Source organism: Sphaerodactylus townsendi, linkage group LG07 (assembly GCF_021028975.2).
Source record: "Sphaerodactylus townsendi isolate TG3544 linkage group LG07, MPM_Stown_v2.3, whole genome shotgun sequence".
Classification (NCBI taxonomy): Eukaryota; Metazoa; Chordata; class Lepidosauria; order Squamata; family Sphaerodactylidae; genus Sphaerodactylus; species Sphaerodactylus townsendi.
Genome location: NC_059431.1, coordinates 65706421 through 65778509, shown reverse-complemented (window position 1 = coordinate 65778509; position 72089 = coordinate 65706421). Strand labels below are relative to the sequence as shown.

The following is a 72089-nucleotide window of genomic DNA, read 5'->3' as shown; positions in this document are numbered from 1 at the left end:
AGAATGAAAGTCCCAATGAGATCTGTTGCCTCATGTTTGTGTTCCCACTCTCTCTCAAAGTAAACAAGAAATGGGTGTGTGGATAGAAATGCCTTGGTTGCTTCTTCTGACCAGCTTCGGCACCTTCATATAATCTTTTACTTTAATTAGAAGAAAAGCATAGTCATAGAATCATAGCCCCTTTTGTTAACTAGTATATTTTTGTCCAGCCTATCTTACAGTAAATTTAAGGCAGTGTACATAGTTTCCTTCTCCATTTTAACCTCACAACAATCCTGTAGCATAAAGCTGCAGAGAATGTGATTGGCCCAGGGTCACCTAGCGAGCTTCATGGAAGTGTGGTGATGTGATCCTATGTCCAGGATAAAGCTTTAAAAAAAGCTAGACTATTCAGGATGTTGTGCCAATTCACTCTGGAGAAACCTCTGACAGTCACTTCCATAATTCATTTCTGTTCCTGAAGAGAGTGTGAAAGAAAAGCAATGACAAAAACAAAGCTAAAATTGAAAGCAAGGGGCAAATATTGAACTCGTCATTGTGTCAAATGTTGCAGTTTGGTCAAATTCAAGTGTTTTGCCCTGCCAGGATATCATATTGGATGTGCTCCTATTACAGGAGAAAATGAAATAGCTGATAGTCTGTTTGCTTTCACGGTCTCGGTATTTGCTGTTGTGGAATGATTGCTCTGTGTGTCATTCAGAGTTTCAACTTGGCAGTTATTTTTCTCAGCATGATCTCAGGGAGAGCTAATAGCTGGATACAGAGAGGTCTTTCCTCAAAAACTAATCAGAGGATAACTTTTCGTTCTTTGGAAGATTTCCACAGGATGGGTATGTTTGTGTGAATATTCAAGTTCTGGTGGAGTTATGAGAAAAATCCACTAAAGGAATGCAAAGAAATTGAGAGGATCTACATGTGCAAGTCAGGGCCACATTCTGCTGCCTCAATCAGTCCCCAGGTACAATTGGTGGCAAACTGGTGACTTGCCAAACAATGATTAGCAAACATGTCTTTTGCAATATATTCTGCTCCTGTGCAGTCAAAGTAATATGTGCCTCAGCTGGATATTTTCATAATAAAATACAGATGTGATCAAGCTACATGATGTGATTGCTTTTACATCTCTCTTTAAGGATATCTGCCTGTGGTTGATACCATGAGTTTCCAGGTGATATTGCAGAATACAATCCACTGAAAGTAATGGGAAAAAAATCTAAATATGGGGCAAGCTTATCTTCTCTGTCCCCTGAGCAAAAAAACAAACGTGGTACCATTTGTATTCAACAATTATCCAAGGATCGATAGAATAAGTCTGCTGCTATTGTCTGAGATACAAAGAGCTAACCCAATAGAAATTTTTTTATAAAGAACATCAAAGTGGTTAGCAACAGAACAGAGGAAGATTTTTGTTTAGAGGCACCACAAATTCCATCAGATAATCTGATGGCGCGGCTTCCCACAAACTTGCATTTTACATTCATAGGATGTAGACTGTGAACCTGAAAAGAAGCTTATGATCTTCCCCTTACTTTTCACATTGCTGAGTGACTGGTTTTGTGATTTCCCCGTCTTTCCCCCAGAATTAAAATGTTTGTGAGTTATACTGTGGCCCAGACCTTGAGACACAGAGGACCTGAAAACCCTTCACTCACATATGTCTGAATGTGGCACACATGAGGCTATGGATTCACAATGCATATACTGTTTTATTTTCAACTCACGTGGAATTGGTCGTCAGGCTGTCAGGGAGCTTTCAATGTCAAACTTGGCAGGTGAAAAAGCAATCGGAATGAGGGAAACTTTGTATAAGTATACACAATGGATAGTTTGTTGCAAAATGTTAGCTTTTTTGTTCTGCTAACAGGAGTTTGTAGCTGTTGAAAGAAATCACTTTGCTGTCGCTACTTAAACATGCACAAACTTAGTTGACACAAAAAGACTGTGGAGGTAGAAATAGGTTCCAATTTTCCATCTTTAACAATCCATAGGAATCATCCTCATTTTCCAGGAGCTATTTTCCTCAGGGAAGGATTATCAGTTCCACTTCCCTATTTCAGGATCATTTCAGATCCTTCCTTCTCCTCTCTACTCCTGACACTCTCAACTAAACTGTCCCAGGTAAACCATAAAATTCTTCCTGAACCACCTCCAATCAATCAGTATTTTCAGGTGAATGCATCTGTAGTTAGCTGTCCATCATACAGCTGAACCACAGCAGCTAGAGAAGCTGAGCAATACTTTTCCATAACAACGTGTGGCATTATACAATGACGTACTTGCATTAAGACCCATTTGTGCAATACAGTTTACAGAGGTTGTGCCTGGGTTCTGTAACTGATGTCTAAGTGAAATAAGAACATAAGAAAGAGCCTGCTGGAACAGACCAAAGTCCATCAAGTCCAGCACTCTGCTACTCGCAGTGGCCTGCCAGATGCCTTTGGGAGCTCACATGTAGGATGTGAACGCAATGGCCTGCTGCTGCTGCTGCTGCTGCTCCCTAGCACCTGGTTTGCTAAGGCATTTGCAATCTCAGGTCAAGGAGGATCAAAATTGATAGCCATAGATCGACTTCTCCTTTATAAATCTGTCCAAGCCCCTTTTAAAGCTATCCAGGATAGTGGCCATCACAACCTCCTGTGGCAGCATATTCCAAACATCAATCACACGTTGAGTGAAGAAATGTTTTATTTTATTAGTCCTCATTCCTTCCCCCAGCATTTTCAATGGATGCCCCCTGGTTTTAGTATTGTGAGAAAGAGAGAAAAATGTCTCTCTGTCAACATTTTCTACCCCATGCATTTTATAGATTTCAATCATATCCCCCCTCAGACGTCTCCTCTCCAAACTAAAGAGTCCCAAACGCTGCAGCCTCTCCTCATAAGGAAAGTGCTCCAATCCCTCAATCCCTCAATCATCCTCGTTGCCCTTTTCTGCTCTTTTTCTATCTCTTCGATATCCTTTTTGAGATGTGGCGCCCAGAACTGAACACAGTACTCCAAGTGCGGTCGCACCACTGCTTTATATAAGGGCATGACAATCTTTGCAATTTTATTATCAATTCCTTTCCTAATGATCCCCAGCATAGAATTTGCCTTTTTCACAGCTGCCATGCATTGAGTTGACATTCCCATGGAACTATCAACCAAGATGTCCACATCCCTTTCCTGGTCTGTGACTGATAGAACTGACCCCTGTAGTGTGTATGTGAAGTTTGGTTTTTTTGCCCCTATGTGCATCACTTTGCATTTTGCTACATTGAACTGCATTTGGCATTTCTGAGCCCACTCAACTAATTAATAAAGGTCTGCTCGGAGCCCTTCTCAGTCCTTTGTTGTTCTCACCACCCTACATAATTTGGTATCATCTGCAAACTTGGCAACCACGCTACCCACCCCTACTTCCAGGCAGGGACATAGGTATAGATTTTTTATGGGGGGGTTCGGGGACGGGGCCACACCCCCACCCCACCCTAGTACTTTAAAAAGCAGCTCTCCGAGGCTGGGGACGGCAGACTCCCCCTGCCCTGCCCCCACCAGCTGGGCTCACAGCCGGCAGCCGGCAGTTCCTACTGCCCTCCCCTCTGGGCAGAGGCATAGAGGGAAAATGGATCTCGGTGCAAAATCTGAGTTTTGCTCCCCCCCCCCTCCCTGGTAGCCAATGCTGGAATCCACCCCAAAACAGCATCACTTTCAAAGGTGTTTAAACTAGAGAGCCCAAATTCTCCTTTTAAATCCACCTTAAAGGGAGAATATGGGGTCTCCAGTTAAACAACATTGAAAGTGATGCTATTTTGGGGTGGATTATCCCCCACCCTTTAACAGCATCACCCTTAAACAGCATCACTTTCAATGTAGTGGTTAAGAGCAAGTGCATTCTAATCTGGAGGAACCGGGTTTGATTCCCTGCTCTGCCGCTTGAGCTGTGGAGGCTTATCTGGGGAATTCAGATTAGCCTGTGCACTCCCATACACACCAGCTGGGTGACCTTGGGCAAGTCACAGCTTTTCAGAGCTCTCTCAGCCCCATCCACCTCACAGGGTGTTTGTTGTGAGGGAGCAAGGGCAAGGCGATTGTAACCTCCTTTGAGTCTCACACAGGAGAGAAAGGAGGGATATAAATCCAAACTCTTCTTCTTGTTGTAAACTGAGGACCTCAGATTGTCCCTTTAAATCCATGCCAAGTGGGGTGGATTTAAAAGGAGAATCTGGGGAAATTTGGGGGGTGCCTGCTGTCAGGGGTGCAATTGTTAAGCTAGAAGCACCAAACTTTCAGGGTATCTTTAGGATACTTTTCTAATGATACCACCCAGGTGTTGTGAAGTTTGGTTCAGGGGGTCCAAAGTTATGAACCCTCAAATGGGTAGCCCCCATCTTCTGTTAGCTCCCCATGGAAACAATGGAGGATGGGGACACCCCCTTTGGGAGTCCATAACTTTGGACCCCCTGAACCAAACCTCACCTAACCTGGGTAGTATCATTAGGAGGGTACTCCAAACAATCCCTGAAAGTTTGGTGCTGCTAGCCTAAACAATGCGCCCTTGCAGGCCAAAAACCGAAAAAACAGTAAAAACATTTTTAAAACCCACAAACGGGGGGGGGGGGCAGAGCTTCGGACATGAATGGGGGGGTTGAACCCGAGAAAACCCCCCTTACCTACATCCTTGCTTCCAGGTCATTTATGAGCAGGTTGAAGAGCACTGGTCCCAAAACAGATCCTTGGGGGACACCACTCCCTGTATCTCTCCATTGTGAGAACTTCCCATTTACACCCTCTCTTTGCTTCCTGTTTCTCAACCAGTTTTTAATCCATAGGAGGACTTCCGCTCTTATTCCTTGATTGCGGAGTTTTCTCAACAGTCTCTGGTGAGGAACTCTGTCAAAAGCCTTTTGGAAATCCAAGTAGACAATGTCCACTGGTTCCCCCTTATCCACATGCCTGTTTACACCCTCAAAACATATGCCCTTATGAGTTTTCTGTCAGCACCTTTCCAGATATCTCCCAGCCCCTTCCAGATCACATTGCTCCATGATATACCAGAGTCTGTGTTTCATTTCACAGGTAGGAGAAGTTGGTGAAAAGCAACCTTGTTGATAGCTTCCAAGAGCTTCACATTCCACATTTCCATTGCATTCTCAAAAAAACTCATGCATGGAACCCTGGAATCCCCTAGAGAATTTTGGAATCTAGTAGGATTTATAAGCCATTATGGGGGACCATTTTAACTGGGTCTCCTCTCATGTAGGGTGTCACAGTCTTGTTCACCTGAGTTTTAAGGAGTTAGTCATCAGACTATGGTTCAGGATGAATCTCCAGTTCTGAAACTAAACCTTCCCTCAAGTGCTTGATACAAAAGATTAATTCCAGGGTGTGATCTCTTTCATGTTTTGGGCCAGTCATCATTTGGGAGAGACCCAACACAGTCAAAGACGCTATAAAATTTTAGGTTGGTCCTAATGAGGTATCCTCTGCATGAATGTTGAAATCTTCCAGAACAATCAGTCCAGGCATCAGCAGCACATCTAACAATTTATAGAGGATGCCCATTCTGTCAATTTATAGAGAATGCCCACTGGGGAAATAGCTGGCCCATGGACAAGAAGATTATCTAACCCAGTGATGGTGAACCTTTTTGAGACCAAGTGCCCAAACTGCAACCCCAAACCCACTTATTTATCGCTAAGTGCCAACATGGCAATTTAACCTGAATACTGAGGTTTTAGTTTAGAAAAAACGGTTGGCTCCAAGATGCACATTACTCAGGAGAAAGCTTGGTGGTAGTCGTGGCTTTGCTTTGAAGCAACCATGCAACATTTCAAATGGGTGAAGCAACCGTGCAATGCTTTGAATAGGTGAATCACGACCCTAGGAAGGTTTAGAAGCAAGCCTCATTGCCAGCAACCAAGCTTACTCCCAGGCCTCATGACCTCAAGATTGTGCTTTAGTTCTTCCCATGAAAATCAGTGGGGTTTAACAGAACTTAACAGGGTTACCAACACATCGTGCCTAGTGGCCCAGGCCAGCCTAGATGTCTGCGTGCCCACAGAGAGAGCTTTGAGTGCCACCTCCAGCACCTGTGCCATAGGTTCGCCACTGCTGGTCTAATCTATCTTTCATCCTTAATGTAAGGAGCATATAATCAATGCCAGTGATAGTTTGCATTAGAAGTCTGTAAAAGTGAAAGTATTCATGGAGGATAACAGGCATTCCTCCACTCCAACCAGTTGTGTGGGGCTGGTGGAGGACTGCATAACTAGGGGACAAGACACACCACATCATTTTCTTTCAGCCATGTTTCTGTTACGCCAGCTAGGTCAATTTCTTTTTCCTACAACATCTCATAGAGGTGTGCAGTTTTGTGCATCTTAGATCTGGTTTTGCACAATATTAGTGTAGATGAGGGGCAAATAGGAGTCCTTGTTTCATCAACTAGTGGGATGATATGGAGGCATTGCAGACCATCTTTGAAAAATCCTACCCCCTGCTTACCAGCTCCTATTTGGATTGAAATAGTGCATTCCTCAAGCATCAACAAGAGTAAGAGTAGCCTTTTTAACATGACACATGATTAACTTATGGAACTCATTACCACAGGATATAGTGATGGCCACCAGCTCAGATCAAAGGGGATTAGGCACATTTATGGAAGTATTTCAACCAATGAGTATTTGTTTAATTGGGATTACTGATTAACTAACTAAATGGGATTTGTTGTTGAGAATTAGTATTCTTTAAAATACCAGCTGCTGTGAGGGGGCAGGTAAAGCATGGAATGAAACTGTTGACTTCCTGGTAAAACTTGCTTTGCCTTAAGAGAAGCAGAACTGGAAATGGATGGACCAACTGGTCTGATTCAGCCTTCTTTTGTTATTATCAGAAGCACAAAATGTGATCTGTAATGCTACTGAACATTTTGAACATCTTTATATTACAGATTTTTAGGAATTTTGAGAACCATAGTCCTGATGGAGGAGGGGCTGATACTCTCAAATATCTCAACCTACAATTCTCAATGTCCTCACACACAAAAAAAATCCAGAATCTCTTGAGAAGAGGAAAATCAGCTAAGATAACACAAGGGAGACACTCACTGGCTGGAAGGATCTTCTTGCCTCTGAATATGACCCTCTAGCTTTACTGAAATCTCACGACTGAGCTTTTAGACTTCCTGACAATCAGGTGGTAAAAATCAATCTTACTTAGGTCCCAAAGTTAGTTTAAAAATCTAATGTGGCGGTGCTTTGCTGCCGAGCCTCCACTTCGTGCACCATCTAGGCAACTTAGGGTACCATTTATAAAATATAACATACTTCCGAATCTTGTTAGAAAGCAAACACAAGATTTTCAAAGGAAAAATATATATGTAAGGTTCCATGTATATATATTTTTCTTCATCTGTAATAGCTTTTCTCAGCTGCTGGAGAAAACTAGCTGAGTGAAGAGAAAAGTCCACCCATTACCCAATGGTATTGTATTTTCTCTCAAGCATGGCTTCATGACAAGCATTATGCAGTATGTTTGTAATGTGTTAAAGCTGCTTCAGCACACCTTCTTTCCAAATGCACAAGGTAATATCAGGTGGGAATCATCAAGAGGGTTGCTTCCTATTCTAGACAGAACTATTCCAGAAGGTGAGGTAACTTGGTGTGGAAAGGAGCTGTATTTTAGACAGCTAAAGCATGATCCAGAATTTTCAGCATAACCTTTGTAGTGTTAAAAACAGCTGCATTTCAGTGGCTCCTAAGTGGCAAAATTAATTTCAGAATATGCCCTTAACATTTACATAAATGTAGGAAGAATATAATATGCACATAGTTTAGAAAATCTACTGATGTACAAGCATGTACAAATGTCACATAAAAATGATGTAAAGAAACATGCAGTACTCCTTTAACTTCACCATTTCAATTCTTCAGGCATATGTGTGTAACCTTCTGTTTTATTTTATCATTTTTTCGGTTTTCTGCTTACTAAGTGAGTTTTTATTATTTTTAAATTAACACAAACTTTTGCTTCGGCTCTTTCTGAAATGACCTGGTTTTTGCAAATAAAATTAAAATGGTTTTACTGTATAGTCGTCTAACAGAAAATTTATTCAGTTTGAAGGTTAGGCATCAGTTTTAAAAGGTGATAAATAGGTAGAGCTGTTTATTCATTTAGTAATGAATAACACATATTAATATTAGACAACTCTTTAATATGACCAAAAATCAATCTAATGTATAGATAGTTTCCGCACAATATTATTTCTTTTCTTATTTTATACTAAACCAAACCTCAATCAAGACCTCCATCAGCAGTGAATGGTAGCCCCGCTGCATATTTTAAAACATATCTTCAAAGAGGAAAAACCAAGTTTAAGATGTGTTTTTCTGCAAATCTGGGATAATCCGAAAGTTCCACAAAAATACAAATAGCTGAGAAATTATTGAGGCGATTAATCCCCCTCTCTCCAAATAACTTTTCATTAACATCAACAGTTAGTCCTTTAATTCTTCAATCTTGTCTAATCGTTGTAGATAAAACTTCCAGTCCCAAAATGAATAATATTGGTGTTAGAAGAGATTCTTGACACATTCCTCTTTCAAACTCCTATGTAAGAACACCCTTTATTAACACCCTTGTCTTCTGTTTAACATACGTGCTTTGTATTAATTTAAAGAATCTTAAGCCATATTTTAAATTTTCTACTGATTTTAATATAAAAGTCCAAGAAAATGCTTTTTCTGCATCTAAAAATATAAATGCAGTCTTTTTCTTCTTCATTTTTATGAATTCAATGTCATTAATTACAAATTGTATATTGTCTTTCATATTCCTTTTTGGCACAAAACCTGTCTGATCTTCATGAATCAATTTGTTTATGCACCTTCTTAATCTGGTCACCATTATACTTGTTAAAAAAACTTGTAATATACATTTAATTATGATATTGGTCTGTATTACTATGGGAGTTCCAGATCATTTCTTTCTTTATGAATCAGAGTTATATGTGTTTCTTGCCACGATGGTAATGTTGTGTCTGAACTTATTTCATTCATTACTTCCTATAGAAGTAAAATTATCTTTTCCTCAAATATTTGTAATATTTTGCCATTAACCCATTGGGTCCTGGTGTTTTACCTTTACCTCCTTAATGGCTTGTGGCAACGGTTGAATTGTAATATTTTGATTCAAGATTTCTTGATGGTTTGCTGTAAATTTCTCATTTGATATTTTTGCAATATAGTCATTCAAAGCTACATCATCTGAATTGCTTTTTGTATACAGTTCACTGAAAAATCAAACAAATTGATCTTGTATTTCATCTTCCTTATAAGTAGTTTTATTTTTCTTCTTTACTCAATAATCACCTTTTAATTTATTTTCTTAAATAATGTGCTAAACATCTTCCTGGTTTATTTGAATGTTCAAAACTTCATTTCAAAAATTTTAGTTTCTTTTGCATTTCTTCAGTCTGAAGTAAATCTAGCTGATTCTTTAACAACTTGATTTTCTTCAATTGTTTTGTCAGGAGATCTTTTGTGTTGTTCTTGTAGTACTGTCAGTCTTTCTATTATTCTGCTTGTTTGTTCAGCTATGTCTTTCCTCTGTTTTGCAGATTCAGCTACAAACTTTCCTCTGATATATGCCTTACTTGCTTCCCAAATTGTTGTGATGGGCATTCCTTCAATCCTGTTTGTTACCCAAATTAGAGGGGTCTGTCCCATTTTAGGTTGGTGAATTAGCAGGGACAGATCTTGCAATGCAAGAGGACAAGCCAGAGGATCTTTCCCACCAATTTATATAGGATTTTTCCTTTTAGAAAGCCACAAGAAACCAGATTTTGGAGAAGGCTAACAATTTTATTATAGAATGAAAATAATTTTAAAAATTCACATACAGTTTTGGCAGAAATACACACACACACCACACAGATTTTCAAAAAGACTAGGGTTTAGATAGAGGTTAAAGATAGGTTAGTTAGAAGTCATTGCGGGGAGGGTGACAGTTACCAGATCCAGAGGAGAAAGGTCCAAGGAGGCAGAATCCAATGCCCATGTTGAATGCAGAGAAAGAGGTGACATCAGGTACACCGTGTAACTGAACCAAAGGTAATTCAAAGAACACTGGGCAACGGACCTTTGTTTGGGCAGACTTATTATAGCAAAAAATTGACCCTCTGGCAATGCTAAGAGATGCAATATTCCCAATCTTCTCTTCTAGGACCTCCAGACAGAGAAATTTGATTGATCATATCAATGAATCTACATAGAAAAATAGCAATCATACACTAACTATCCCATCCAAGGTACCTGACCGCAGTGCCATGACCATATTGGGATGCTGCTCATATGGAGGCTTCCCAGTGGCATGGGAAGGCTTGTAATGCAAAAAAAAGTCTCCCTGCTGCTAGGAAGTTCCCATTGGACTTAATGGACTTACACCACCTTTTTGGTGGCATAAGTCTCAAGTTTGAGTGGCCAGTATAACAGCACCAATGGTCAGAAGAAAGCCAACTAATGTCAGCTCCTACCCAAGCCATGCCCCCAGACTGTCCCTGCTATGCTGGTAGTAGCTGCAGGAGCACAGGGATGCCGGCTTAACAGCAGCTGCATGCCAGCAGATTTGCTGCTCCGCCATGACAAGTCACCTGGGGAGGGCAGATCTGCCAGTGTGGTCGCACACTGCTCCCACTGGCAGATTCCACTCCCCTCCTCCTTTGGATGGAGCTGTAAACAGTGGTGGGATCCAAAAATTTTAATAACAGGTTCCGATGGTGGTGGGATTCAAACAGTGGTGCCGCCGCACACACGCACCTCCAGTCCCTATTGGGCAGGGAGGTTGCTTTAGTAACGCCTTCTCGGCACTCAGAAAAAATTAGTAACCACTTCTAGAGAAGTGGTGAGAACTGGTTGGATCCCACCTCTGGCTGTAAATCTTTTCTAACAAACATGTGATCATCATCTGGATAAATTATTGGTTCATAACTGTGGAAAAGATTATCAAACAGGTACATCTAAAACTACATCTGATACGTGCTCATCTTTTGCAAAGAAAGATTAGAAGGCCAAATTTATCTCTATTAAAAGGCAATAAATTTAACATTTCTGTATCTGTTTAATTAACTGTAAAAGATTGTTTTAAAAAAACCTTATACAGACAGAGTTGACCAATAGGTATGAGTTTACAATTACAGGAAAACTTGGATGATCAGAAAAAAAAACTTGTGATATAATCAGAATACTTCTACAGACTCCATCAACATAAAGGAGAACTAGGAGTCCCTATGGACATATTCTTTTGTCTTCATTAGTTCACCATCATGACACATTTGAGGTAATACAAAACAATAAGCAACAAGGGAAGGGGATTACGAAAAGTTCCTGCAGCCAAACTTTCAGTTTGTGTGATCAAACAATATTCAAGTTAGAAAACACAGAATAAACCTGCTCGATAAATGGCAAGTATTGTTTTATTCTCCCTGACACACACACATACAGAGAAAATATCATTCAATTAATCTACACTCTCAGAATACATTCAAGAGTCTGTGATAAACAAAACCCAATCCTAATTCAGGTCATAGCTGCCCATGGGCCATAAATCTCAGAATAAAAAGTTTTTCCAATGCTCCCAAGCAATGTTATTTGGACTAAAACTTGAAAAATCTTCTCTGACACCTGAGCATCTGGCCCAATAGTGACAGAGAGCTGGGCAACTGCCTAGAAGTATCACGACCTATTAAGATACCACAGCAACTCAGCCAATAGCATTAATAGGTAAGACAAGCAAAGGTCGAAAAGCAGAGCAACAGAAACAAATATAAAAAGGTGAGGTATATAGGCAGAACCATCTGGAGAAATTGACCTGACTCATTTTTTTATTTCTTATACAGTAACATTTGAGTTTTTGAGATTTTTTTATGGCATGATGGAAGCATGATGTACATTTACAGCAGAGAAGTGAGTTGGACAGGGCATGTAGAAACAGGCATTCAAGATAGCTTTTAAATGGTAGCTGTAAATGGTATTAGTATGATCAATACAGCAAAGAAAATACTACCGTGCAGTTCATACCACTGATGACCAGGATGAGCTGGAAGCAACATTTTGTGTGAATTATGAGCATCATACATTTTAAATATGCCATGAAAAGCCGAGTAAGAATTTTTTATATAGGATTTCCATTCCTTGTTATTGGCTGAGAATTCATCAGTGAAACAGTGAAAAATACCCAATTACACAATATTTCTTCCACCTTCATAGAACCCCCCCCCCCCCCGGTATGGTGCTTTATACAATGCATCTGCAGTAAAAGCTGCATAACATTGCCAGCTAGTGGGTGGTTGACTGAAAAACACAGTAACTTAACCAACCCATTTCAGAAGGTTTTTCTTATATTGTGACTTGGCCATTTAACATGGTGGCAAAGAAATTAGAACAGCATTTTTCACCATGCTTATCATAAACTAACATTTCAAAAATCAATTTCTGTTGCATATGCTACTATTTACATACCACAAGCTGCACTTGAGTTTACCATTCCATTTCAAGCACGCTAGTGTATTTCAAGATCATTAAAAGTCACTTTGTTTGTAGAATGTAGGAAAATTTATTTCCCTAGGATTACCATTCATTATTTTGTTAGCATCAGAGCCATTCTTTACCTATAAATCATAGATGCTGCATAATTTAATCTGAACTTTTATTGCATGCCATTTTAATGACATCAGCAAATACATTATAATAATTCAAACATGGAAAGAATATTAAAAGGGGATGAGGGGGTACATTAGAGCTCTCATGTGCCTGAGGAAAAGTTATCCTCTCTGCACAGTTGCCCTTATAGGCAAATGCACAGTTATAGGCAAATGCACAAATATACTTCTGATTTGGTTTCACTTGCTACACAATGCAAGGCTAAGCACCTCTAGCAGAGGGACAAACTTAGGGTTAGTGCTTTGTAAATGGCACAGGATCTTACTTTGAGCAGAGAACTCAGGATCCTAGAATTTTCAACTTCTTTGCTCCTACCCCCTCCAGTGTCTAACTTCCGTCACTGCCAAGACAAGTTTGAAAGCTTGCAAGAATTCATGAGATATCATAAAAACAGATTGTATCAGACTGTATGTGTGTTTTACACACTAGTTTTTGAATCTTTATTTTCTACTGCGGGGGCTTTCTCTTGGCAGTCTCTGCTTTGTTTCTTGACCATTTCTGTTACTTGTAAGAGTTAGGAACATTAACAAACTTCCCCAGTTTATCTCTTAAACTGGCCTGGGATCCTTTTACAACAGCTACCTCCCATTAAACTCTTAGGAATCTCTGTATAAACCTGAGAGGTAAATTTTTATATAACTGGTCATAGAGCCAGGGCCTAGGGAGGAATGGAGGTGGCCTGCAGGGAGGTGGGGAGCTTTTCGGGGGGCTCAGATGGGTGCTGTGGCAGCAGACTGATCCAGGAGCCAGCCTGCCACCTCGGTGCCCGACCAAACTGCCCCTGCCCCCAAGTGCAGGGGGCACGGAGAAGGTGTTGTCCCTGGGTGCCATTTTCCCCAATACGCCTCTGCACAGTGGGGATTTTCTTTGGATATGTAAGTCAGGTCAATATACATGGGGGTACTGTAACAGGTGAACTGACAGCTCACAGACTTTAATTCAGTTTAATTTTCACAATCTGAGATGTATATTTTTGAAGAATTGCATATTACAGTTGAAATCTTTAAAATGTCTTAAATTATCCTTCTTCTTACATTTTCTTCTGCAAATACACATTCCAGAACCTTTTCTGGAAGAATTTACAGAAGTCACAATGGAAGGTCAAATAAGGTGAGACATCTGGGAACTCTGTAAAGATCTCCAACATGGTTTTTCTATTGCCAAATTGTTTCCTGTAGTATGTACTATGATACTTTTATTCTCTGGTCTTGGACTGTATAAATGAATAAATGAAATATTGCCAAATTGTAGCTATGAAGCACCACCATTGCACAGGGAAGAGGGGACACCTTTTCCCTCAGAACTATCTTCCCACCTTCAGATAGCCTCCTAGGACTATTTCCTTTGCTGGATGAAACAGTAGGTTACCTGTATATTCCCCAGACAGGGCAAATAGCACCCAGGGTGGAGGTAGGCTTGCAAATGGAAAGGAGAAATTCAAATTTGTCAAAGTCCCAATTCAAATCAGGACCTCCTACACCTGGTTATTTAACAATTACACATGAACCCATGATGCTGCCTTTATATTAGCCCTGTTGATGTTATACTGAATGCACATGTAACTTCCATGTATGGGTATATAACTGTTTGTGAGAAACAGCTAACATGCATCCACTTTACAAATGAAATGGGAGACTGATGTACATGTTTTAATGTATCATGAGAATTACTTAAAAAATCAAGTCTCCATGGATGAATGTTCACTGCAACTTGTAAACAGGTCTAAGTCAGGCCATGAGTCTGTCTAGGTTATTATTATCTACTCCGACTGGCAAGGACTCTTCAAGATCTCAGGCAGTGGGCTCTTCGTCTGATCCTTTTAACGGGGGCTGCTGGGGACTGAATTTAAGATCTTCTGCATAACAAGCAAGTGCTTGGCCACTGGGCCATAAACCCTCCCAATTGAAGAAAGCACAGAGATTCACACACTTTCACAGATCATCTGCTTTGACCATGAAAGCACAATCTGGCATTTAGAATGCATTGTGGCCATACATTTGTTATAACTGAACAACCAAAATATACTCCAAGCATAAACCAGGACTCTGAAACAGAATTAATTAATCTTTGCGAAATTCAACAAGAGTGGGTATTTTGGATATAAAAAAGGGCTGGGGAAATGTTTGCTCAAACTTAGAGGTCATAATAAATCACAATTTGCATTTTGTATGTGCTGTTAGTCCAGTGTATGAATTTGAAGTCACTTTAATAGCAAAATTTATTAATCTGTTACTGTATAGAACTTTTTAGTAATCTTTTAGATTTGGTATGCAATACAGAAGAACAACACATTGTTATACTGACAAAAAGATTGCCTGTACGTGTTCTTTTCACAAAGAAATAAAGAAATCTCAGATGTTAATACCCACAATTAATGTTTTATCTTACCACTTGAAGGTCAATGCCTGAGGCAAAGTCAGTCTAACGATATCCTTGGTAGTGTAGATGGATGTACTAGTTCAACTAAGAGTTTCTCTAATGACCATTTCTTTGTAGAAATAAGAGCCGTACAATCCTTTACAGAGACACCAACAACTTAACACACTCTTGAGATTTTGCTGTGAGCCTTTCAACACAGACAAGGCAGAAGCCTGGATTTCCTGGCATTTTAACCACTAAAGCAAAATTTCTATAATGTTAAAGCTAAGAAGAGGGTGGGGTCCCAGCTATCACAGTCCCTGCTCTGCTGTCCGAGTCCCAATTATTGGCACCTCAGGCATGCAAAAACTTTGCTCCAAAGGCAGAAAGCAACATCTTAGATTCTACTTTGTCTTTACATATTACATATATATTCCCAATACTAATTGTATCAGTAGTATCCCAATACTAATTGTATGTAGCATATAACTTATAAAGTGAAAGAATATTGCATTAATGTATTTTTAGGGATAGGAAATAATCAAAGCAATTATGCATTAAATGGAGAGTAATACTAAATATGTGCCATTTTATTTAATGGATCCTGAGCACCAGTATCAAGGCTGTATTTATATACAACAGAGGATGGTGTCTGAAGGTAGTCAGTTCTTTGACTGGTATACCCACAGTATATTCATTAGGAAACAAACCCAAATTAAAATCTCTGTGTAAAAATATCATCTCATAAAGTAAGAAAACAACAAATGTAGAAAATATTTTAGTTGTGGTCCTGCACCAAACACATCACATTTCAGATGGACTTACAGCCCAATCTGGGGGCGGGGGTGGGCCAATCCTCCTCTGGATGCAGCGCAGGCTTACCCTGGTGGAGAGGCCCTCCTCAGTGAACTTATCCTGTGATGCCCAGTCGTGGCACCCAACTCTCCATCAGCACTTCCTTGCTATCCCGAACTGCATTAGTGTTATGGGGACGTGACAGGAGCATTCCCAGTGGTGGAACCAACTTTAATCAGCTTCCATTGCTGGTTTAATCCCCTTACGCCCACAGAGTTGGGCTCAAACATGCATTGTGATTATCACGGTGCATTCTTGCTGTCCCCCATGGGGGTGTTGAAGGTGAGTGTGTGCGAGTGTTGTTGTTTTTTACTGTTTGGAGCAGGTGGAGTGGCATTGGAGCAGCACCATCCCACCCGTATGACAGCTCTGGATTGGGCTGTTAGCCTGTTCTGCCATTTTAGTAAGGAAATTTCTCCATCAAAACAATAAAGGAGCACGATTGGATCAGAACTTGTAGACTGACCATCTCAGAATAAGCTACTAGATATAGTGCAGCTTTTAAATCTTATGAGAACAAAATTCAATACCCCTCTTTAATCTTTAAATAATCGGAATATACCTGAGTCAATTTGAATCTTACATGCAAGCTCTTTAATCCTTCTACTTGTTTAGAAAATTTCAATACTGTCTAAAGTGCCTGGTAAACATTTTTGCAAATTTGTAAGACCACAAGTAAAATTTAATTTGCAGCAACTAGTCATCAAATGTGCCTCTTGAAAACTCAGCTACAATGAATAATCAGCACAAATGAACACAAGAAAAGCCAACCAAACCTAAAAGCCAACCAAACAACTCTTCCCAAAGGAAGTACATCTTCACACAGACAGTAATTAACTCATAGACTTGAATGCCAGAGGATGACTATTGGCTTACCCATGAGGGGCTTATTCTCCACTGAGCGACAGAGGACATCTGGGTGATTCTTCATCCACGAATCAGGAAGGCAGGAAAATTTGATTGATTTGCAGTTCCTGGGTCATTGGTCACCGCCCCTTTGCTCTCCAGTTTGGGGTCTCCACCTCGCAGTATTTCCACATATCTCTAGAGTAACTCAACTCCTTTCCTGAGTAAGGAACTTAAAAGGAGGATCAAGAGACCAACAGAGCAAACAGATTGATTAATAGGTTAACACAGTGCAGTGCGGGTGAACTCAACACCTGAAGAACAAACAACTATAACATCAAAACCAAGAAGCTAACACACTTACAGAACTGCTGCCTTGCATAATGAGAAGAATTAATGACCGACCGGGGAAGGGGGGGGGCGGCAGTTGTCCTCTGTCGCTCAATGGAGAATAACCCTTCATGGGAAAGCCAATGGTCGTTCTCCATTGAGCGAGAGAACATCTGGGTGATGTTCCCCAACTGGAGAGGCTGGCATTCGTGAACATTTGTCGGGTGCAGCTTACCCAGAAGTGCTTGCCTTGCGACATGTTGGCTGGGTTGGATCACTATGTCAGGCTGGAGCAGACCTCCCTTAGGACCGTAAGTAATCGGTGAGACTTGCATGTGATCTGGAGCTGATAAGGATGAAGAAATTTCTGGAGAATTCTGTAGTGGAATCAACTCCACTGGAGTGCCTCCGAATAGGCCACCATGAGACCCATCAGACTGGCCAAGGCTAAAAGAGAGCATCTGGAGCTGATCTTGTTCCTTAGTAGTTTGTTTCTTTATGGGGATGGCCAGTTTGCATAACCTTGTGTCTATGTGGAACCCTAAGTGTTCCAAGCTTTGGGCAGGTTCTAGGGAGCTCTTTTTGAGATTGACAATGAACCTGTGGTTCCCCAAGGTCTGGATGGTTAGGGAGCAATTCCTCCAGGTCTGACTTGGGCAGTCTGATCTGATGAGGATATTGTCTAAATATGGGTGAAGACGAACTCCCTATTCTCTGAGACACACGATCAGGTTTATTAACACCTTTGAGAATACTTGTGGCGCTGTGGAAAGGCGGAATAGTTGGACCTTGAACGGAAAATGATCTGGCCCTATTGAAAACCTGAGAAAGCGGCGGCGAGTATGAAATATTGGGATGTGGAGGTAAGCCTCCGACAGGTCAATGGGGCAAGATATTCAACTGATTGGAGGGTGTCAGCGATGGACCGTAGGCTCTCCATGCGGAAGTGGCGCAATCTTATGAATTTGCTTATGAATTTCTAATCTAGAATTGCCCACCACACCCCATTCTTTTTTGGAACCGTAAAGAATATGGAATAGACCCCCCAGACTCCTTTGATTTGGGAGCATTGGTTCTATTGTACCTATGTTGGTAAGGTGGAAGACCACTTTTAGTTTTCTCGCTCTCGTTCCCTGATCCTTGGGTAAGAGAGAGGGAATGACTCTATCGGTGGGCATAGAACGAAATTCTATCACATAGCCGTAAGTGACTGTGTCTAGTACCAAAATGCCCATATTTGAAAGGGACTAGACATGGTGGAATAGCTTCAACCTGGCCCCAACCCAGCTGACCTTGGTGTCACTTGCTCTGCCGTGCTCCTGACTGGGTCATCCAATACCTGAGAACTTCCTGGGAGGGAAGCCACATTTTGGTTGTTGACCACTATTTCTCTAGGAAGGGAATCTAAATACAGTCCTGGAACGTGGAAAGGTCTGATGGAGGCGAAAGGAATAATGAAAGTTAGACCGTTTATCAAACCTGCAGGCAGGTTTGGCAACACTTTGTCTTATCTTTAGCTTCTACCAGAATGCTATTCAGCTCTTCTCCAAACAACCTATCGCCCTGGAATGCAAATTAAGTTAATCTGGTTTTTGCCCTCCAATCCATTTGCCAGGTTCTTAGTCAAAGTAACCTCCTGGTTGCTACTGAGGAGGCTCTGGCTCTGGCTGAAAAGATGAGGTTGTCAAGGATGGCGTCTGCACAAAATCCAGAGGGCATAGGATTCTGCTGATTTCTTCGATTAGTCTCAATTCTGAAGGGGGAATGAGTTCCAAGAGTTTCTTGGCCCAGACTATTGAGGCCCTAGATACCACTCATTGGATGCAGTGGCATGCCTTAACTTTTAATTCTCATAGCCATTGTTTACCATTGAGCTCTCTTTGCCAAAACAGTCATCCCTTCTTTCGGCTGTGTCTTTAATCTGCCTTTGACCATCCTTGGTGAGCAAACCAGAGGAGTGAAGGGCTCCTACAGGGGAATCTATAAGGGTTGGGACCCCTACAGTTTTGGGATGATCCCTAAACATTTTTACCATCTCCTCCTTCATGGCTGCCTTCTCATTAGACAGTTCTTAATGCACCTTAGTATAATGAACATAGTAGGTCAGGAAGTTGAACAAGTACCTTCAGAACTTTTAGTATGCAGGAAGATATGCAAAATTTATCTCCTAGTGTATAATCTGATTGTTTTCCACTCAAGTTGTCCGGGTTCATCTAGCTGCAAGCTATTATGCAGTAGCAATTTAATGTAATCAGAACCTCAGACAAAATCATTGCTCCATAGAATATTTTCATCACAATAAAATGCCAGGATATCCATTGCTAGAGAAAACTAGTACAAAGTTTTAATACAGTTATTGCAGATTCAGCATTCTGTGTGCATAATCAAGAAAGCATGTTATTTGGCCTTTTGGCATTACTAGTGAAAGTTGAACTAGGATCTAGAAGACCCAGCTTCAAATACCTGTTCTGCCATAGAACAATGCTGATGGCTTTGAGCCAGGCACCCTCAGATTAACCTACATAATAAGACCCTGTTGTGAGGGTAAATGAAGAATGGGAAAAATACATTGGGTGCCCACTGCGGGGTGGGGGGGGAGCACGATATGAATGAACACTTACAAGTGAAAGGGGGGTTTTGTGATTAATCTAATTAAAATATTCATCCGAGTGCCTAAACTACAGTGAGTAACCTTGGGCTACATATTGCTAGGACAACTAAGAAACCTCCAAATCTAGACAGTATACCACTTTGGTAAAAGGCAACATCAGGGCCTCAATGCTCTGTTTGTTGGTTCTCAGATGGACCACTAGGCAGATACAGCAGGGCTCAGGTTCTTTCGCTGTAGAGGTATAGTTTTACCACAATTATACAGAAGTCCAGTGAAACATTAAGTACTAATAAAATTGATTACTGCATAAGCTTTTAGCATAATTATCAAGTCCTGCTCCTTTAAGTTTGTTACAAGAATCAAAACAACAAATATTCCAGGAAATACTTTTTGTTTTGTCATATTTTTGCTTGAAAAAACCTATAGTTTTACATTTGTGTTAGGCAAATGCATTGATAGTTTTGAGACCACTCTCCCTCTTTTAGTTGCTCTACTGAAACAAATTTTACCCTTATTGAAATGAGCAAGTCTTAATGTAGTGGACTTTCATCCTCCTTAGATCAGACACTGGCATATCTCAGTTCTACTGTATGCTGATTATGTCATTATATTATCAAGAACGATCACTGGACTTACCTTTGAAGGGTTCTTCTCAATTGAGCAGAAGAGGACATCTGATATTCTTCATCAACCAATCAGGAACGATTGATTTTCAGCTTCTTTGGTTCGCTGGGAACCACCCCTTAGCCCTCCAGTTTGGAATCTCTGCCTCGCAGTGCCTTAAATACTCCTCATATACCTAATTTCTTCCCTGTTTAAAAACTTCAGAGAAGATTCACAGAAATGGAGTAACAGATTTAACGGAGAAAATAAACTAAATACAACGTAAAATTCCCAACACACAAACGACTATAACTTCAGACCAAGAAGCTTCAAACATACTTACAGAGTGCTGCCTTGCATCAGGAGAGGAAATAACGACTCAGATATTTTTGTCTGTTGTGATTAGCTACTGAAATGAAAAGTGCCTCTGTTCTCTTAAACTCCTGAGTCCTTATGAGAAAGTCCTTGGTAAGAGTTTTGGTAAGAGGCAAATAAGTCCAGAAACGGTGTGCCCAGTGATCGTGTGATCATCAAGAAGACCTCCTTGTTGATCGGCATGTTCGTCTCTACAGATGACCAGGTCCCTTGAGTGTGCTTGTCCTCCAAGGTTGCACCTGTGAACATCTGCTTGGTGGAACTGATCCAGAACTGCTTGCCTTAGGAAAAATTGGCACGTTGGTCCACCATAGCAGGCTGGAACACATAGTTAGTAGTGGCTAATCCTTATATTCCAGATAAAGTTATGGACTTCGGTTTCCACAGTTTTCTTCCAGCATGGCCAATTGGCCATGCTGGAAGGGGCTGATGGGAATTGAAGTCCATAACATCTGGAGTGCCAAAGGTTCGCCACCACGGACATAGGCCATGGAATCGTGAACATTTGATGGATCTTGTTGGTGATCTGTAGCTGGTAAGGACGCAATTTTTTAAGAACTGGAGTGGAGGCAATCCCATTGAAATGCCTCCAAATAGGCCACCATCAGATCCATCAGGATGGCTAAGGATATGAGTGAGCGTCTGGGACTGGCCAGAATCAACCTGATTTTGAACCTTAATATCTCTTGTTTGTCGCATGGAACAAAGAGTTTGCAAGTCCCTGTGTCTATTAGGAATCCTAAGTGCTCCAGTTTTTGGGATGGCTCTAGGGAACTTTTCTTGTGGTTGTCTATGAACCCATGTTGCTCTAGTGCAGTGGTTCTCAATCTTCCTAATGCCGCAACCCTTTAATACAGTTCCCCATGTTGTGGTGACCCCCAACCCTAACATTTATCCATTTTACAGATGGAGAACACTGATGCAGAGAGTCTTAGGCAACTCCTGTGAAAGGGACCCAAAGGGATCCCGACCCCCAGGTTGAGAACCACTGCTCTAGTTTCTGGATTGTTAAGGTGCTGTCTAATCTGGCCTGATTTGGGGAGTCTGATCTGATCAGCATATTGTCTAATTAAGGGTGTAGACAAACTCCCTGTCCCCAGAGAAAATGCAAGAAAGACTCTATACTACTACTGCTCTCCCTGAAGCAGGAAAAGAACTGGAGGGCTAAGGGGCAGTTCCCAACGGACCAAGGAAGCTGAAAATCAATCAAGTATTCCAGCCTCCCTGATTGGTTGATGAAAAATACCAGATGTCCTCTCGCTCAATGGAGAATACTGGTAGGGTTTAGGAGAGCACTTACCAGATTTGTGTCCTACTAAAAAAATGAACATTTTGGAAAGCACAGAAAGCTTAGAATCTGGTGCATCAATGGCTAAAACTAAACACAGTAATCACATAGCCAATTTAGCCGCTAGATCTGCCTCTACCATTCTAAAAATTTATTGTAAGAAGGGTGGGTGCTTTGACCTGGCAGTGCTTAAATTGTATGAAGCAAAAACACATGCACAACTTTTAAATGGTTCATTTTGGGAACCTGCCTCCTCTTGCTTTGCCCCCTTCAAGGCAAGCAAAAATTTTAAGAGCTGTATTTTCAAATTCCATGGTGGGACTGGAGACTGGCTCAAGTTGAATTTCATGCCCTGCAGCTTTCTTTGATCTTAACTGATAATTTTTCATCCAGCTGGCTTAAGGCTGTTAGAAATAAAAATCAGTTTCTCACCACAGCTCTTTTGTCTTTAGGATTAGGTACAGCTAAACAAGCAATAAAACAAAGAATTTTTGATACTGAAAGAGAATTTTACCGAATCAGAGTTTCTTTTTTCAAGTCACTATCTAATATTACATCTAACATACCCTTTGTCCAGCCACATATCTCTTGATTTGGGAAACAAACGAACACAGAAGGGCAGTTACACTGGCATACTAGATAGTTCTGCCCTCTTAGAAGATAGGGTCAAAAAGATCCACAGCTCACAGAGCCTTTGTCCATGTAAGGTTGGTAAACTAGAAACTATAGAACACATCTTCCTCAGATGTAACTTGTATGATCACATTTGATAAAAGTTGCCAGGTCCTTTTGCTGGAAAAGAGTACTGGTTATTCTGAGTCCATGAAAACTGATATTCTTGCCATTGTGGAATATGCACAATTTACAAAGCTTGAGGCAAGTTCTTCATAATAGTGTATAAATTCCATAGAACAAAATACAGTAGTCCTAACTTGATTGGATGAGAAATGTTTTGTAAATTTTTAATTGGTTTTTATTAATTTTAAGTATGAGGAGGGGGAGAGAGAATGGAGAGGCTTGGAATAAAACACTGAAGCTACACATGAAACCTGTATAATATAGGTTGCAAATTTATTATGCATTAGGAAGCCTATTAACTTAAAAACCAAACTGCATAGTACAAAAGGTTTGTTATCCTTGCATAAGGCGAACAAGTTTCAAAATATATATATTATATATATTTAAATTTTGTTCAGTCAATACACAATCCTTTATAAAAGTTGTATATCTGTCATCACCCTCATTACATTTATAAATACAAGATTTACACAGTACCTCATCTGGAAAAAAGTAAAACTTCTTACAAATATCTACATATATTCAATACATATAAAACATTCATAAGAGTACTTTGTTATGAGTTGGGTAATGGTCGGTTTCCACTGCGGCAAAATACATAGAAATCTGTGCAATTTCATAAAATGTCTCTAAAATTATAGCATGATTTGTAGAAATTAAATGGTCTTTTAAAGCCTCTTTTGGAAAGAAATGTCATAATTACAGTTCCATGAGATTCTTCAGGGGCATTGATATGAAGGCTAAATAGATAATGGATAACAAATGCACACTAAATAGTTAAGGCAGGAGTGAAATAAATGGGGGTGGAGTGCTTCAACTGCAGATGAAGAGTGACAAATAATGCACTAAATGCCCACAAATAAATGTAAATTTCTTCAGCATTCAACAAATTAGTCCTTATCTTTGAACTGGCGACAATGGCAGTTCAGTGAGCATCAGTAGCATCTTCCATCTTCTAAGCCCTTTAGGCAGGTTCCAAATGGAACCCTTCATACATGCCTCTGAGTTACATTCCTTAGGAGTGAGGGTGTCATTTCTATGCAGTGGCTCAATTCCTCCTGCAAAAGTTAATCTAAAAGTCATAATGCAATAGTCAGTATAAGATAGCGTATTAGTAAGAATATTGATTCAGGGATTTATTTTTACCTTAGTCCATCAATAACGTTCTTTCGCAAACACATGAAGGCTACAGGAGACTATGCAGAAGGGTGGTGGGGTAGTGCAGGGAAACAGGGATAATGGAGAACATTACTTTGGCAGGGGCTGTGTTCCAGTCACAGAGAATTTAGTTGCTCATTTCTGTCTGAAGATTATATTTTCCAAGAACTATATAAGTTTTCAGTTTAATTTTGGGTTTGATGGTTTTTGCACATCATATACAGAAAAATAATTACCAGACTGTTATATAAAAACACAGAAAGTGCTGGAAATCCAGCCCCAACTGGACATTATACCTTAAAGGTGGGTGAAATGTGCAAAGTTTCCAACATATCAAACGCTCACTCCAGTTAAGTCGTGCTCCAATTTTGGAGCTCAGTGCATGAATTTTGGATTTTGCTTGCTTGCAGTCTATTAACATGAGGAAAATCTAACTCTCACACAGTGCTGTCTTGCAGCAATGGTTCAATGTCCTCATCACTGCCTCGATCTGGGTTGTTGCTCTGGATACTGCTGATGCTGTTGCTGTGCTTTCTGGTACTGCTGGATTTACTGTGCTCAGGGATGAATAAGGCAACCAGGAAAGCAAGAAGGACTGCACATGCTCCGAACAGAAAAGGTGGCCCAGGTATGATTGCACTCTGCAAAGGAAAAATAGAACAAATTCAGAAGAATGGGACCACCACACATAGGCTGCTCAGGTAATGATAAACTCCAACCCTATCTAATGCTATCTTGCATTTCTGCAGCATCTGGGGCCCTCATAAGAGACTGGGGATTAGGCAACAGTATGTGCAGGAGAGAGAGTCTGAAAAGAAGGCAGAATAGACAAGTATGATTTCCCCAGAACATGAAGGAACTTTGCAAAGGAACACAGGAGAAGATGGTGAGTGGTGACAATTCCCGTCTTTACTATCCAGAGCTATGGGAGATAGCCTCCAGAAATTGAAGTGCTACACACAATCCAGGCATGAATAGCTGATAGTGGCTAACTGTACTTATAATACTTTTTAATGATTTCAATGCGCACTGCTTAAGGAAGAAATGTAAGTTATATAGACTACGACTGCAAATTTTAAAAACCCCAGAATATAACCCCAGAAGCAGAATCATTCAAGATGATCCAAATAACATGTCCTGATGAGCACATTGTGTGAAACTGCAGATACTTGTAAAATGTTCTGCCCAAGAGAGCTTTTATGGTAAGCTTCAGTAGGAACATTTGTCCAGAATTGTACATTATTGCAATACAAGTCTGTAACTGAAATGCCGACTCAACCACAACAGTGCGAAGATTGGCAGCCCCATTATAAAACAACCCACGTACACAGGGGCGTAACGAGGCAAACTGTAGTCCTGGGCAAAACCTGAGTTGGATGCCCCACCCATGGGCGGCCACTCTACCACGACCATTTTTTTTGCACCAGGATATTGGTGCGTGCAGGGGGTCCATTTTTAGACATATCAGCACCAAAATTTCAGTGTATCATCAGGAGACTGTCCTTATGCTACCCCACACGCTTGGTGAGGTTTGGTTCAAGGAGTCCAAAGTTATGGACTCCCAAAGGGGGTGCCCCATTCCCCACTGTTTCCAATGGGAGCTAATAGGAGATGGGGGCTAAAGTTTTGAGGGTCCATAACTTTGGCCCCCCTGAACCAAACTGCACCAAACCTGGGGGGTATCATTAGAGCAGCCTCCTGATGAGATCCTGAAAGTTTTGAGACTGTGTCTTCAGAATGTGTAACCCCATTGGCAGCAATGCAGAAGCTCAATGCAGAACAGATTTAGGCAGGAGATTATGGGAGGTTCCAGCAGGAGGTGCATTTTTGGATGTATCGGCACCAAAATTTAAGGGAATCATCTGGAAACTGTCCTGATGGGACCCCCCAAGTTTGGTGCAGTTTGGTTTAGGGGGTCCAAAGTTATGGACCCTCAAAGGGGGTGCCTCATCCCCCATTCTTTGCTAAGGAGATCGGGACTACCCTTTTGAGGGTCCATAACTTTGCCCCCCCTGAACCAAACTGCACCAAACTTGGGGGGTGCCATCATGACAGTCTCCAGATGATACCCTGAAATTTTGGTGCACCCCCTTTGGGAGTCCATAACTTTGGACTTCCTGAACCAAACCTCACCAAACTTGGGGGGGGGGGTAGCATAAGGACAGTCTCCTGATGATACGCTGAAATTTTGGTGCCGCTAGCCTAAAAACTGCAGCTCCTGCAGGCCAAAAATGGAAAACCACTAAAAATACCCAAAAACGAACCCTGCATTTTGATGCCCCCCACAAGGTGGTGCCCTGGGCAGATGCCCACTTTGCCCAATGGGCATTACGCCCCTGCAAGTACATTGGACAAACTGCCTAAAAATAAATGCACTGAGGTGACAAGAAAGGACAATGAATCACCTCCTCATGATGAACACAAACGGCTATGTAAACATTTAGTCTCTACACTGCCCTTCTCAAAAGCTTACAGCCCTTGGGCTCTCAAAGAAACAGAGACCATCAGAAGAACATTTTCATCACAGACTCCTAAATGCCATCTAAACATTAGAAAATGGCTTCTCAAATACAGGCATAGAAACCTAGCATTTATAACCAGAATGTATGTGTGCAAGATTGGCAACCTTGCTTAACATGAACAATCAAGCTCAGTTTTCAAAACACAGCATCTCATATAAGAGATTTAGATCCTGCAAAAAAATTGTTCCAGTATAAGATGGGGCCTCAACCATAATACAGCTCTTTGTATTGTGCCTCCTATATCCAACCACGGAACAACATGAAGCCTGGTAAGATGTCTGCTCAGTGTATTTATTTGTGTGTGCGCACTTGCGTGCGGATAACAGGCAAAATATCCCCCTCCAAGTCAGCAGAAGTTAGACAGACTCAAATCCAAGGGCTAGTCCGGGGGAGGGCAGTCTATAAACCTAATAAATAAATAAATAAATAAATAAATAAATAAATAAATAAATAAATAAATAAATAAATAAATAAATAAATAAATAAATAAATAAATAAATAAAATAAAATAAAATAAAATAAAATAAAATAAAATAAATAGTGTTAAATGGTAGAAGAATTCAAGCCTGTCAGGAAACTTCAGTTAGGGTAAGCAGCACAAAGAAATTATACCCTCAACTACAGTTCAAAGTCCTTGATCCATTTTTTCACATAAAAGCTATAAATGGCTCTGTCATTTAGTATCATGCCATCCAATCTCATTGTCAAATCATGCAGCTTAACACAGTGTCTAAAAACACAGTTAGTACAGCATTCACAACTACAGCAAGATATATTATCTAAACCCAACATGCATGTTAGGAAGATCTACACTGTACCTCATCACTTGGATCTTGCAATGGTGTTTTATCAGAATTCGGGACAGGTGCCAAGTCATTAAGTTCCACATGAAACAAGAAAAATATAAAGCCATAGAGAGCTGGACCAAGACCATTACACAGGCCTCTGATTCCAGTTATTATCCCCTGGACAACACCTGCATAAACAATAAATTAACAGTCAAGGAAAATAAACATTTGCCACTAATTTGATTCACAACAGCTCAAAACCTGCAATTTAATGATTTTCAGGTTGTCATATAATCATGTTGACCTTGTTACAAGTACTAATGACTACTAAGGGCTAACTAGACTGCAAAATCATAATCTGATGATATATTTTCTAAACTAGATGCACAGGAGATTAGAAGTGATCTAACTGAATCACCAACATACAACTTAATGGACAGGAAATTTCATTCCTGCTTCACTATTATTTGCTAAACTAATAAGATCTTGTTGTAGAATTTCTATTGGTGGCAGACGGATATTAAATGCACTAATGCCATACTCTAACTGCTTTACAAAATAGTTTTGTATTCTACCAGACATTACTTCACCACTAGGTGGAGTAACTTTCACTTTCTATGTATCCAAAGTGCCTTCCAATGCTATGAAAAAGGATTATAAAAAGACCTCAGGAGGACTCTTTTTTTTGTACTCAACTTTTTTTTAAAAAGCAAAAATTTCAAAACTCCCCTCCCTGTGTAATTCCACAAAAACTAGTTATCTTATCCTACCTATTAAACTGTAATGACAGTAACATAAGGCTCTCTGACATGCCATCTGTGACTCTTCTGAGTACCATTCCTCAATATGGCACCTGTCCCCCATGTTCTAAGTCGGTAACAACATTGCCCAGTAGGGCTTGTGATAGTCAGATAGTTTATATCTTGAAATAACCCCCTCAGAAACAACTAGAGAATGGGTAATCTGCAAGCTTCCCTAAGCTGCATGCTCTCAGACACTGATGAAAGTAAAGGCCAGTTCTATTCAGTGACACCCCTACAGCATTTGCACTCTAATCCCAGAGCTCATCTTAAGAAATCCCTTTTTTCCTGGAAGCTGTATACAGAGAAGACAGCAAAACTATCATCATCATGACAACCACCTGGGAAAGTGGTCAGCTGGCCACAGTGAAGTGATAGTTTACTCCTCTTTCTTCTCAACCATCTTGATGTCCTCCAGCCACTCTGGCCATCTCACTCTCTTGTTTGAACTACTGCTCTACTTGCTGAGGAGAGGACGGTGGGGACTGAAGCCCTCCCCCCACTCCAGATATCCAAGGCTCAAAAGTGGTGGGGAGAGACAAATCTACATCTCATATTACTATAGTGTGTATTTTATGGGAGTGAACAACAGGGCAGACAGAAACCATGTGGCTTTTTTGGTTGATGGTAAATGAGTCTGGCATGATGCATGGAGTAATGCTCTGTTCCAATAATACCCCTCTTCTTACATACTCATACATAGCTTGCAACTGCATCTAGAGGTCAGCCCAGTCTCAACCCAGGAAATCTTTGTCCAAAAGCTAACTTCATAAATAGTAAGTCTCACTAGATTTCACCTAAAATTTTCAAAATCACACTCATACCCCTCTCCTACAGCCTTGTTTTATAAAAATCCACTTTAGTGATTATTTACATCATACCTTTCTAAGGATATAACTGTAAAGTACTACCACATACACGACTGATTTTCTTTGCGTTCACATGGGACTACAGCACTGTCTCAAGGATTTCTTCCAATACTTCACATTTATTCTTTAACATGCTAGCAATTTGATTCAGAAAGAAAATAGCTCTATATAAGAAGCATCCGGGGGGAAACAGACATGTTATTGTATTTACCTTGTTGGTCTGCGTCTGCATTTCGAGACACCAAAGCACTAACTGCTGGGAATGTAATACTTGACATAGCTGCCACAGCTCCTGCTGCCCACATCATCCTGAAAACAAGGCACAATGTAGTACCATTACACAATACGGTGGAGAAGGCACAGCTCAAAAGCACAAGCCAGATCTCCCAGCTGTTATTTCATCTCACCTGCTCAAAAGAGTTTTCTGCCATTTATGATCAGGTAATATACTTCACATGCCAGAGAAAAATATAGGCAACTGAAAATGAAATGTTCTTTAGCTTTCTGAACTCACTACTTCTCCTTTGACTAGATAATGTATTTCGAAAAAAGGATTTGATATTTTCCAACCATTTAATTTGGGGGGAACACTGCTATCCACATCATCCAAAGATAAGCAGTAGAACTCATTTTCTCACTTTAAAAAGCCACCCCCCCCCCAATTTTATGCTTTCTGCCATCTCTAGAGGAATTTTAATCTTTAAAAAACTTTTAAATTAATGACAATTCTGACAAAAGATCATTTTACATTTTAGGGCAGAGTCAGAAATAAACCTGTGGCTGTCTTGCATCGTAATACGTTTGTTTAAACAGTGGTTCATGTTAAAAGCTGTAGTCTATTAGATATAAGTAACAAATCCCAATGTGTTTATAAACCAGAGACATGGCTTTTCTGTAAAAATTAAAATGAGGAAATTAAACACTGCTTATCACAGAGTGCGAGCTGATTAAGTATGTTCACTTTGACATTAAAAGTTTGCTTGATAAATATAATTTTGAAAGTATTTCATGTTAATTTTGTGACCCAATAGCACAAATTTGAACTAAATTTCATTAGGAAAAACATACTGTAGTGTAAAGGTTGCTCACAAATTAATTCAGAGCCTTATGTGGAAATGATTTTACTAGAATACTACCCATAAGCGTTTAAAGACAGTATGTCAAATACTTCATATATAGAAATTATTTTACTGGAATATTACATATAAGAATTTAAAGAAAATGCAGCAAGTACTTCCATTACTGAAAAATGCTGTCACACGATTTATAGCACACCCAATGTATTAGGGAATATCATATGCCATGGATTAAGTTGCCCACTCATCTATTTCAACAGAATGCAAGTCTCTTCCACAAAACACACTAAGATACCTCAAATTCACTGTCACTCTGGCATCACTTCTCAGATGAGTGATTACAATATTCCTTTCAATATGTAAGAGAAAGAGAGCCAGCATGGTGTATGGTTAAGGTGTTGGACTCATATTAGCTTAATTCATTGCATCTCTATATATGCATTTTATTTTACGTTTATTTGTTCATAATGACTTGTAATTTCTGTACTGTTTTAACTATTTCAAATGTATATATGCCAGATAGAGGATGTGGAATGGAAGGTGTTGGACTCGAACTTGAGAAACCCAGGCTCAAATCATCACTCTGCTATGGAAACTTGCTGGGTGACCACTGGCCAGTCACACATACTCAGTGAACCAGACTTGCAATTGGATGGGAAACCTCTAAAGAATACCAGGGGTATGACATGGACAACGGCAAGCCACCTCTGACATGGACAACGGCAAGCCACCTCTGAGCATCTTCATAAGTCAGCTGTGACTTGACAGCCAAAAAGAGAAAGCAAGAATTTTAGCTTTCCTTATGATTAGACCCGCAGCACCAATCAGGTGAACTTTTAAGTTGATTTTTATTTGTACTATTGTATGTACTTATGTTGTTGTCGACTGTGTTTACAAATCATAAAGCACACTCGTACTCTCAATTCCTAGGTATCATAAACTGAAAAACAATTTTAATCACCAGGCTTGTTTAATATTGCATTAGCACTGGCATCCAATTTTATGAAATAATTAATCTTTAGAAATGGAAACTTTTTCCACAGAAAAATAAAGCTACTAGAAGACTTCCCATCCCACATTGGTTAATCAATCTAATAGGTTTGCAAGAACATTTTAAACCTACTCGGGTATGCCTGTTCTAAAAGAAGGACTTACCAAGACTGAGAGCCAAAACCATACCAGGCCAACTGGAACATTTGAAAGCCAAGACCAAGGAGTACTGTATTTTTATTCCCTATGGACCTCATTAGGATACTAAGAAATACAGTCTACAAAAACAAGAAATAACATTGTTTTAAAAACTTCAGCTTCAGAGTTTTAGTTACTGTAGTCCTATAATGCTAAGAAGGGTACCAATTCATAGAGTTGTTTATTTCAAATTTTCAAATTCATATTCATAGTTGTTTGAAGTAAAAAAATATGACCTATGTATACTGATAAAGGGACAAAACTTTAGCACTTTTTCTTGCATGCTTCGTATGCTTTTTCTCAGTAACCTTGCACTGTTGCCATCAGGACAGACCACCTTTATTAAAAGGGAGTCAAAGTGGAGAAATAGTAGCTTTAGTGATTCCATGGCTCAGATACAACTTTATCTGGGGACTTTGAACTCAAAATATTTGAGTTCTTAATCATAATACTAGCTCACCCAACATTTAATTCGAAACGCGATTAACAGTATTTCATACAAATCTTTCATCTCCAATGCTCCCCACCTCCCGGATCTCATTTAACGTCCTATTTTTATGACTACCTACTTCCTAACACTCCCCTCCGCTATGAATTACAAATCCCTCACATTAACTTTGCAGTACATTGAGAAAGAGACACATTCTTCAGGTTTCTCTCACGATAGCAGACACCAAGTCTTGTGGGCAGCTCTCAAGTCAAGCGGAAAGGAACTTGTTACCCCAGACAGACTTTTGGCAAAAAAAAAAAAAACAAAGCCCACATTCTATACCAAACAAAGCCTATTCAGTCTGTCATATCACAGGCTGTGCTTATATTGTACTTGTGTGGATTAAATAAAGTCTCAGACTTTAAAGCACACCCCCCCCATAACCACTTTTTATACTTCTACTAATCCTGACCTTTGCAGGATACAAAACATACCATTCTAATAACAGACTATAATTAACTTCTCAGTTTAAACTGGGATAGGAACTTAAAAAACACACCACTGTAAACTGGCAAAAAAGCAAAACATTTATTCATCTTAATTAAAAATCAGATTCTTTTCTTTGACTGAATGTTTAACAAAACTGTTAACTAGTGTTCTTTCACTTGTCCCACAGGCCAGAAAGCAGGCATTCTATGTATGCAGAACTGCACAAACAGAGCGCAAGTTCAGCATCATCACAGGCACATTCTCAGATTTACGGACAAAAATGTTAGCATGTCTTATTGTTCGTAAACATCTGACAGTTCTTAACAGCCATAAGAAAAGTGGCTTGTAAGACATCCTTGGAAACAGATGAGAAAGAAATGCAGGACTGAATTTTCAGATTCCTTAATGTGAAAAGATACATTAAAAACAGCATCCAAATATTTGTTTTCTATATAAAAATGAAAAATTATGACATGATGAGAAATATTTGTCTTCTATTAATAATCACCAAAAATGTATTTATTTCTGAAATCATACACCCACACACATACACATATACACACACTTACCTGAGCAACTATAGATAGAATTCCTACCACTGCTATGAATGCAGCAATGCTAGCATCTTCAAATCTTATGACCTGCAGACAAAACCAAAGATAACTGTTGGCTGCTTTCCACTAAGAATGTGATTAAGTTAGTCTACTTCTTTTGATCGGCTCAATTTTTGTAACTTTTCATAAAATCAAATTTGGAAGAATGAGAATTCAAAAGTACATTAAACAGGTAACTAACATCACCAAATTTAGAGTTGCAAAAGAAAAGAGAGTGGCTGTAGTCACATGTAAAAGGCAACACTCAGTCACTCAGTAAACAAAAGCCGCAAGGAGGAAATTGCTTACCTTTGATCTGTTTAATTTTTTGTTTACCTTTGATCTGTAAATTAAACTCATCTTACATAAGAGAAGTCACCAATACCTTATGCAAGTATTGTTTTCCTTTCAAGTAGGATGTGCCCTACTCTCTAACACATTGTGAAACAAATCTCAGTTCTTCCTTGATATGTCTTATTGGTTTGCTGCCCCACTACCCACTTTTCATCTGTGCGCGTGCACACTCACACCCAGTCTGAATGTATCTACTGCACGTGTAACCCCATGAGCAAGACCCAGTCCCCACTGATATGGATTTTATATTGTATGAGGTTTGTGATGTTAATCCACCCTACCCCTGTGAGGGAAGGGGTGATAAAGAAATTTAATAAATAAATAAATAAAGCAAGCAAGCAAAGAGCATGGGGAGCTGGCATTTTGCCCCACTTTGCTATTTAGGCCTCACATCTAGAAATCTGGTCATCTAGTCCCAACAGAGTCTACTTCACCTCTGACCTATTCCTCATTTTCCCCATATCTGTACCTTTAAATTAAAAGTAATTCCAGCTCCAAACTGGAGTAGCTTTGATTAATTTTTAGTAGTTAAAGTGTTAGTTTGGATAAGCAATGCACTATTTATCTGTGCTTTGGTTTAGTATTTGCTTACGGTAAAATTCCTAGCTTCTTAGCTACTATATCAAATCCCTCAATAAACTACATGTTCCATCTGAATGAGGTTTCTGTCAGCTTTTTGCAGCTGAAACTCACTGCTCACAGGCCACTTCTTTAAGTAGAAGAGCCTGGTTTTACATTCTTTGACAAATACACGAGTTAATTCCTCACATGATTCTGAATACATATATGTGGGGGGGGGGGGATATGGTAACACCTTCCTTCTAAACTAAAGAGAATTTCTAAACTTTTTAACGAGGCAGATTCTATTCATATTTTAAGTGTGCTCAGGACTGCAACATTAAAGCAAACTTTTAAGTGAACAAACTGCTGCTTCAGGTTATTTCAAAATTGATAATGCCGAATTTCTTCATTGTTGTACTACTTTCCCCCACACATTGCTTCAGCTGGTCCTCCTGTGTACCTTTCATATACTATGGAAGTGAATAAATATGACTGATAAACCACTTAGACCTTTCTTTCTTGGCAAACAAACATTTCTACATAAGCACTTTGGCATGACTTATTCTTCCCTGACTCCATTCTACATCTTACCTTATTACTTTCTCTTTATTACTGACTGGTCATTATTCTGCTCTTACTTCAATCGAAGGATCTACAGTATGGACTACATCCCATGACCTTCATAACATGTTTAAAAATGAATGAATGGATTTATTTGTATGTAGCCATAGTCCATTACAGACACATTAACAGTTAAATCAAAATAAATTTAAAAATAAAATGATTTACAGTACAGTAATAAACTAGACTCCATAAGTGTGATCAAATGTTGAATACTCTTTTCCACATACATTGTCACATTAAGGTTGCAATCATTCTTATACCTACATTTCAATGAGCATTATGTACATTATATACCTCTAACTAAAATTCCACGTGAGGAAAATTTCAATAGGATTCTATCCATTTGCTTTGTCTATCAGAAATTGTCAGTTCAGAAACATAAAACGTTTCTAGCATGCTATGATTCCTGGTATGTGGAGTAGTGATGTGAGAAGAGCAAGTGAGAAGGGGAAGGGACAGAGATGCTGGATATCGGTAACCATATTAACAACATGCCAGGCTATGAAATTCTGCTGCTAAATGCCAGGTCAGTCATAGCAAAAAGCAGCAGCCATTAAGGAGCTATGACTAGGGATGTATCACTGAGACATGGTTAGGCGAGTGGTTAGCCTTTCCCCACTGAGTCCCCTAGGGTATTCAATGATTCATCAGAATAGCTCTGACCAGCAGGGAGGCTGGATTGTTATACTGCCTACAATAACGACCTGTGATGGATGGTTTCAAGTTCCACTCTCCAAGGAACTCAACCAATTACTTTCAAGTGGTGGAGTGGAATGTTGAAAAGAGCAGGGGGAAGGGGGAGAGTTTGGCAACTTAACTGTTGGCCAGCTGACAAGAGTTGGGGATGTTTGGATTTTGGTGGGAGGAGTTTGGTTTGACAGGACTGTAAGCATTTTGTAGATTGGTAGGGTTGGGTGCTGTTTCTGTCAAACAATAGTTTGATGAAGGAAGCTTGGACTGCTGAAAGCTCACACCTCAAAAATCATAAGGTCTTTAATGTGTTACTGGACTCGAATCTAGCTGTTCCACTACAGGCCAACATGACTACTCTCTGAACTGAGTTAAAAACTAAAAGGTTTTCTGTTCCATGTTATACATCTGAATCAAACAATAATTCTTAGACTGGAGAAAAGAAAACAGAAACAACTAAACCATGCATACCACTGAAATAAATCTATTTCTTAGTTGTTTTCATCAAACGTAGTGTGGGATTCCTTCAAGCCAATACCGCCCCCAACCCCCCCCCCCCCAAACTACATGAATGCTGGGTAGCACCCTGAATGCAGCCATTGCTCTCATTGAGGACTATAAGACCTAGCAGTCCCAAAAGCCTTAATTATAAAAATAAAAGTATATTAAAAAGAAGTTTACAAGGTATGAAATTTAAGCACCTAATTTCTAAATCTAGAGAAAGAGTGATGTCACACTATCCCCTAGCACAATACCCTGTCTAGGACACTTCTAGTTTGATGGTTGGGTACCTATATTAGGATTGAGAGGCAGGATTCGGATTCTGCTGGCACACCACTCACCTCATTGCCTGAGCAGAAAGAGAAGGTGTTGAGGACCCTTAGGCTGGCTGTCCTGGGGAACTTCAACAGCCATGCTGAGGTTCTCTGGTAAAGAGAATCACAGCACTTCCTGGTCTCCATGATAACCAATGGCCACTCTTAGGCAATAATTTATTTATTAAAACATTTTTATCCCACCTTTTTTGTGGTTCAAGGAAGCTGTGCAAGTCACACTCTTGACTGGATATTTTGTTCTGGGCAGAGTAGTGCAATCTGAGGGGGGAAGAATTGAGGATGGTTCCCTTGTTGTGTACAGATCACTGTTTGCTTGGGTTTAGACTTACAGGGATACCAGAACTCTGCAGGGGTGGAGGAAAATGGTCCACCCCCATAGCCAGATAAATCTAAATGGCTTTCAGGTGGTTCTAGGATTTTCTTGTTGCTATGGCTGGTGCTTCTGTCAGTATCCTGCTGGACATCTGCAATGGAGAAATAGCCCAGGTGATTGACACAATCACTCACATGAGCCCTCTCTGAAGAGTTACAGCCTAGGTAGCTTTTTGGTTTACTGTGGGGCTGCAGGCAACGAAAAGAAAAGGGAGATGGCTAGAGTGATAATGAAGGAAGAAATGGGACAATACAACAAGATACAGGTGAAAGCTCATTTTACAGCATACTCTGAGGAGGTGATGGTGGCAAAGAAACAATACGTTCCCACCATCACTGTATCTCTACCATGTAAACCAACTTAACTGTTCCAAGTGATCAGGGACTTTTGGGATCTGGGAGGTGGATTGCACACTGCAGCCACTTTGCTCAGGACTTTACAAATAACAATCTCCTGTATTTTTTTTTATTTGGACTCTACAATAAGAGTGACAGCATCAGATAGCGGTAGGCTGCTGATTTATCTAGCTGTTTGGGATACTTTTCAGTTTATTCAGCCTGAGAACCTGGACAGGGTCTCTGGAGGCTGCTTTTATAACTTTTGCCCTTCCTACTTACATCTGCTAGTGGAGGGCTGGCCGACTAGGTCTGAGACAGGGGACAGTTACTCTAGCCTTTAAATAGGCTGTGGGTTGTCATAAAGAATCCTATCTAGGCCAGTGATCGCAAAATTAGCTTTAAAACTAAGTATATTATATTACTTTTAAATTGAAAATTTTTTACTATGCCAAGCATCAGCCATGCCTTTGATCACCTCCCAGAAAACTCTTGCAGGCACATGTACACATTACAGAAGTTCTACAAGAGTAGATTTTCCTCCATAAATAACAGTTCCTTGCGCAGAACTTCTGATTCTCCTGAACTTCAAAGGCAGTAAAGGTGGGGAGGTGTGGCTTCTACAGTAGAAAAGAATGCTGCACATTCTTGCTCTTGTCCCATCTGATGTTTTAATTCTTGAAGATGCTCCTTCTGATATAAGTCTATATTACGCAGATGATGTAATAGTTTACTATTTTCCTTGTTCCTTAATGGCGTTCTAATTTTTTTAAAAAAAAAACCTGATCAGCTACAACTTTGCAGAAATAGTAAAATATTCAGAAGAAATTGTTACTTACTTGTCTCAAATATAGAAAAAAGCTAGAATACTGGCCAGCCTCAGGAAGATAAGAAAGAAACACAGTGATGCAAGTCAGCAAGATTGTAGAATCTTTTCCAACCTTTCTCAAAGACTGCCAAAAAAATGAGGAAAAATAAACATGAGACCATGTGAGCCACCAAGCCAGTACCATTTTAAGTGGATGACAAAACATTTTGTAAAAACATTTTGTAAAAAAGTATGAAGAAGAAATTTAATATATTTCAATTTAGCAGTAATGCATAAAATAATGTGGTTAGTTAGGAACATATATCAGCGGATTTTTAACTATTGTTCTGCACAATTATAGTTTATATAATGCTATTTCAATGAATATATGATTTTAACAATAAAATATGTAAAAAAATTAACATACTTATCATTCACAAAACTATGAATGTATCTAACTTTTGGATCTTACTTGCCATAAGTTAAATGTTCAAAGCAAGAACAGATTATGCTTGATAAATGCCGTCATTAAGATGAAACCACTTTAAAAATGCCAAATACATACAACTGAACCCATCAAGGGTGATGACAAATGCCTGGTTGATATTCACACAACTGGTTCTTAGCCACAAGATTAAATCATTTAATTGTTTTAAAAGGTTATACACCATATATACACTAAGGTTATACACCATTTTTCCACAAGTATTTTTCAAGTTTAGGTTTCAAAGACCTGGAATTTTTCAAACAAAAATCGAACACTATCTGGTTGCTTTTTTCAGAAATTCACAATTTTTGGTGTCTCATAAATCTGATCCTGCAATATTCCAAGATGCCTCCAGGGGTAGAAGAAACAGGATACAGCTGAAACTTGGGTTCAGTTTAGATCAGGGGTCTGCAACCTGTGGCTCTCCAGATGTGCATGGACTACAATTCCCATCAGCCCATGCCAGCATGGCCAATTGGGAATTGTAGTCCATGAACATCTGAAGAGCCACAGGTTGCAGACCCCTGGTTTAGATGGTCACAGTGTTCAGCTCTGCGCCATGGCTATGCCCTTCTGGGCTTCAGAGGCAGTGGTCAGCAGGTAAGTGAGGGGGAGTGGGAAGGGGGAAGTCCCCCCCCATCTTTTTCTATGACAGTGGGGGAAAAGTGGCCTGAAAAATGAAGGGAAATATTTGGCATTTTTCAGGATCTACTTTTCTGCTCCCTTATGTTACCCCAAAAAAATGGGGGGGGGGGATATCCCCCAAATACTAGTAAGGTATGTTTCAGGGGATTTTGCTGTTTGGCTTTGCTGAATGTATACACCTTACTCAGCACTACCATATTCAGCAGTGAAGTGGACGTGTCACAAAAGCAAGGTGGAAAAAACAGGCCATCCTCAGATGGAGTAGAGATTTCTACAAACTTGGATGGGCTCAAAGGAATGTAGAAAAATATTTAATTTTTTTTTAAATCTGAAAATTAAGGCAGAAAATGCTGAACATTAATTAAAAGGATAGCTGGGAAGAAGAAAAAATAGGGAAAATATTGATAAATTACTTGAGACCCTAAAGAGTTTATATAATCTTGGAGAGGACCGTTTAGGTCAAGGGGAAAAAATTCTCAGGTTACTTTCATGCTGTCCACATAGGACACCTCCCCTCCCCCACTACCACCACCACCTTGTTACTGTTTATAGTAGCAAGTGGGTGGTTTCTACCAATTGCTAAACCAGAAAACATACATGCACAGGCCAACCACAGGATGAGACTTTTCATTAATACACAGAAAAATGTTACTTTGTAAAACTAAAAACTCCACTACCATCAGCACCAAAAGAAGCCTAATGAAAGCTCTACATGCTCCAGGCAGTAGGGATGTTGAGAGGAGCTGAGTCAGTAAAGAGTAAGAAGTCATGAAGATGGGGAAGTTAGCCTCATCAAGCTCCTGAGAAACTATAAGAATATTGGACGTCCATGGTGTGGGTGGTGGGGGAACCACAATTAATCACCAATTCCAGTTCTTTAAAAGCACTCAACATTCTCCCTCTAATAGTAAAGTAGAAAAATTGCAATTAAAAAGAATGCTCAAAAAACAATTGCAAACAGCTGCACACTATGCCACCACACCACATATATGTTTAGTTCTGCCATCTCTGAGAGGTAGGAAAAAATAAACATTGAGGGTGGAAAAACAAGTTCCTTAGTAAACAAAAGAAACAAGCTTGAATGTTATGTGTTTCTGCAGCAGAAGTGGTTTTTTGAATGCTCTTCAAAATATCCCAATTTTTCCATTAGAAAAGCTGAGGAAGTCCTAAGGCATTTTCATGCTGGACATTTGGAAAGAATGAAATGTTTTATAAGGCGAGGTGCTTCTTACACAAAAAGAAAATGTTCACTGGAAAAATGGAGGAGTCCTCAAACTTTCATGCTATATTTATTCAAACATTCATATCCTGCCTTCCTTCATGGTTCAAGGCGGTTTACAGGAACAGCTAAAAACATTTTCAATTAAAACCAAAAAAAAAATAGCAAACCCCAAATCTTTTCCCCCATTTTCCTTTAAAGATATCTGCTATCTGCTGTTCAAACTTTCTCAAAAGCCCTGGCAAACACTCCTGAAGATCGTTTCTGTGTTGCCCTCAAGGGCTGCACACACAGAACTGTGCGAGCATAGAAACATGGATTAGCACAGCCAAATTGGTCAAGTTTAGGTAATGAGAGCATTGGCAAATCAGATGCAGTTGCCAAAAGGCGCTCCTGACAACCTGCATTTCAAACGTCAGGGTCCAGGACCACCAGCAAGATCTAATGGAGTAGTCCTGTGTCAAAGGCCAATAGTATCAACAATAAAGATTGTACCATCCAATTTTAAATAAAGATCATCCAACAATATGAAGACATCTCTGTATCAAACCCAGGTGTGAAACCAGATTGAAATAAGTGCAGATAGGTCATCCAGGAAGTCGTACAGCTGCTCTGCTACCACGCACTCTATCACCTTTCCTAGGAAAAGTCAATGAGAAATTGGCCTATAATTGCCTACCTCATCTCCAGCCATTGAAGGTTCTTTGATCTAATAATGGTCTCTTTCAAAGGCCTAGGGGGAACTTCCTCAATCAGGGAGGATTTGAAGATTTTCACAAGTAGTTTCAATTGCCTTTCCCAATTACCAGTAGATGCTATAAGAAAGGATGGACATGGGTCGAGAGCATAAGTGGTGACCCTCACACTCCCAAGGACCCTGTCAGCATCCATAGGCAGTTCCTGACTTGGCCTCCAAGTCCAAATGGATCAGAGCAATTCTGCCAGTGAGCGTGAACCCCCAAGTTTTCCATTGGAAAATAATGGGTTTTATTCAAAATTGTCCGAGACGTCATATATCTGTGCCCTCCTACTGCCTAGAAATTCTGGTATCAAGAGCCCATAGAGTAGCAATAATGCCTTTCTCTGTTTAATGACAGTTTTTGGCTTCCGTTCAGTTAACTGAAAAGGAAAATTTTCCATTTAGTGCTTAGGGGTGGGAACTATCAGATGAGAGAACCAAACTACTTAATCCGCACCTCAGTGCTATAGACAAACTTTACTATATGATTAAAAAGCAGATTAAAAAGCAAGTAGGATATATAGTTTGAAATAACAGATATTCAGAAATATAGATATACCAGGAAATCTGCCTAGGTCAATGAGTAAGATAAGAAGCTTGCTACTTATCTGTTTACCTTATCACTACAAAGATACACTGCCATAACACTGCATTTCTGACTACTGAAGCAGAGGGAAGGCTTGCTGTTGACTCTGACATCCAAACATTGGGATTCCAAGGTGGCATGGGAGACTATCCATGCACAGTTTTCACTGGGCCTATTTTTGGCCTTTCCCCTTTCTGAAGCTAATAACAAAAATACTTTTTTCTCCATACCTAGCATGCCATCTCAGTATATTGATATCTGCACAGCCTTACACAGATTGCATGTGCTGGACAAAATGAACATATGAAATAACTTCACAGCAAATCAGATCAGTAGTGCATTTAGATCAGTATTGTCCACTCTAATTGGCAAAAGCTTTTGGTGATTCAGGCATAGAAAGGACTTTCCCAAAATCTGTTTAAGATTCTTTAACTGGAAATATCAGGGACTGAATCTTCTACATGCAAAGCATGTCCTAAAACACTGAGCTATGGCCTTTCCCCTGGAAACCTGTTGCCTGGTAACTTGCCGTAAGTAGGAGTTGCTCTTGGAAGATATTCCCAGCAGGAATCTGATTTATTTAGTACTTAAAAATTGCTGAAGACATATTTACTTTGGAGAATTAGTGTAATGTAACTGCTGGACTAGGACCTGGGAGACTGAGGTTTTAATTGCCACTCAGCCTGAACTTCACTGATCTCCGGGAGGTCACTCTCTCAGTCTAACCTGCACCTCAGGCTTACTACAAGATAAAAAACAGAACCAGATAATAAAGTATGCTGCTCTGAGGTCCTTGGATTTTTATATATATATATATATATCATGTTTCCCCGAAAATAAGACATCCCCTGAGAATAAGACATAGTAGAGGTTTTGCTGAAGTGCTAAATATAAAGCATCCCCCCGAAAGTAAGACGTAGCAAAGTTTTTGTTTGGAAGCATGCCCGTCGAACAGAACACCAGAGCATGCAGCTGTGCAGAGGAAAAATAAGACATCCCCTGAAAATAAGACATAGCTCATCTTTGGGAGCAAAAATTAATATAAGACACTGTCAAGACACTGTATATATATGTGCACAGTCTATAAAGAAAAAAATAGTTTTCTCTAATGATAACAGATTAAAACAGTAGCTTACTGCAAAAGGGTCTGCTTGTTCCCATGATATCAGTGCTCCCCACGAAAGTGGCCTCATTTTTTCAGGCAGGGATTCTGGTACAGCCAGCAGGATGAAGCAGATGTCTATAATAGCCACTACTGTAGCCACTAGCACCACCAGGCTATCTCCATATATAGCAGACAGATGTGCTCCAATGGCAGGACTGGTCACCAAGCTTGCTGCAAAAGTGGCAGACACCTAAACATGAAACCAAAAGCATCTGAATCATACGGCATTGCAAGGAAAAAGAATTAACAATTTTGGAAAAAAACATTTCAAACATTTAGTAACGTTAATGAGTTATCGATGTTGTTCAAGAGCAGCTAAAAATGCAAATATGAACAGACAAGAATAAAAAAATTGGTCTACCCTGTTAATGTGCCCGAGAATTCAGAATGAGAGAAAATAGTGAAGTCACATAGAAGACATTGAGCATCTAAATTTTAGAAAATATACAGAGCAGCATCTCACAAGGTAGATGGCATTATATTTTGGATTTCAGTACCATATCTGTATAAGATACCTATGCTTTTGAACAACATGGATCCCACAGTGTGTGAGAATGTAGCAAAATTTCTGCTAACAATAATAGACGTAAGTCTAGATGAATACCAACCAATGTCTATGTATTATGACCACATATAGCCAGCAGTAATTTTGCTAGCTTCTGTCAGTATCCGATGACGTTTAAGTGAGTTAACTTAGCTGAAGGAATGTCCTATAGTTACAGAAGGACCATGTATATATTTTAGTATTTAGTATTTTAGTACCAGTGTCTATAATTGTGAGCAATAATGGGCAAATTTTGTATGCTGATTTTGTATGTTTATTTTATGCCAATAAAGGCTTGTGACTGACCATATCTGTATAGGATTCAACAATTTTAAAACTGTATAACAACTTTTCATTAACATTTCAAGGCAGAACAGAAAGGAAAATTAAAAATTATTCTCATTTAATTATTTTATTGCATTTGTAACCCGCCTTCCCACAAAGGGCTGAGGACGGTGTACACAATACTACCACCAATAAAGTGTCAATACATAAAATCAATTTGTTAGAACAGATCTAATAATTTAATTAAAACAGATGGTGATAACCCCCCCCCCTTCCACCATACCCATGAGAGGCTGAAGCAGATGGAACACTTACAATTACAGTCTCCCTGGCTGGCCAGATGGATAAGCTTGAGTGAACAGGGCTGTTTTGCAGACCCTGCAAAATTCCTGTAGGTCCTGAAGGGGCTGGACTTCTCTAGGAAGCCTGTTCCACCAAATGGGGGCCAGGACCGTAAAAGCCCTGGCCCTTGTAGAGGTCAGCTGGGCACTTCTAGGGCCAGAGACCTCTAACAGGCACTCCTCTGATGAGTGGAGGGGTCTGGTGGGGCAATATGGGGAGACACGGTCCCCCAGATATGCAGGTCACAGCCTTAAAATTTAAAACCAGAACTTTGAACATGATCCGGAACTCGATCGGCAGCCAGTGAAGGTGGTACAGGACCAGAGTGATCCGGTCCTGGCTGGATGCTCCAGTGAGGAGTCTGGCTGCCACATGCTGGACGAGTTTGAGTTTCCAGATCACAGTCAAAGTAATCCAGCTTGCAAAAGTCATTATGCACATTTATGAGCTCCTCCTTTGATCTCTTCATGAAAGGTGTCACCAAGGACCTTGTGGTGTCAGAAAAAGAGAAGTAAGACCACCTGCATCTCTACGAACATAAGCACCAGAGATTACCCTTGATATTTGGCATATACTGCAACAGTGAAGGTTCAAACAGTAAAGAATCAAACTTTGCCGTTTGCTTGGTGGAAACTGCTTTCAAGTAACATTTGATCTATGGAGAGTTTTCAAGGTAAGAGATGTTTGGAGGTGGCCCAATGTCACTTGAGCAGGCTTCAGGTGGAAGTGTGGGGAATCGAACTCAGTTGTCCAGATTCGAGTCCACCACTCTTAAACACCACACCACTCTGGGTCTCTGAGTTTCTTACTTACAGCATGCTTTTTTTCCTTTCTGCTACATGCCATATACTGTAGCTTTAGCTCAAAACCAGTACATTGCACAGAAGCTTGGGTTTTAACCCAGGCTTTCAAACCAGTATTCCCCTGTTTCTCTAATATAAGCACCAGTTGCCCTCAGGTCAGCAGCACTATGGACTAAACTGTAACCTGCAGAAGCAGCTGGAGAATTCCTCCCATTGACCTATGCACTGTTAGATGGAGCTGGACTTTGCCATTTTATACTGTATGTGCTTCTTTCCCTGCTACCTTGCTGCCATAAGGGCAACTGGAATTATTAATTTGCTTACCATAAATGCAAAAAAACCCCAAAAGTCACAAACCAGGGCCCAGCCTTTCTCATAGCGAATGGAACAAAAGCCTTAACACCCCCCCACCCCACACACACACACCTCTCTTTGCTGCAGCTGCATTCTGTAAACAGAGAGAGAAACAATAAGCTTCAGATGTGGTTTGGCAATTACTGATTTGAAATAGAACTGGAATTTATCAATAGAAAAGAAGCCTTGTTCATCTAAGGAGCAGCAGTGGCATAGGAGGTTAAGAGCTCATGTATCTAATCTGGAGGAACCGGGTTTGATTCCCAGCTCTGCCGCCTGAGCTGTGGAGGCTTATCTGGGGAATTCAGATGAGCCTGTACACTCCCACACACGCCAGCTGGGTGACCTTGGGCTAGTCACAGCTCTTCTGAGCTCTCTCAGCCCCACCCACCTCACAGGGTGTTTGTTGTGAGGGGGGAAGGGCAAGGAGATTGTAAGCCCCTTTGAGTCTCCTCAAGGAGAGAAAGGGGGGATATAAATCCAAACTCTTCTTCTTCTTCTTCTAATGCAGCAAGTGAATTTGTTCTCTGAAAAATACATTTTGCAGCCAAGAGAATATCATGTAGCCATGGGTTGGAAGTCTGTTACATACTAACATTGCAGAAAGTTTAAAGTTTAAAATGAACTCCAGTATCTTGTTCAGAAAGCAGTCTCAAATCACACCATAAGTCCAGTATCAATTACTATGACTGGTAGCAACGTTTGAAGTCTCATGAAGAGATATCTGTAAATAGAAATGTCAGGATTTAACCTAAATTACTAAAATATTGTCAAACAGGATAAAGAAGATATTGCCCAAGATCAAGATGGGTTTGTGAGGGATAGAGATATTAGCTATCCAATAATGTTCTGAATGTGATGGAACATGGAAAGGATAAAAAATATGCCATAATAAAGTTAGATGTCTATAAAGCCTTTGATACAGTTAGTCATAAATATTTATTCCAAATAATGGAACAGACAGGATTTGGAAAGGGTTTAATAGAGGTATTAAAAGAACTATATAAGAATAGCAAAGCGAAGATCAGGATAAACAATGGATGGTCAGAAGAAATTAATGTAGAAAGAGGAGTGAAACAAGGATGTCCACTCTCTCCATCACTTTGTAGTAGCAATGGAATACTTAGCAGATAGAATTAGGAATAATGGTAGGATCAAAGGCTATAAAATTAATCAAGAAGAAATAAGGCTAAATCTATTTGCAGATGACTTATTACTAATAACAGTTAACCCTGTAGAAACTTTAAGAGAATTAAAAATAATATTAGATGATTTTCAAAAACATTCTGGTTTGGTGGTAAACATGGAGAAAACAGAAATCTTGGGAATAAATATAGAAAAGAAAACACTAGGGAAGGAAATGGTGAAGAAGATCAAATATCTAGGCATAACATTAACAAATAAAAAGATGTTTAAATATAACTACGAAGTAATATGGAAAAAAATAACAAAGCAACTAAAGGATTGGCAAGGAAAGAATCTATCTATTTCTAGGAGAATTATGGCACTAAAAATGTGTATGATGCCAAAGCTGAACTATTTCATACTTTACCGTTAGAGATCAAGAAGAAACAGTTTGAAGAATGGGATAAGAAAATTAAATTATGGGTTTTTAATCAAAAGAAACCAAGGGTGATGAACAGAATAGTTTATATGTCTAAAAATCTAATGGGTTGGGGACTCCCAAAACTACAGGAATATTATGAGGCATTTCAAATAAAAAGTTTGATGGGAATCTAAATAGATAAAAAAGATAGATGGATTAAATTTGAAAATGAGATAAATCTGAATATTGGTAGCTTTGGAATATACTCAAGTTGTTCAAAAACAGAAAGACAAAAACTAATAGGCCCTCGAAAAGTGATATTGGAGATTTGGGAGAAATGGAAAGGGAAAGGGAAATGGATGCCAGGGATCCTGGACACGGCACCAATAGGGAGCATGGTCGGCAAGGAGGGAGGCCAAGTAATAAGATCTCTACATAGACAAGGACTACAAAAACTAGCACATTTGTATAATGAAAGAGGAGATTTCATAACTCCACATCTTATGGAGAAAGGAGGTACTGAGAACTGGTTAGTACTAAGAGGAATTTGGGAAACCTTTCCAAATCCAGGACCCATCTTTAACCTCCAAACAGTGGCAGGGACCCAATGAGATGTAAGCATATTATAGGTGACAGGGTCATGTGACAGAAGCAAACTCCTGAACCTGCTAGGGAAATCCTCTTCACCTCTGAGTGGCCTGCCCCTTGCTGTCCTGCTACACCTATCAGAGTGGGTGCAAAAGACAGGTAGCAGGCACAGCAGCCTACTTATATACACGTAGGTTTCAGCTGCTTCTGGCCTGCATGCAAGATAGTTCAAAATAAATCAAAGAGCTAGGCTGCAGTATCAATTACTGCTTGACTTTTTAAAAACGGAATATTCACAGAACAGCAGGAACTGGGACTGGAAACACACAGGAAGCATAGAGTGGGCTCCCACATGACTACACTTTCTTGACTGTTGTACTGAGGAGAAGGGGGAGAATTTGAACGTTCTCCCCAATGAAAGTTAGCTTCTACTGGCATCTATTTGTTCCAGCAGTAAAAGCATGCCGCTAACTATGTGATCTCTCTACCAGAAAAGCTAGAACTCCCAGAAGGACTGATTATTATCAGGAAAGTACAAACAAAGGGACAGCGGCTTTAACATCTCTCAGCTATATTGTCTAAATTAAAACAATACCCCCAAATGTTTAGAGAAGTTTACTAGAATTATGAATCTGCAACATCTTATCTAGTTATGTTCACTATTCCGTTCTAACTCTGTCGCCACTGTAATGTTTAGTTTCACAATTATTGTCCAAATCACTATCCAAACCAACTTCTTGCTCCATCACCCTTTTCCCACTGGAGTGTCCAATTAATACCGATTCTGGCTTTTAACATGTGTTATTCCCATAACGTGTGTTATTCCCATACTGCAAGTCTCTAGGCCTGCTAATATTTTGTGCCTCATGTTAACCAAACGTTAGCACACTGAAAGGGCACAACAGCTGCCATAGGCTATGGCAATAGAAACACGTATTTGCAAGTCTGTAACACAGTCTCATCAGAGTCTTAATGAGAAAGGCAGATTGTAAATGAAGTGAATATAATTGCTGTGCCGTCTCCCCTCTGCCTTTATTATTGGGGGGGGGACGACGACGACAAACATTCATTTAATATCTGCCCTCTACTTTATGGTAAAACCAGAGGCTTTGATCCTGAGAACTGTAAACTGGAGTTCAGTAAACTTTTTCCCTGCTCTTCTTTCCCACTGCATTGGCTTATCCTGACCCACAGAAGCCATTTCTGAGAGGCAAGAGAGAAAAAAAGAATGGAATCGCAGGGGTAGTTAGTGGCAGTCATTCTGCTTTTTGCATAGTTTCTTGCATGAAGAGAACAAGAGTCAGCATGGCACAGAAAGCTAGAATGGTATAGTAATTAAGAACAGCAGACTCTAATCTGGTAAACCAAGTTCATTTCCTCACTCCTCCATATGAAGCCTGCTGGGCGACCTTGGGCTAGCCACGGTTTCCTCAGAACTCTCTCAGCCCCTCCTAACTCAAAGTGGTTGTTGTGGGAAGAGGCTCCTTAAAGAAGAGAAAAGCAGGGTATAAAAAGCAACTTTTGTTCTTCATGGGCTGGGAAGGGAAGGGGAGAAAGTGGAATATCTCAAATTTATTCTTTTCTATGGCAGTGTACACACACAAACTATACGCATACCATGCCTGAGGGCTCTGTGAAGCCCAAGGGTGGCTTTTGGGGGCTGCAACTGGATTTTTTTTTTCAGAAGGAGGAGCTGCAATTAGCAGGAAGAATTACGAAAGACCTGTTTTATGACGTGCTAGATTTGCTATTGTCTGGATCCAAACCAAAGCATTTAGACATCTAATAAAAGGGAGGAAAATAGCAGAATGGCTGAGTGAGGAGACAGAAGGTGGATTTTACATGTCTGCTTTAATAACACATACCTTTATATAAAAAGATTACAGAAGAATGTCTCTTGAACAGAGAAGTTTGTGCAACTGAGTGAGAAACATTCACTGGGAAACTGAAAACTCTCTAGAAGGGTTGAAAAACTGACAAATTATATGGGTCAAACATATACTAACTGCAAAAAAAGGTCAAAAACTACAGTGTGAAACGGTCTTCCTCCTAGACCACCACCTCAAAAGCTTGATGATCTATTGATACGTTTTTAGCAGGCTGCTTTTCAAACACTACGGTGTTCTTAAGTAGGGGTTACCATGGTGCTTATGAAGTAATAAAGAAACCAGGGAAACAATTCTACACAACTTCAACACATAAAAAGCACATGACTCTGGTGATTGTATCTACTTCATATAGAGCCATTGTTTGGCAGAGCCATATTTTCTACCTAGGAACAGACTTCTGACAGTTATTGCAACATTCTAATTCTAGGAGCAGCATCTGGCTGCAGGGCTGGAAGATTTCTTACTGTTCTTTAGGGGCTGCAGGTCCAGGTCAGGGAAAAGCACTCAATTTATTCAAATGCAAACAAGTTTTTTCCCAGGTGTGCCATGTAAAAAGGAGGAGGGATGATTACATTCGTATACTTAAAGCTATTTTAAATAATACTTTTTTGTGTCTAACTTGGGCAGGGGGCAATTTACAGTCTTCCTTTTGAGTAAATAGGATAAGCAAGCCTTTCAGGCACAGGACCACCATCTGTACCAACCAGCAACTGTCTGTTCTATTCTAGAAGTATCAAGCTATGAGAAACAAACCTATGTTTTCATTTCCTTTCTGCAAGTCAATCTCTAACAAGCTTGTCATCATAAAGAGGTCAGAAGATTCACGCTTTTCCCATATCAGTTACTGGCATCACCCCACAGAACTTTCAGATCACTCTCCTATTGAATCACTGCACTCTGGAAGGGAAGTCCAGCTAATTAATAAGCAGCTTATAAAGGAGAAGTCGCGACTTACCGCAGCTGCCATTGCTGCTGGGGAAGGGACAGCCCAGATCACAGACTGCCACCTTCCCTGACCTCGCACGACCTCGCGCAGGCAAGCCTTTGGCCCCGTTAAGTGACGTCAGGGAGGTCACCCTGACGTCATTGGGAGGGCGAGCCAGTCAGCCTATGTAAGGTCAGGCACAACCTCGCTCTTTCCACTTCACCAGATGCGTTCTCACCCTCCTCTCCCTTAATTTTAGTGTTTGTTAAGTCATGTTCATATGTCATAGCCTGTTGGTGGGTTGCGCATGGGGGACTGATCCATAGGTGTGGGTCAGTGGGTGAGATACCCACTTTGATGGAACCTCCTTAAGAGATTTGGGGTAAAGCAAGCCAACGGGTTGTGTGCCCAAACGTGGGCTTATATGGCTTGCGCTCCTGGCAGCAAATGGAGTTTTCAGGCAGTGGCCACCGCCCATCTGGAATCTCTCATGGCTGTTCCAATGTGTGGCATTTTCCTCAGCAGGTGGGCTGGAGGAAAATTTAGATTGCTGGGAGACAGCACTCGGGCTGCCCAGTACTCAGATAAGACCCCCATGCTGTGCCTTACACTTCTGTTTACCTTGAATCAATATGTTAATAAAAGGCTATGGCCAACCTTTTTTACTACACAAAATCTTGTTGTGGTGGTATTAATTTAGTGTCAAACAGGAGGAAGGGCTCTCAGTTACTTCCCTCAGGCAGCAATATGCACTATCCAGGACAACCTATGGGAACTCACCCTTATTCCAATTGCTATTCAGGAAGAGGAGCATGGATATTCTAAAACCATATACTTATCTTCCATGAATGCTCAGTGGAATCTATGCATCAATTCTATATGATAAATGATAGTCAGAGTTAATACTTAACAGCCCTTGCATGCTTGGTTTATCATGGAAGAAGGCATGTTTCAAAATAAAAGTTGTCACCAGCAGTGCTGTACAATTCAAGTGAGACAGTTACAACTAAGCCAGCTGGCATTTGTTGTTGGCTCTATCTGGGGCAATTCAATTACAATTCAGTTCTGTGGTTGTTTTCTTGTGCTATTTCATTTTACAGGCCTTGAAATGCATGTTTTATAATTTCTCAGAACCAAGTAACAGAATTGAAATCCACCTCACAATCTATTTGTCTATTCTGAGTCTATTTATGGCCTATCAGAAGACTATAGATACTACAATGAATCAGATTACTGGGTTTTTTTGTACACTAAACAGAATCCGAAGTCGAAAGGAATGCATAGTTTATGTGTAAAGTTAGCCAGCTGTCTCCATGTCACCTTCTCTCTAAATTACCAGGTTCAAGGAGAACATCATTACTTATAAGCTAAATTCCTAAGGAATCAGAGCTTCAAAGTATTCAGTAGGTCAGCTGGTCCTGCTCTATGCCTCAAAAAGAAGATACCCTACACCAAATGTAATGACTGCCCAACCTTCTACTTTTGCAGGATCCAGTTTCTTGGCTGTGAGTCTAGGAACAAAGTAGGTACTCAGTTCCTTCTCTTTAATGCATAAACTGATAAACTGCTTCCGAAGTTGCCATGGTTGCAACAGGTGAGCATATTCTGAGTCTCAAAGCCCAACGCGGGCTTCTCCCCTGCATAGTAGTCTTATAATTAAACACAAAAGTCAAATTTGCTTTTTAATAACTTTAATTTTTAAGCAGGAACTTCTGCAGCACAGAAAAGAAATTGTTGTGGGAACATGTTGCCTGATGCAGTGCATCTACAGATAGGCCTGGGGACCGACAGTAGCCAATACAGTGAAGCAGGACTGACCAGGACATAGATTATGTGTTGGTTATTTGAATTCTGCTGTTTAATATGTTTGGAAATTTCTTTAAGCTGCTATGTGAGGAAAGCAGCACAGAATGCCTGCATAAATAAAATTATGAATTATCTATGAGCACTATACCACGCCCTAGCTATCAGAGAAGCCAGGCCAATCTACATTTTTGTAACAAGAATCTTTCAGGAATTTCTCTTACCAGTCCATAAGCCGTGCTTCTCTCGTGTTCCTGTGTTATATCAGCTACATAAGCAAATATCACAGAGAATGTAACAGAAAAAATTCCAGATACAGAAATCATAGCGAAATACCACCTGTAAAATTAAGAGAAATGTTGGAATGTATAATGCAACTATGAAATACATTTTTGTTAATCATAAGACTAAGAAAATATCATTATAACCTTTAAACACACACTCCATTTTAAACAAATCAACTAAAACAACTAACTGCAGACTTATTTCCTTTCTTTCCTCAACGTGGCTTACAAATCACAAATTAGAAACAAGAATAAAATAAAATCCCAAACAAACACATTCAAAATAGTAATAATTGAATCCTGCCATGAGATAAATCCCTTTGTTTTCCTACTGGATGGTTCTTCTAGTTCCCTCAGCACATCTCTTTCACAGTCATTTGTGCCACTTACCATGGACTTATCTTCATTAACGGAATTGGAACACAAGTGAAGAAAACTGTAACAAGGAGGAAAGATTTTCTTCCCCAGACATCAGAGAGAGCACCTATCAGTGGAGCACTCATGAAAGATAAAAACCCCTAAGGAAGAAAGAGAAATGACTTTGTGACATTTAATTCCATTTGACGTCTCTATTAATCCAAACAGCAATGTAATGATAGTCTATATTATATTTCTGATGGGCAGAAAAACCAGTTTAAAGTACTATTTTAAAAAATAAATGTGTGCACAATAGGGTAACGTCAGCTAGCCATATTGTACTCCATATAGGAAGAGATCCTTTGAAATCTTGTTAAATACCAGAAATTTGTGTGCATTCCAAGGATAAATAGCCATGCAGTCTAATCCCACCTTTGAACCCAAGCTGTGCCCAGATTGCACATCAACCAGAAACATTGTTTACTTTAATTCTGTCCCAATTCAATATGTCCTATAAAGAGTTATGACACAGTCTTGATATTAGGAAGTGGTTAAGTCATCATTAGAACCAGCCTTATTAGTATGTCAAACTTCCTTTTGATTTAATTAGCCCACTGATGAGGGGAAACAGATGTCCAGGGCCATCATAAGCTCCGCTCAAAACGCATGGATAACTGAAGCCTTTAACCCACTAGCTGTAGACGTCTAGTGGAGATAGAGATGCACTAGCTGCTCCAGTAGACATCACTGCTCATTTAGTCAGATCTTCAGATACTAATGTGGCCTTGGCTAAACATGCCTTGGTGGAAGAAATATGCAGGCTGCAAACTGGTCAACAGTCTCTACACTGTTAGATGTTACAAATCTCAAACATGTAGCTCAGCAGACACAGCCTTCAGAGGAAGAGAGCTGGGACATGTAGCAGACATATAGTGACATACCAACTTATCAGATAGGGATGCTGCTCTGGAAGTTTCAAAGCAAGAGGTCTTTCTATCTCTCAGGGAGAACAACAGACCATTGAATACTTACTGTGAATGGTCTTTCTCCACGTAGGACAGGAAGACATCTTGGCCCTATCAAAATCATTGTCTCTGTATTCTTTAAGTTTTCTGCTCGTTGTACGATATATTATTTTTCTAGCCTTACACTAATTACAGTTCTACACTAATTACAGTTCTACAGTTACACTAGTTCTAATCAAGTTCTTGAGCTGCTATCGGAATTACTTGAACTGAGGAAGAGTGACTATTAGTACAAGAGTTAGGAAATGCAAAGATTTTGTTCCTGCCTCCCTGAAGGAAGGGGTGGGAATCACTCAAGCAAGATGTCCTCCTGTCTTCTGAGGAGGACCACTCACAAAAAGTATCGAATGGTCTGTTTCCTGCCACCTAGAATTAAGTCAGAATTTTTATTTATTTTATTTATTTATTAGATTTTTATACCACCCTATCCCCGAGGGGCTCCGGGCGGTGTACAACAACAAACACAATATAACATAAAATGGCTAAATCTTTAAAAGCAGCAATAAAACAGTAAAAGCTAAATCTTATAAATACAATACAATAAAATACAATAAAAATACAATAATAAATATAAATGAAATCCAGGAGCTCCATATTCAAAATCCTCTCCCCAAGAGGGCGGAATGGCAGGTCCCAGATGTAGAGGGCCATGAGGTAGAGGGCCATGAAAGGGGGGAGGGGGCACCATCAGCGACCGGTTCCTCCAAAGGCCCAGCGGAACAGCTCCGTCTTACAGGCCCTGTGGAACTCACCAAGGTCCCGCAGGGCCCGGACAGTTGGAGGAAGAGCGTTCCACCAGGCCGGGGCCAGAGCCGTGAAGGCCCTGGCCCGTGTGGAGGCCAGCCGCATCACCGAGGGGCCAGGGACCACTAGTAGGTTGGCCTCAACTGATCGAAGAGGCCGTACAGGGACATATGGGGTGATGCGGTCTCGAAGACACGATGGTCCCAGGCCGCGTAAGGCCTTAAGGGTCAACACCAACACCTTAAAGATGATCCGGAACTCTACTGGGAGCCAATGCAGCTGATGCAGCACAGGCTGGATGTGTTCCCAGGTGGCGCTGCCTGCGAGAATAGCAGAACCAGCACCCAGATATGGTTCCAGTGGGCCTCATCCTCAAAAGGAAAGGTGTTGAAGGTATGGATGTCATGCAACTATGCAAAAACTTCCACTACTTCCTTCAACCACTCTCTATCTCCATCTGGATGAAACTGAAAAGTGGGTAGCAAGTCGGAAGTTATGGGAAACCCAGGGACTGCCAATAACTGCAATTTGTCTGAATTATGAAACCCTTTGTTTAAATGATTTAGAGAGGCTTCCATCTTGATTTGTTTTTAATTTTGTAATACAATGCCAGTGGACATTGGGATATTGGAGCTAGAATAAAAATTTGCTACATAGTCAAGGCACAATTCTAAGGGCACTTCTACACACAATGAATAATGATTTCAATCCACTTCAGGAATTGTTCGCAAATAGATTTTCCTGTTTCACAGTAAAATCCAGTTGCAAAGGGAATTGAGAGTGCACTCTGTAAAAGTGCTCTAAGGCTCAAAAGATCAAATACCAACTTGATCCTCCACACCATTTTCTAAGCACAATGATGAAAATGCAAAATACGATACTATACAACTACTCCTCTGAAGACTGAAACACCAGAATTAAAGTTAAAGTCAGCATTCAAAGAAATGTTCTGCCTTCCAAGGACATTCCCCGTCCAAGGGACCACAAACTATACAATTCACTATCACTCTAGAAAACAGACAAACATTAGAATTACTGAAGTTCGGGTAAGTATATACAGAACACTCAGTGTTCCAGCTACACACCCCAGCTTGACTTTCACCTCTGGCTCAAAGAGGAGCAAAACATGAAAAACACTGTAGTGCTAAATCTGAAGCAATGCTTTTAAGACAACACATTTCACTAGACTTGTGTAAAGATGGTAAGATAGTTGAATTTTTATAAGAAAAGAGCCAAAACTGAAAATCTATTTAGCATTGCCCAGTTAATCTCACTTGCTCGCACTGTCATCACATCATATTTAAAGGAAACTGATGCTCAGCTCTCTGAACCATCGCTCCTACACTTCATTTTAAAAAAAAATTACAAGAAGTATTGTGCCATCTTCATTATTGCTTGCTTGCTGCCAAGTGCTTACAGATGGGGAAGGGCACATGTAATTTTCTTAAATGCAAACTTCATGGTTACAGCTGCAATATGGATGTCTGAGTATACTTTTTAAACATTTTCAATATTTATCGTGTCTTCACAGCAACATACATGTTGCAGTTCACAATACAATAAAACGATTAGAACTTTAAAGCAACCCCATGGCAAAATGATCAAAGCAAACAACCCTGTTAGAACCACAAGACGAGAAAATATAATGAAAAGAGGAATTATGTCCATACGTCCTTAATAGACCGCTACATTCAGCGTCGGCGGAACTGCTGGAAGTCCCCAACCCTTCAATGATGCAGCTGGCCTCTACCGGGCCAGGGCCTTTACGGCCCTGGCCCCTGCCTGGTGGAACGCTCTTCCTCCAGCTTTCCAGCGGCCCCTCGCTTGGGATCTTGACGAAGTTCCGCGAGGAGCCCTATAAAGACCAGAAGCTGTTCCACCGGGCTTTTGGTGAGGCCGGCCGCGGATTGGCTGCCCCCTTGTGAGGCCCTGCCATAGTGTCATCTCTGACTGTGCCCTATATTAGTTCCATCTGGGGTGCTGCCAGTCCCTCCCAGCCTTAAAACTGGGCGCCACTAATATGGGTTGTTATGCTGCATTCTGATTTTAATGTTTTTAGAGGAAAATTAAGTAATTTATTGGTCTTTTTTTGTCTTTGTGTTGTGAACTGCCTAGAGCCCTCCGGGGATGAGGCGGTCTATGAAATCAAATGAAATAAATAAAAATAAATAAATTACCAACTAAATGCCAGCTAAAATAAAGTGTTGCTTTGGAGATGCATAATATTCAACTGCAGTGCTGTGACAAGGAGGAGAAAGCATTCCAAACCCAGGGATTGATCACTGAAGAGGCCTTGTGCACTATGACAATCAGACTCCCTTATGAAGATGGGGGAAAATGAAGAAAGGCCAGATAGGTGTACTTTGGCAAGGCTACATGAAACCACAGAATCCTTCAAGTATCACAAATCCATCAAAAAAAGCAAGAGTAATGAATCTTCCCTTCCTTCCTCGACCAGTCCTAATTACCCACCAGGGTCCATTCACTAGATTCAACTTCAAAAGTATGACTCTGGGATTGAAATATTGTATACCTGATGCAGCCAGTTTTTTACTATCACTCTTTCATTATAACTAGGGATTTGGGCATTTCCTTTTCCACTCTTAATGAAATAACCCCTTGTCTGGAGACAGCAGTAGCCACCCCTCTGGATTCTATCTGCCACCTGCCCCCCCCCCACCACAGCAGCCACCAACCAACAAGCCCACCCAATGCTTGTCCGCCCCCACACTCATCCAAGAGGTCGGGGTATGTCCGCAAGGCAACACTGGGCCACAGCCAGCATGGCTCCGGGGGGGGGGGAGAAGGGTTATCAACCTCCACCCTGGTATAGGGCAGACATGAGTGGCAGGTGCCTGAGCCTGCCAACAGAGGAACGTCCCACCCAGGGGGAGGAAGGAAGCAGCACCCACCCTTCCCAAGCATAAGAGGGGAGGTGTGGGCCAAAGGCCATGCTTCCAAAGAGAGGCCTCACCAGGCCAGAGAGGTGGCCTACAGCCCAATGGGGAGCTGGAGGGAGGGCTTCAGGGGGAGGGAATAAGAGGGGCAGGTCACTGGGAGTGGGTATGACGGTTAGAGATGGAAGAGACAGAAAGAGTGAGTTGGGAAGTGGGAGAGAAAAAGCAAGGAAGAGAGAGGCCTGGGCCCAGAAAGGCTCATCAGGTTGGGTTGGAGAGGTCTGCCACTGGCCAATCCAGGTCACTGGCCGGCAAACAGGCCCACCGACAAGGTCAAGGCTGGGACTTCATGGAGGGAGAACCAACTGAATATCTACTTCTAAGCCACCCGGGACAGGGGACAGAGGGATGGCACAACCAACAAATCCAGTCCAGAGCAGGGGAAGGCCCCACACCCCTGTACTTTTCTTTCATGTTTTCCAATTTTCTTCTGAACACCTCATCACTGCGAGTATAGCTACAGTTGTTTTATGTTCTCTTTGAAAATCAAGAGAATTATTTCCTTCCATTGTGAACCTGGTGAATGTCAACATTCCGTAAAGGATAACAACCTAAATGCTCCCTGGAAACAAAGCAGTTGCTTATCTTGCTTACACTCTGAAACGCTAAGAGAATGACAGAGAGACTGTTAGACAAGAAGTCTAACAAATCTGTTCCATGTTGCTGCAATGCCGGATTATTGCCAAGCAAGAATTCCATGGAACGTTAGTTAAGTAGTGTAACACCAGTCTCAAACTTTCTGTAAACGCTTGTACAATAACTTTAAGCTGGTCAACGGAATTCCTTTATTTAGTACAGGAAACCAGCAAATCAACAATACCATACCTAAGTTGATACTGAAGACACATTATTCCAAATCCATTTTGTTTGCTAATGATAGTGACTTGTCACTTCATTTACATGGTTTCATGCAACAGAAACAAAATACTCAAATCTTCCAGTAATTCAAATTGCTCAGCATGTGCTATAGGTATCAAAAAGCCTTTTACAGTCCTATGATATCCTAAGGAATGAAATATATCTTTTGAACTCATTCTGAAAGTAGTATTTACATGTTCTCCAAGTGGAACATACTCAATGAGTAAAGTATCTCAGAATTTACTAGTAGTGTTTTAAAGACTTCCAATTTCAAATGGGCTTAACTGCTGACTTCCCTTTCATACGGCTCAAAGCAGAAATATTGAGAGAAGAATTATCTCAAAAGATATTCCTCTAATCAATTTAGAAAATGCCTTGAGACTAAAGGTGTGCCTTTGTCAGTCTATAAAATGGGACTGGAAAACACACAAGAAATTCACATTTGAAAATATTTTTCTTTATTAAAAATAAAGAACTACTTACAGGAAGGAAGGTGAAAGTTAGACTAGAATAATATTATGAAAATAAGTTTGATGGAAATATTAAAACTGCCTGCTGATTAACAGCCAATTACTCTGAAGACAGTAATTCTATAGCTTCATCTGCGCATATATCCAATGGGAATTCCTGGAGCATGACTTCTTCATCTCCCACTGCAGCCCAACATGCTGCTCCCAGAGGAAAGGTAATTCCCCAACCAATAGTGGTAGGGAGGGGGCTGCCCTTCTCCTATACTGGCATCAGTAGAAATCTCCCAGGGGGTCCAAAAGAGGAAAAAAATGGGCTAGCACAGTACTTACACAGAACTTAGGTATAAATTACTAACAATACTGATCCTTGGCATTTCTAGCACCCTAAGTGGCATCATTACAGACATCAGGGGAATGAATGAGATTTGAAATAGCACTTCAACAGTACCGTCCCCACTTCCCTGTGAGCTGGATCTTTCTTTGCCAACAGAAAGACCCTGACAGTTAAGGAACCAGGAACAAGACAGACCTTCAGACTCAAGGGAAGTGGAATTATATTGGCATGAAGTTATACAACTGTAACCCTTTCCTTTAATTTCGACATAATATACGGCACAAGCTTCTTTGCTTGGCAAGGGATCATGTGCATCCCAGAATATCAAGTTGTCTTATTACCTGAAGCATTCTGCTGCTTGCGACTTCCATGAATTGTCCATCATAAAAATGCTTGAATCTATACTGTATCATATATGGAGATTAAAAGTATGACGCAAGCAGAATTAAATTATCAACCAAATCATGGTCTCAGTCTATATTTTCTTGCCTCATCCTTCCACAAAATACAGAATACACATTTATAGAAAATAATTCTGTTACTTTTTGTTCCCTTTTATTAAGCATTTCAAATATTTATAAGATGTTGTACAGATTGTTATATATAAAAATATACACAGCAACAGGGAAGATGAAAGTTCTCCGGCATTTTTTTGGAAGTCATCATTAACAGTACCACTGAAAAACTCCCAGGAAAAGATTATTGTTCCATCCAATGTCATATTACCATAAATTAATGTACATATTTGGGTAAACAGTGGTGCTACCACCCTTCTAAATTATACAGTTTATTTCAATTAATAACTTTATGCCTTTATTATTTCTGGTGGTCCCTTAATTATGTCACAAACTTGCTTCCATTCATGATTTGCTTAAAATGTATGTGATCTTATTACACCATATCTTTCCCAAAATATTTTAGTTAACACTTTTATGGAATTTTAATGAAGAACTCCAAGCATTCTAGGTGAATGAATAATTTTCATTTTAATACAAGGGAGTGAACAGCGTTTTAGGGGAGAATGTAGCATTACTCCATGGGTTTCTCTTTGTTTCAAAAATCTGTCAACACTAGTACCATAACACTGTATCCCAAGTTTATATGTCTGATGCTGTTTATGGCAGGCACCACTAACATTTCATATGCATTATACTACTCTGCATATTATGATTCTTGAATTAATAAGTAGTAAAAGCAATTGCCTTCACCAGCCCGCTTAAAACATTCTTACCTTAACTCCTTGAATCAGGCCATTCATTAGAAAGGTATGCTGAGGAAACGTTTCTCGTAAGACCTAAGGAAAAATACTTGTAATTCAAACTTTCATTCAACATCTATATTTAGCAATTGCAAAAAAATACCCTTCATCCCAAATTTCTGAGCAATTTTTACCATTTATATAAAATAATTAACAATTGAATGTGTCTAAATTAAATATCAGAGGTCCACCAGCCATTTTCAACAACTGCCAAAACAACCATTGCTCACTTACCGTGAAGGGTCATTCTCCTCTGAACCAAGAAGGACATTTTCTGATTATGGGTGTTTCCCACCAGCTTGATAGAGAGGCAGGAAACTGAAGATCAGATTCCTGCTTCACTTGGGGGACTCCTCCTCCTCCTCAGTTTGGATCCTCCGAAGAGCAGTGTAGCAGAAAAGAAAATTATCCCATGCCACTTGCCCCGAAAATAGGTAGAAGAAGGTAATAGGGGCATCTACTACAGGCACATGCACTGTACAACTTTTTGAGAAAGCCTGGCGTCTGTCTGTTGGCAGTGGGCTTGGCCCATTCCGCCTTGACCTGAGACTCAAAAAATTTTGGGAATGGGAAAACATTTTATTTTGGAGAAGCCTGGGGGAAAAACTCCTGGTCTCCCACATCACTAGACAGCATGTTTGCATCCTGCACCTGAATCTCACTGGCTGAGGGTTTTAGGTTCAGAGAAGTGAGAGACCTGCTAAGTAGGTACTGAAAATCCTCCTGTTTGAAGAATCTAAGGGACTTTTCAGTCACCTGTATGTCTTCAGTCTCGTCAGTCTGTATGTCTTCATTCCCCTTCCTCCCTGTCGGAGTCACTATCAGAGGAGGAATTTAAATGTAGGGGGCTGACTAGGGACCTTTTCTTTGCTGGCTTTGTAGCTGAGGAAGCCTTTGCTTTCTGCCTCCCACTAACCTCCTCCGAAGGTTGAGCCTGTGTGGAGAGCTCCCCCATTCCCCTTGCCTCCATTAAGACAAGCATATCTTCCCTCATTGTAGCTCTGAGCGCTTCAAAAACTGTAAAACAGTTGTGTTCGCCTGGAACTGAGCCTCCGCCCGATCATTCTCCCCCCACCCCCGGGCTTAACGCCATCGAGGGACCCTGGAATTGGATCGAGTCTAAGCAGACCAGGGTCACTTGCGCCATCGCTGCCATATTGGTCGCCTTCCCACCCACAGGGAGCTTTTTCGTGCCATTTTTGATGCCGCTGGGAATGGCCACCGCGCAGGAGCTGTCCTCGGTAGATCAGCTCGCTCAGGGAAGCAGGTCATCTGGACGGTGATGCGCTATTCCCTGGCTTCTCCTCAGAGAGGAAATTCTCCTCAGAGAGGAAATTCTCAACATGATTGCTATCCCCTCCGATCCTGAAGAAAGCCTACCAGCCGTGCTCCTTGGCTTGCAGCTAAGATCAAGCTCTGTGGCTTTCCCGATAGGCACAACAGCCATGGGCAGATAGGCAAGGAATGCAGGTGAAAAGGGGAGGACTGGCCAATTAGCAACTAAGTAGTAGAGCAGGGAGAAGACAGAAAGATAAAGGAAAAAAGTCAGGACAGACTCTAAAGTACTGCTTCTCCTTCAGAGGCAGGAAAGAACTGAGAAGGAGGAGGAGGAGTCTCCCAAGTAAAGTAGGAAGCTGATCTTCAATTTCCTGCCTCTCTAGCAAGCTGGTGGGAAACACCCATACTCAGGAGATGTCCTCCTTTTCAGGGGAGAAAGGCTTTACTTTTCTGCAACATCTTTACATTTTCCACACAATAGTTATTCTCTGTTCAATGTACAAAAGAACTATTTCATACATAAATTTTGCACACATTTCTAAATCTTTAAATGTAGGACAAAAGTGCCTAGATGATTAGAAAGTAACAAAAAGCAGGCTCGTAAAAATTTAAGCAAAGTTAAATTTATCAAACCAATCTGCAATCTATTTTTTCTATGTAAAATATTTAAATCTTGCCTTACTGCATCAAAGCAACAAGAATTAGCTACCAAAGAAACAAGAAGTTCAAGGACACAAAAACAGTATGACAGTCCATCAACGAGATAAAAACAATGCACAGGTTAAACCAGTAAGTTGTCAAGCCCTGAAATCTACTTAAAATCAGCAGGACTGTCCAAAGGTGAGATTGCAGAATGTTTGTTGCATCAATGCATCTTACTATGAAGAAGTCCATCCACTGAAAAAGCACAGAACAAGATCCAAAGGTATGAGAAACCTCTATGAGAATATGGAGCTTCCATACCACAACTCTACAAAATACAAAAGTACACCAATGCTGTGCTTCAGTACAAGGCGTTGTTGAGTGCGTGCATGCGTGCGAGAGAGAGAGAGAGAAAATTGTATGAGGAAGGGGACACAAGATAAAAAATATCCTCTCTACTCCCCTGCTCACTTTCTTGTGGGCTCCCCATCATGCAACTGGAAGTATTGCATTGTGATGGTTCATTGAATAAACTGATTTCTACCAAATGTTCACCACATAAAGCAGTTCTGGAACTTCAGCCTAGGATCTCTAATATTACTATCTAGCCTTCTACAGTTAGGTACAAATCACAATTCCAAGGCAAAAGTTTCAAATCAATGGGAAATATAAAAACATTTTGAAAGCAGTGAACACCCCCAAATAAGTAAACTTACACTGAGCATGGGAGTTGTGAGCAGACCCCAGGCAAAGAATTCCAAGAAGATGACAACAACAGCATGGTATACGCTTGGCCGACCAAAACCCTGCTGTAAAGAAAAAGAGTAAATGTGAGCAGACTCCATGCAAAGAATTCTAAGAAGATGACAACAACAGCATTGCATATGCTTGGGTGACCAATATCCTGCTTTAAAGAAAAAGAATAAATGTGATTGATAGAAACTTACTTCAGAAAACACCATTTTAAACAAAACACACAGACATACAAAATTTATATATGCAGCTAGTAGAGTTTTGCCAGTCCAGTCATTCTCAAGCTGAAGTATCACCGCAGGTTGCCAATTAGCACACCAATACCATACCCCTTCTCTCCATCTCATCTTAAAATGATTCATAACCCATACCACCCTGCAACTTCCAAGTCAAACAATTCTTTTAAACAGGACTGAGCTGATTTCATACAGACAAAGAACACTACCACTCAATCCTGAGTTAAGAGTAGTTAAAATGAAAACTTTGCACTGTTTCTGAAAGATGTGAGGTCTTTGTCGAGTTCCTTGGAAAAGAAAGGAGAATTCCCAAAGCCCATCCAGTTGAGTAGAACTGCACTGGAAGGTAACAGAATAATTTGTCCCTTTTTTTTTAATACAGAAGAGGTTTCATTTCAGACTTCAAATGCCTCATTCTTATAATGTTAGAGATTTAAAATACTCTATTTCAAGGGAGCATGTACTCAGTTACCTTAAGAAATGTACAGCACAGCTTTTTAAATACTTTATCCCAAAATATATAGTTATTACTTTGACCTTCATATCTGCATGAAACCTCTTCTGTATTAAAAAAAAAAGTGGGGGGGGGGATTATTCTGCTACCTTCCAGTGCAGTTCTGCCCAACTGGATGGGCTTTGGGAATTATCCTTTCTTTTCCTAGGAACTCTACAAAGACCTCACATCTTTCAGAAACAGTGCACAGTTTTCATTTTAACTACTCTTAATAACTCAGGATTGAATGGTAGTGTTCTTTGTACCGCCTCTCCTCCATGCTTCACTACAACTTTGCTCATCTGCGCAAAGGTCTTCTGCAAGTGCCAACTTGCCAGTAAGCAAAATAAACAACTGTCTGTACAAGTACCTTCTATATTGTGTCTCCTGCCTTATGGAATGGCTCACCTGAGGAGATCAGGAAGGCTCCCATTCTCATTGTTTTCCATTAACTATGCAAAACTGAATGATTCATGATGACTTTTCTATACAAGTAATAGGGTTGCACTGTACTAAATGGTTCACGAAGTTATTTGGATAAATTACTAGGGACTGTGGCCTATGCTATTGTGTAAAGGTAAAGTTTCCCCTTCAGTCGTGTTCGACCCTGGGGTACCACTGCAAGCAGTGATTTCACAGGCAAGCCGTTTTTGTGGGGTAGTTTGCCACTGCTTTCCCTGGCTATTCTTTACCCCCTAGCTATGTGCTAAGGAGGATGGATGGCTGAGTTGACCATGAGCCAGCTGCCAAGATATCTGACCCACAGGGGCCTCGAATTCCTGACCGTGTGAGTGGCAGTGCAAGCACTTAACCACTATGCCACATGGCTCCTAATGCTATTGTGTACAGCTTTCTAAAACTGGAATCCTATTATATAATTTCTGCTTCATTGAATGTGTCCTGTTAATACTTATGCTTTGCTTCACTTTTGTTTTTAGACTTCCAATTCGTTCTACAACTCTAATTCTTATTGCATTGCTTATTGAATGTCCCATAGTATTCACTTACTCTGTTCAATCTGCACTGAGTCTGAGTGAGAAAGGTGGACTATAAATAACATACACAGATAAATAATAAATACCTGCAGATTAACTAGATGTTATCATGAAATACTGTACTATGAAGTTACAGTTCTATAAACATCTCATGAACAGGAAAATCACTCTGTTTATAAACTTCATGGATTTCATGAATTTTTATTTTCCACCATGACATTTTTCTTCTTCTGAACAATGACACATTGAGATGTTTTGCCTTTACAGATAATCATCTCCTGTTGATCGCTCAAAACACTGCAGTAAGAAAAAGTATTAAAATGCTCTGCCACAGATAACCTATAACACACAAACAACCTACAAGGTGGTGTAATGCTTTCTTTTTATAAAATTCAAATGTTTCTATTTATAAAGCTCATCAAAACATAAAACATAAAAAGCTTTTTCAGTATACCAGCCAATAGCAGAAACTTTTATGTGTAAATATTCAATCTATTCAATTAACTAAGCTGGGGGGGGGGTTAAACTGGTACAAAGCAGTGACAGGGAAAGCACTTTTTGTAAATGTTAAGTGACTTCGAGCAGCAAACAACATGAACTTAATACAGCGTACAGAATGTTAACATACCTATCTTATCCTGCATGCACAACAAAAGTGCAGGGCAAAACCACACAAAAAACACCCTATTTCACCGATGCAGCATTAGTTCCATTACTCCACTTCTCTGAACAGATACTTTAAACATAACCTTGTTCACTTTTAAGTCTGTCGACCCCTTCTATCGTGACAAATTCACACAAAAGTAAGCTATACCTTAGAATATAGTGCTTCTTGCAGGAAAAAAACTAAAATACACTATTAACGTCTTTTAAAAACAAGAGATCATAATGCTATATAATAGTAAAGTTCCTGCCAGAATGCCTGCCAAAAGGACAGTGACTAGGGCTGCTTTACGGACAAGGGAGAATTCTCTGCTGTCAGAAAAATTCCAGCTGAAGAGGAAAACAAAATTAATTGTAGTTTTTTTTAAAAAAACTCTCCAAGTGCTCTGATAAAGAATGAATATGTTCACTGCCTAACAAGAGGCATGGAACATCAAGTGTTAGGGGGAAAGACACATTGAAAGAAGTAGGGAAAAATTGGCTTCCTTGAGTCCTTGTGTGTGAGTGCGAAGTGCTGTCGAGGGCAATCCTAGGAATGAATAACCTCTACATCAGTCCTTAACAGCTTACAGTATCTGGTGGAGAGTAGTGAAGCCAGGTTGTTCACTATAGTGGGAGACCTCCTGCCCTGAATCCTAAGAATAAAAGAGAGAGGGAGTTGTTTCTGGAGCAATCCCGGAAATGATGCTAGGACATCAACACAATACCCTAGGATTCCACCAAAACTCCATGGTAAAATCATAGTTGTGATGAAATACTACAGTGTCACAACAATGAACTGACACTAGTTCTAGGTCTGCACCAGAAGAGAAATTACAGGAACACCTGTTTTAAATGTCTCCACCCCCTACTGGTTGCTAGAACTCGGTATGAGGTTCTAATTTGTCATCTATAACTCCCCCTCTCTTGCAAGGCACTATACATTTTTAAGAATTTCAGGCAACTTTCTAGGTAAAACAGCCCAGGTAAGAAGATGAATTAAAATGCAAGAATTTCCTGTAATCCTATCCATGCAAACCTAAAAAAACATTTTAAGCAGCAAAGAAAACAGATACCTTAAAAGCTCTTGTAACTAGCAAAACTGGCATCAGGAGATATGCCTTATAAAACATCAGGATGGGGAAGACCACTCCTTGTACACTGTACCTCCCAGGTTCAGGGCTAGATAAGCAGTTGCTGGTTCACCTCGGTCCAAAACTCAGCAGTCAAGAGTACAGGAAGTACTACACCACTGATGCTCAGAACAAAGTCAAGAGGGCACTTGCCATATAGTCTGGAATTTCAATAATTCCATACTGCTACAACTCTATGGACACAGAAATTTTCCTAGCAGTTTATCCTCTACTTGATTCTTCACAGGCCTCCAACCCATCTGCTCTAATATATTAACACCTCCTTCATGTTTAAAAGTCTATCAGTCAGTCAGTAAAACTGACACAACCCCACCTCCCCAAATTAAAAAATCTCCTCCCCACACAAAAAAAATTCTGATGACGACTGACCTCTACGGGTTTCAGACTGCAGAAAGTTACAGGGAGCATGAGCAGCTAATTTGTTCAATGGTACCCAGAAGAGGTTATTTCTCAGTTTATCCAGCTAAGATTATTTTTCAAGAATTTTCAGTAGGTTGATGCAAGAAACCACTGGGGGGAGGTTGCCAGTTTTGGTTGTTGGAGATAGTGCTCGTCAAAGGCTGACTTGTTCTGTTCTCCAGAGTTAGCTCTCCAGAGTTCTGTTTTCCATAATTAACACTCCCTACTTTCATATCAGTGCCTTTGAATGTTTAACACACAACCCCTTTAATTCCAACAATAGATACAGTTCACATCAACTGTTCACATCAAACTGTTACCATAATTACTGTTTAACAGAAGCAATTATCCTAAAACAAAGGACCCAGTCAGCAACAGATTTTCAAAGATTAATTTCTGGAAAGAATTTGACAAAGTGATACTTGTAAACGACTATTTGACCAATCAAAATATATTTTATAGTTTGATCATAAAAGGGTACTTCAGATATTTATTGCATTAATTTTAAAAGAACCACAGCAAAAAAGTATGTTAATATTAGAAAGCAAGTTAACTGCTGAAAAAATTACAGTAAGTATAATTATTATTTACAACAATGTTGTACAAATCCAGGCACATACACACACACACACACACACACACACACACACATACATATGCATATACAGCAGCAGTGGCGTAGGAGGTTAAGAGCTCGTGTATCTAATCTGGAGGAACCGGGTTTGATTCCCAGCTCTGCCACCTGAGCTGTGGAGGCTTATCTGGGGAATTCAGATTAGCCTGGGCACTCCCACACATGCCAGCTGGGTGACCTTGGGCTAGTCACAGCTTCTCGGAGCTCTCTCAGCCCCACCTACCTCACAGGGTGTTTGTTGTGAGGGGGGAAGGGCAAGGAGATTGTAAACCCTTTTGAGTCTCCTGCAGGAGAGAAAGGGGGATATAAATTCAAACTCCTCTTCTTCATAGACACACACACATACATATATGGCTGTTGAAAAAATACAAATTAGTAACTATATTTAGTTTTATCACGGAACCTCAAAATGAGAGCTGCATAACCACCAAAAGAATAAATTCAGAAATGAAGAACAGGTAGCCTGACAACAATACACCAGGGGGGCAAGGTGCTATGCTTCCCCTGCCTCTGTTACTACATGATACCACAATGCTGCACTATTCTGTACAAATGCATAATTAGCTTCCTTAATTATGTGGCAACACAAAAACCAATGGTAGTTACATTACACATTACTATTTCTTATGCACAACTGAGATTAATTCCAAGGTAGGAAAAATGAGGCATGGTTTTACTGCAGCATACAAGACAGCTGCTGTGTTCATCAGCCACATAAAGTACAGATGAAGCATTTATTTCAACAGTAATGGCCAGCTGGAACCAAACAGGTGAAAAAGCAATTCTCCCACTGGCCATGATGGCAAAAAACAGTTTTACCTGAATGGAAAACCATTTCCCTTTTCTAACTAGTGACAGTGGTAGTTTGCACTTCGATAGTTACATACTGGTACATTACAACTCTTAGGAGCCGCGTGGTGTAGTGGTTAAGTGCTCACACTGCCACTCATATGGTCAGGAGTTTGAACCCCCTCTGGGGGCTCATGGTCAACTCAGCCATCTATTTCTTGGTTGGTAAATGAGCACCTAGCTCAGTGATGGCGAACCTTTTTGAGACCGAGTGCCAAAATGGCAACCCAACCCCACTTATTTATCGCAAAGTGCCAACCCGGCAATTTAACCTGAATGCTGAGGTTTTAGTTTAGAAAAAACCGGTTGGCTCTTCCTCCGCCCCACCCACTTGAGCAGGAGACAGCCTGCTCTAGCCTCCAGCAAGTCCCGCGCGCACCGCTCAGTGCCTCTCTAGCATCTCTGCCTCCTCTGTGCCCCACCCCCTCAGGCAGCAGCCACCTGGAGTACAGGCACCAGGCCCACCACCCGAGTCCTCCCTGTCACTGCGGTGCGCGCACATCATGCTCAGTGGCCAAGGCCAGCCTAGATGTGTGTGTGTGTGGGGGGGTGATTTTCCGGCCCCCACATGATGAACTCTGCGTGCACGTGCCCACAGAGAGGACTCTGAGTGCCACCTCTGGCACCCATGCCATAGGTTCACCATCACCGACCTAGCTCCTGGCTAGGGGGTAAAGAATAGCTGGGGAAAGCAATGGCAAACTACCCCACAAAAGGCTTGCCTATAAAATCACTGCTTGCAGTGGTACCCCAGGGTCAGATACGACTGAAGGGGAAACTTTACCTTTTTTACATTGTAACTCAGTACCTGTAAATCTCTATCTGTAATTGCTATTAAGGCACCCACTATCATAGAATCTGACTACCTATTATAGATTCCACTACACAGCAAAATACACTTCCAGACCAAATTTCAATACTATTTAAACTAATCCCTAGAACCAAGTCTAGCACTTGTCTAGCATGCAGCTATACGAAATTTATATTCTGCCATTAAGGCAGCTGATTATTATGAACAGAGTATTAAAACACATCATAAAAGTAAAATATGTATATAAAAATACAAAACCAACGATTAAACCCCAAGAGATGCTGGACAAAACAAAAAAAATTCACCTGCTGACTAAGAGTTATGGAAAAGGACGGAAGAATGTTCCCTAGGAGGAAGTCCTGCAGTTTTGGTGCCATGACTTAATGGATCTTGGCTGCCATCTAATCTGTCTCCGAAGGCAGAGACACCCAAATGAGGGCCTCAAAGGACTATGATAGCAATCCGGTAGGTTCTTGAGGAAATAAAGAGAGCCTAAGATATGCTGTTCTCAAACTAGCACCTTGAATTAGGCCTAGAAAACTGTAAGCCATTGAAAACTGTAAGCCATTGGAGTGATAGGAGTCCTATGACCCACTCAGCATCCTAGCTGATGCAGGGGAGGTTTTTTTTAATGTAAAATGTTCATGTTCTTTTTTAACAATTCAGTTCATTCAAGAAATTCAAAAGTAAACTAAAAACAGTGAATCTGATTCTGTCTCTCTGTACATATTTCCTACAGCACACAATTAGCAAGGTCAATTGTATCATCCACCTTTTATTGGACAAAATAAATGTGCACCAACTTGCCTTGCATAAGAATAGCACAGCAGATTTGGAGTTTTGGTCTCATTTCATGAGAAAACACTCCTCATTACACTTTCAATTTCAACACACTCTTCCTAGCTACACCTCTGTGACTCCTCAACTGGCAGGAAGCACATAAGAAAAAAAAAACCTTTGCACATTCTTGCAAATTTCTCCCAAGTACTTTTTCAAATGAAAACCTTTCAACGACAGCTACTTGGACCAACCAAATCACTAAGCACACAATTTAATTTTTTCACTTATAGTTACATTTCCCAAGCATAATCTTGATGAACAATGAAGCTATAATGCTTTTCAGAAGTAAATTATAATTACTAGAATATTAATTTACACAGGAAACTTTTTCCCAAACACAGTCACTCAATCCAAGCAAGCTATAATTTATTCCAAATAAGGAGTTTGTCAGATTTAATGTACAAGAAATCCTGTGACACACTATGCAGGTAAGCTGCAATATACAAATAAATTTATTGTGCTAATCTGTACTATTTATTGTTGTTAACATGTACAAGCCACCTAGAAACAAAGATATGAGGCAGAATATAAATATTTATAAATAATATTAAACTTAAAACTAGATCCAGAGTAGCACTAGAGTAGCAAAAATAGAAAATCAAAGCACATGTGTCAATACAACTAAGACTGCTGAGAAATTATTATGCAAAATAGTAGGCCACACAGCCAATATGATATGTTTACTGGGCTCGTGGACATGAATGAGATCCACCGTACTGAATATTTCAACAGCACGGCCACTTGCCACCAGGGATGTGCAAGTAGAATGACATACCCCAGACCTTTGGGCTGACACCAAAAACAAAAGCCAATAGAAACATCAAGCCCTGGCATTGTACATGTGATGAGTAGTATCTGAGTTTATGAATTTTACTCAAAAGTTAATGTCAGAAAAACAAGATATGAACTTAGTTCTAAACATTTTATGATCATTTATTTTACAGGAAATCAGTCTAATTCCTCCACTACACACACACACACAAACCCAACACATCCCAAACTGTCAAATGAAGAAAGCTGAATATAAAATGATACAGCAAAGTCCTTTTTTACCTTATCAAGTGTCACAGACACCAGGTGTCTTCTGCAAACATGACAATAAGCCAAAAAAGGATGAGTATCTTAAGGCTAAATAAAGAGTGATGGTAGTGAGGGCAGACTCAGACAAAAGAGGCCAGGGAACACCCCACATTATTTGTTCTTAGCCTACTTAAAAGCATGCAGGTAGGACAGCTGGAAATAAGCCCAACAGCAGTTGACCTTATTCTTCAAGATGGTGGCAGACTTGTTGGCTAAGACTAATAGCCTTCCACCAAAGAGCCCGGCAAAATTCCTTTATCAGCATTAATCCAGCGGCAACTTTTAGACACAAGACTGTTTAAGTTTTAAGGAAACAAATTAAACAGTGAAACTGGAGAAGAAACACAAAGACTGGTGAAGAAGTGAAAAGGCTTGCCAGAAGTAAACCAGACCTAAGGCCTGGAGCGAAAATTCTTTTCTGAGAGGGCTAAATATGAGAAAAGAGAAAGGATGGAGATGGCGGAAGCTCACTGCCCAATCGGGCATCACTGGGGAGCAGGAAGGGCAATTGCAGAAAGCCCAGCTCGTGCAGATTTTAAAGCAGCCGAGTAAAGGAAGATCCACCACCGCACCACCAAAAACACCGCCCCCCCCCCGGGTGTAAAACATGAGTGAGGACCATCGCATTACACCTTAGCAAAGCCAGTCGTCGTCCAGGAAATGCGCCCAGTCTCTTCCCCGCGGACACCTCTCCGGCCACTCACCGAGGCGCCCACGCCGGGCTTGAGGCCGATTCTGCCCACCAGCATGATCCGGCTCCCCCACTTCTTGCCGCCGCTGCCTCCTGCTGCGCCTGCTTCCCCTTCCACCACCGCCGCCGCCACGGTCAAGGCCACCACCTCCGCTTCCCGGGCTGGCGCTGCAAGAGGAAGAGGAGGCGGCGGTGGTGGCGGCGGCGGTGGTGGCGGCTCCGGCTCGGGGCTCATTTCGCTCCCATCTTCTTGCCCGGGTGGCGGCGGCGGGGCAGGGGCTCCGGGCGGCCTCCCGCCGGCTCCTTCATCTAGTGCCACCGTCGCGAGGACCAGGCAACGCGCACGCGGAAAAGGGTGGGGAGAAGAAAGCCCCCGACGCCGCGGCTTCACTCGGCTGCAGCGTCGCTCCTCCCCACCCGTTCAACCTCTAAGTGCACGTGATTTGCACCGCTGCGCTTTACCACCGGAAAAGATGTCACACATAGGGGCGGGCCCTAGAGAGAGGGGGGCGTGATCGACGATGACGAGTTGATGGGGATGGTCCAATCTCCGTCAGGCCTTCGCTGGATATTTTCCGTCCGCCTCACGGTTTCAGTATCTCTGTGGGGTTAGTCACGTGGTCAGTATCCCCTTGTCTGCCTGCGATGCCGCTTTCTCGCCTCTGACATTTTCTTTTCCTTAAAATCCTCGGGGGCGAGTCCTCAAAGGGAATGAAATATTTTGTCATTTCCACTCCCAGGCAGTGTATATGCACTGTTGACATTCTCGGAAAACCTCTCTGGTGACTCTCTCTTTGGTTTTCTGCTTATTTATCCATTCCAAAGTTTCACGCATGAAAATATGGAAACAGTCGTGAGACTGCGAATCATTACGCTTTATTTTATAAGTTCCTGTCTGCTTGCTGTGTGTTGAATTTGATAGGACCGAGCCTGCAGTATCCTGGGCTGGCAGTTGAAACAAACGGACCACGAATTTTTTCTAGACATTGCAATGGCATGTTCTACAGTACTGTTCTAAAAACTCTTTCCTTGGAGTGAGACATTTTGAATAGAACTTTTTAGGGGCAGGATGTAGTCATCCCAGGCTTCCATATTCCACTATCATTTTCAATGACAGAACATTTAAAAGC

At 40.6% G+C, this 72089-nt stretch overlaps 1 protein-coding gene across 3 annotated transcripts; it reads right to left on the bottom strand.

Moving 5' to 3' along the window:
- Nucleotides 1-23010: 23010 nt before the first annotated feature.
- Nucleotides 23011-71415, bottom strand: MFSD14B (major facilitator superfamily domain containing 14B). Of its 3 annotated transcripts, none has more exons than XM_048503485.1 (12): nt 70901-71415; nt 62099-62191; nt 59436-59498; nt 51850-51977; nt 51400-51514; nt 42068-42286; nt 37287-37400; nt 32651-32722; nt 31130-31242; nt 29110-29207; nt 27260-27417; nt 23011-24560 (listed from the first exon to the last, which is right to left on the bottom strand). In XM_048503485.1, exons 1-12 carry the CDS (start codon nt 71192-71194, stop codon nt 24357-24359), a joined length of 1671 nt encoding a protein of 556 aa, XP_048359442.1. In that variant the 5' UTR covers nt 71195-71415; the 3' UTR covers nt 23011-24356. The 3 variants fall into 3 exon arrangements, with proteins under 3 accessions (XP_048359442.1, XP_048359443.1, XP_048359444.1); XM_048503486.1 differs by having other exon boundaries at nt 70973-71415; XM_048503487.1 differs by having other exon boundaries at nt 62099-62188; nt 70973-71415.
- Between the last annotated feature and the right edge of the window lie 674 nt (nt 71416-72089).

Coding starts and splice junctions, on each gene's coding strand:
- MFSD14B (XM_048503485.1), bottom strand. CDS start 71,194: ATGAGCCCCGAGCCGGAGCCGCCACCACCGCCGCCGCCACCACCGCCG. Junction 32,723..37,286: donor TTTTTCTATATTTGAGACAA/GTAAGTAACAAT, acceptor TTTTGTCTGCAG/GTCATAAGATTTGAAGATGC. Junction 31,243..32,650: donor TTCTATCTATAGTTGCTCAG/GTAAGTGTGTGT, acceptor TTGTTTTTGTAG/ACTGTATTTCTTAGTATCCT.